This window comes from Acomys minous, assembly GCF_964271855.1.
Source record: "Acomys minous genome assembly, chromosome: 13".
In the NCBI taxonomy this organism is placed as follows: domain Eukaryota; kingdom Metazoa; phylum Chordata; class Mammalia; order Rodentia; family Muridae; genus Acomys; species Acomys minous.
This window is the reverse complement of record NC_140495.1, coordinates 28,840,096-28,912,184: the sequence shown is the minus strand read 5'-3', so window position 1 is coordinate 28,912,184 and position 72,089 is coordinate 28,840,096. Positions and strand designations below refer to the sequence as shown.

At 37.6% G+C, this 72,089-nt stretch overlaps 1 long non-coding RNA gene across 2 annotated transcripts; it reads right to left on the bottom strand.

The window, feature by feature from the left end:
* Nucleotides 1–31,684: 31,684 nt before the first annotated feature.
* LOC311581920 lies at nt 31,685–49,346 on the bottom strand. Of its 2 annotated transcripts, none has more exons than XR_014773931.1 (3): nt 49,292–49,346; nt 48,726–48,898; nt 31,685–32,498 (listed from the first exon to the last, which is right to left on the bottom strand). It is a non-coding gene; the product is annotated as an uncharacterized lncRNA (long non-coding RNA). The 2 variants fall into 2 exon arrangements; XR_014773932.1 differs by lacking the exon at nt 31,685–32,498 and adding an exon at nt 47,929–48,276.
* Nucleotides 49,347–72,089: the final 22,743 nt, after the last annotated feature.

Sequence of the window (72,089 nt, the reverse complement as noted above, 5' to 3'; positions counted from 1 at the left end):
TCACATATAAAATGTGAGTCGAGAACTGAAGATATTCCCCAATGCCGCTGTGGAGTTTTCCCTGGGGCCTTGTCAGTGAAGCTTGACGTGAGCTGCCTCAGTTTCCCCAGCCACTCTGAGGTGGTGTAGTTATCAGCTTTGTTCAGGCCCTTTTCTTTAGATTGACGATAATAGCTCCTCCACAGTGGATTTTGAGTAAGCAAATCAGCAGTTGGAGGCAAAGAAGTCCACTGGAGCTTATACAAATAAGGATAATACACTTCTCCCTGCTGAGTTACATTTTAACAGGTCTGGAAGCAGGAGCTGCTGTATTCTGGTGTGTAGCAACTTTAGGTTGCTGATTCGGTCGTTGCTGTTTTGCTTATTCGTTGCTTCTTTTCCTTTGTACTGTTCTCATTTTCCCAAAACACCCAGGACTTGACAGGATGAGCTGAAAATAAATTCATTTCATTGCCTCTGTTCTGTTGTGTTTAGACTTCACAAGGTAGGGACGATGAGTTCCAAAGCCTCCATGTAGTCACGTCAACCCATATATGGCACTAGATTTATATTTGCTGGTCTGGCTTTCGAGTCCATTAACTGATGAAAGCTGGTGGCCTATTTCTGGACCTCAGTGACCTTGAGTCAACTATAAAGAGTCAAAATTGCTGGTAAGCTACTGGATAGAGGGACAGTAAGAGTGGTTTAGAAATATACCACACAGACTTTCTCAAGCCTAGCTACATAACATAGTCATCTGCAAAATTTAGATTTGTTCCAAACCCATAGCCCATTATGTTCAGTATAAAAGGATCTAACAAGATTACTCAAGTGACATGCAGAAAGGAGGCTATAGAGGTCGTTGCTGGCATTTCTTTTCTTTGTGAATTATATGCTTTTATTATGTGTTTCTTTTCATCTTTAGAAAATATATTCTACATGGAAAACATATTGGCCATTGGGGCTTTACACGAACAAATTTATAGCCTGATAGGAAGAAAGCGAACTTTAAATTCACAGAAGCAGAAGATCCCTACCCAGAGCTCCATTTCCAGCTCAGGATGAAGAGAAAATGGATACATGGTAAGGTCATGAAGAAATGGAGAAGTAAAATCCAACATGTGTGGTTGTTTATTCAGCTGCCAATTGAAATCATGCCAAAATTGCTTCGTACAATCAGTTCCAAGAGTTTCCAATGGAAAATGCATGACAGTTAATCGTGGAGGTCAGTAAGGAAGACATACTTATTTGTTAGTGCTCTTTTAAATCCAGATTTAAACATTGTCTTCCTATGTTATCTGCCTTCCTTCCTTACGTTTTGCCTCTTACAAATGAAACACTTTTTCTTTTGAATGTCTCATAGAGAAAGAAAACCAAAATTAATTTTCAGAGTAATGCTTTTGAGGAACGTAAGAATAGAAAATAGTTTATCAGCCTGTAATTTCATTCACGTTGGGCTATGCACCTCTTCTTCAGTAACAGACTCTGACATGGAAGTGCAGGTTGTATAGACTTCTTCCTCCCCAACATCCTTCTGATTTCTATTCTGATGAAGACAACACCTACATATCACATTGAACCCAGAGAAATTGGGACTCTAGATGAGAGAAGCATGGGAGAATGGAAAAGTAGAAGGATCCAGAGGGTCCTAGAAACCTACAAGTAGAACATTATGATAGGTAGATTTGGGCCCAGGGGTCCCACTCAAACTAAGGCACCAGCCAAGGACAATACAGGCAGTAAACCTTAAACCCCTACCCAGATCTAGCCAATGGGCAGAACATTCTCCACATGTAGAGTGGAGAGTGGGATATGACTTTTTCACAAGCTGATTTCTACTAGAGCCTTTAACCTACTGACTAAATATCTGTGGTACTGGAAGGTACTCTGCACACTACCAGAGAAGAACGCTAAACACCAACCCAGCTACAAAGCCTTCAATCAATGCTGGTAACCTTTCTGTATGATATGCTGGTGGAATAGTGGCACAGATATTGTGAGAGCAATCAGCTGTTATCTGATTGGATTTAATGCCCACTCCTTGAGATAAAACCCATGTCTGACACCACTTGGGTGGCCAAAACACTGAGACTAGTTAGACTATGGACTGAGAAGAAAACTAAACACTAATGTTCTGCTAAGGAAATACAGCAATAAAGTGACTCCTAATGGTATTCTGCTTCACTCGCACACCAGTGTCTCCCTTATCCAGCATCAGAGAAGCTTTCATTAACAGGGGATAGGAACTAGCATAGCGATCCACAACTGGACAATGTGTATAGAGTGAGACACCTTGAAACACTAAGACTTTTTGATATTGTTGTTAAATCCTTTATTTATTTACTCACTTTACATCCTGGTCATAGCCTCTTCCTTCCTCACATCTTCCCAGTTCCACTCTTTGTCCCTTTTCTCTATTACCCCTCCTCTATTCTTCAGAAAAAGGGAACCCCCCCCCTTCCCAACCATCCCAGCTCATCAAGTCATATGAAGAGTGAATGTGTCCTCTTCTTCTGTGGCCTGGCAAGGCAGTCCCACCAGGGGTGGATGGATATGAAAAGTTGGTAAGAGAATCCAAGTCAGACAGCTCCTACTTCCCTGACTGGAGGACCCACATGAAGCCTGAGCCGCTCATCGGCTTCATCTTTGTAGGGAGTCTAGGTCCAGTTCATGCACACACCTCAGTTGATGATTTAGTCTCAGCAAGTCCCTCTGAGCCCTGGTTAGTCAGCTCTGTTGGTCCTCTTGAAACTTCTGTCACCTCCTGGTCCTTTTCTCCTTCCCCCAGTTTTTCTGTAAGACTCCCTATGTGCTACCCAATGTTTGGCTGAAGTCTCAGCATCGGTTTTTAGGCACTGTTGGGTTGACCCTCTCAGAGGACAACTCTGCTAGTCTCTTGTCTGCAAGCATAACACATTATTGTTTATAGTGTCAGGGGTTGGCTCTACCCCATGGGGTGGGTCTTGGTTTGGGCCAGGCATTGTTTGGAGATTCCCTCAATCTCTGATCTGTCTGCTCAAACTTTATCCTTGCACATCTTGTAGGCAGGGTGGTTTTGGGGATGAAGTTTTTGTGGGTGGGTTGGTGTTCCCCTCCCTGTATTAGGAGACTTGTCTAGTTAGAGATTGTCATTTTCAGTCTCTTTGGCCCCGGATAATAGGAGTATCTGCTAGAGTCCCTGTCATATCCTCCTGGGAGCCTACCCTAACTTAGATGCCCCACCCATAGTTTCTCTTTTCTTTACAGAGCTGCTGTCCTCCAACCCCCCACTGTCCCCACCATCATACCTCTGTGCGTCCTCTCCTATCTTGTTCCCTGTCTTCAACCACTACCTCTGTGTATTCTATTTCCCCCTCTAAGTGAGATTTTTACCATCTTCCCTAGGATCTTCCTTATTATTTATCTTCTTTTGGTCTTTGCATTGTAGTATGTTTATCCTGTGCTACATGCCTAAAAGCCACTAAGTGAGTGAAGAGACAGTCTACAGATTGGGAAACATCTTCACCAATCCTACATCCAAAAGACTAATATCCAAAACACATAAAGAACTCAAGAAATTAAACACCTACAAACAAAATAACCCAAGTAAGAAATGGAGCACAGAGCTAAACAGAATTCTCAATGGAGGAACCTCAAATGGCTGAGAAGTACTTAAAGAAATGCTCAGTGTCCTTAGTCATCAGGGAAATGGAAATGATTTCCAAGATTCTATCTTGAACCTGTCAAAATTGCTAAGACCAAAAACCCAAGTAACGATACATGCTGGTGAGGATATGGAGAAAGAGGAACACTCTCCATTGCTGGTGGGAATACAAACTTGTAAAACTATTTTGGAAATCAATCCGGAGCTTTCTCAGAAGATAGGGAATAGCTCTACCTCAAGACCTAGCTATGCGACTCCTGGATATATGCCAAAAAAAAAAATGCTCCACCAACAAGGACATTTGCTCAACTATGTACATAGAAGCTTTATTCATAACTACCAGAATCTGGAAACAACCTAGATGTCCCTCAACCGAAGAATGAATAAAGAAACAGTAGTACATTTACAAATGGAATACTACTCAGATATTAAAAGCAAAGAAATCATGACATTTACAGGAAACACTGTCTTAAATAGAATGTCATTATTAAACTTCTCCCTATAAGGTTCATAAGGAACTCTGTGAAGAGGAAGTGGCAAGATTGTAAGAGCCAGTGGAAGTCAAAACCCCTAAGGAAACAGTACCTTCTAGGAAAAAAAAAGAGTCTGTGGAAGTAGCAGGTGTACAGCCTGCACAGGTCTAATCCAAATGGGACCCCAAAGCCAGAAAGGGAAGCAGACACAGTGCCTATCTCTAACCCAGAAGGAATCGCCAATTGACAACCATTTGCATTTCTCCAAAGGGGTCTTATTGGGTATACAAAATATGCAGGAGAGGTCCCATGCACATCCCAAAACACTTTGTTAAAACCTTTTCTGAAAACATTACTTGTCTTGTACTTATTTATTGTGGGCCCCAATTTTGTGTTTTTATGGGATTCGTGTTTGTATGTCTGTGTATATACCTGCATATGCATGCATTTCTTATGCGTGTTTTCTTTTCTTAGTTTACCTGTTTGTTTTGTTTTATTAGGGTTTCTTGCTTTTATATGGGAGTATTTGTTTTCTAAAGAGAGAAAGAGAGAGAAAGGTCTGGAGTTGAGTGGGTGGAGACACATGGAGGATTTGGGAGGAGATGGAGGAGGAGAACCATGATCAGAATATACTGTATGGAGAAACATTAAAATAAAACTAACCAAGGAACAATTCTTATATTGTAAAGCTGTTCTCAATTGTCATGTTAAAATCCTTCCTCGTGAATCCAACAAAAAAATTGCAAAATTTTAAACATGTACAGAATATAAATATTCCAGTCAGGAAATTGGCCGATGAACTCAACCTAGGCATATATTGAAGGTATACATTAATAGGTTTTATTGTTATTTAAAATCAGCTGACGTTTTCATAGTTTTACAATTAAAGATGTAGTTTCAAATTTTACTTTTATACAATCATATAATCAGATCATAAGTTTATACTTTGAGTTTACAGGAAGAGACTAAGAGAGTTTCCAAAAGTTTAGGTAAATTACACAGAACGTAAATACTGATCTGAGACAGAATTTATCTGGGACTTATTTATATGAGGTTTTTCTTTTAAAAAAAAAATGTGTTCTTTCTACAACAATGCACTGCTTCTCAGATACACATTTTCTGCTAAGGAATCCACTTATTTTGCATCATTTGAGAAATACAGAAATGACCTTAACACTTGACTCATCAGATTTTTTTCACCTTTTTGTGAATTGAATCACTTGAAATGTTTCCTGAGGGACGTAACATCTGAAATTGGCCAGCGCCTATTACCAGCACATTATCCATTCCTGACTGTGAGTTATGGAAATAAAAAGTAGAGCATAAAAATATAAACACGATTTTGATCATTTATCATGAAAATGGCTTTTCGATTGATGAAAAGTTGCTTGGAATATTAAACTGCATACACAAAATAGTTTCATCTTGCACTGCTGATTATGTTAATTCCTTCTGATGGGCTGAGAGGAAATATAAGCAGATAGGCAGCGTGGCGGCACAGAGCACGTCATAAGAGTTTAACTAAATTTTTCACTTGATTTGGGCTGCATAAATTACTGGAAGTGGAGACACTGCCAGTGGGAATTCAAAAACCTCCCTATTAAAGCTAGCAATAGCTGAGGTTCTGTGGGGGCATACTACACTCCTTTGTTATATTAATGATTGAGGTCCAGATAGTACAATACTTATCTTCCACTATTTTCTTAGCAACTGATGTCAGTTTTTGCCCTAGTAAGTGACTTGCATAGCTATATTGCTATATATTGGTATGACTGTAATGCAGTAAATATGGCCTACAAGAAACAAGTAAAAGAAATAGAGAAGATGGGGAGAAGGTTTCTGTGAGCACAACCATAAAGTTTGTGTAGTCGCTCTCTAATCCCCCTCCCTCTCTGAAGCAGACACTGTGATTGGAATCTTATTAGACAGAGATAATCCTAAAGATGCAACTTATGCAAAGAATGTTAAAATGAAATATTGGAAACTCATGTTCTTGATTATTGTAATTATGAAGCAGCAAAAATAACTCTGGATACATTATTCATAGTCTTCCTGAATGGAAGTAAACACCTACCACAGTTCACACGCCATGGCTGTGCTCTTTGGTTTTTTTGTAACCAAATATAATTCCAAGCTGATGCAATTTCCCACTTTTTCAAAGCTTAGTGGAAGATACCATTTAAGAAGTCATTGTCTGAGAGCTGGATCCCCTCATCCCGAACACTCATTTTTGTCTCGGTCCCATTCTACATTACTTGAAGTTTTCATTATTTCCCACACGACAAACTACATTGGTGAGGAAAATTGAATATAGCAGATATAAGCAGTCAGAGGGATATAATGGGAAAACCTTCCATTTAGACGCATTGAGTTTTACCTTTAAATTCAAAGTTGGAAACTCATCATCCGTATGACCCCTAGTCACACAACTTGGTATTCCTACGAGTTGGACTGGAATAAGAAAAGCCACCCAACAGAGTATGCCATAATGTCATGAAGTATAAGGACACTTGATAGTAGTAAATAATATTTTATTATTTAATTACTAAAATAAATGCTCTGCAAATTTTCATAGTTTCATGAAAAATGATTGTTGGAACTTGAATAAATTTTTATAACACTATTATTTTGACTAAATCATTATTATTCTCAATTTTTATGCTTACTGCCATCTGTATTTCTGCACATTTTTTACTTCCTTGGAGATTCTAAATTCTTTTTACTCTGTACTTACAGACAGAACCTCTTCAAAGGAGCACCAAGAAACATTTTTGATGACTTTCATAAATATATCTGTTTTCAAAAAATGGCAGAGAGCATGCAAAGAGATAGAGTGATTGATCTTAGCACCAGAGTTCAGATTTCCATAGCCCATTCAATGGTCAATGGATTGTTTTCTGTAATGTGATTCATTTCAGTAATTAGACATTACAGGTTATGTTTACTTGATCTCCATTGATAAATATGTTCTGGGTTAAGTCTTAGAGCAATTTAGCATATGTACAGTCAACTTATACTCCACTCTGATAAAAATAGTTGTTCAAAGCTTGTTGTAGGCATCATATAAAAAAAATAGAAAGTGCAATCCTCAACTGGCTGCTGCTACCAAAATAAATATAAGTTGACCTTCAATATTAAGTCAAATTAAGAAGGGGAAATTGTAATTCAATCATGTGTGTATATGTGTGTGTGCACATGATTAAGTGAAAGCACACACACACACACACACACACACACACACACAGAGATAAAAACACATGAGAGTGTGTGCAAACTGATCGAAACTGTAGTAACTTCTTTGAGGAGGAAATGTCATATAGAGCATGAAGTGCAGACTCACTCTGTCAGTACTGGACTTCTTTGTACACTATTGACTGTCCAGTTTGATCAACTATTCTTCATTGATAACTTAAGCAAGTGTCCTCCAGATTAGATGAGACGTGCATATTGGCTTTCTCACTATGACCTCTACTCATTCTTCCTTTGCTCATTATGAGCTGAAGAAGGTACTAATTTGAAATCACTGCAAGGAAGAAGGAATCAGAGTTATAGATAAGACATAATATACAATGCTTTAAATTTTTAACAGGTTTGCTATGTCAAATGTATATATAATAAAGCTTCTCTATCATGGAAACATCTAATGAGTTAAAGATGCCAAGGCCATGGGCAACAGCAACAATTACACATAGTTTATTGTTAAAGCTAAAGATGCAGGTGGCTTGTGGGAGGCCTACTATATTTAGAGCACGGTCTCTCTCCAAGGTGAAACAATTACCCACTGACAAACCTTTTAAATTATAAAAACTGATGCTCAAAATCACTATTTTGTTATAAAAATGTGACACTGATATTCTTTGCTATAAACTACATCTTCAATGTTTATTTTTATTCATATTTAAGGGATTTGATGTCTGATATATGACAAACCTAACATTTTAAATGCTATCAAAGGCTCACTTTTCAATTTAAGACTTAGGTACATGGGAATAATTTATAGAAATAGTAAAAAAAAACTTTTTAAAATATAGTTTTGCCTAAGTTAATTATTAATATAAAATTATAAAACAGTTACATCTGTTCTGAAATGTTGAATTCCTGTCATATGATATTTATAACTAACTTTTGAAAGTAATGAAACAATTATACTTAACAGACATGGTGATGCATGCCTTTAATCCCAACACTTGGGAGGCAGGGGCAGGAAGATCTCATTGTGTTTGAGGCTAGTTTGATCTACAGAGTGAGTCTCAGATCATCCAGGGATACACACAGAAACCCTGTCTCAAATAAGTAAATAAATAAATAAATAAAATAGATACCTTTAAATGCTAGAAAAACAGTAAGTGCAATTAAATAATTAATGACAATTTAGAAATCTAAAAAGTTAGGAAAGCTAAAATATAAATAAAACATGAGACTGTATTTGTTTATTTCTGCAAAAATTTTCAATAAGACACTCAAAGATAAAATTCAAGTATACATCCAATGTACCATTTACACTGTCATGTGGACTTCATCCAGAGACACCAAGATGGTTTAACATATGTGGATCACTGAACGTAATTCTTCACATCAGTTATCTTAGAGTCAGAAGTCACAATGTCATCTCAAAAGATGCAGAAAAGACCTTTGAAAAATAATTACAGTAGCTAATCTATAATAATCCTTTGTGTGCTTCATTATACCTCTGTAATTTAGCCTGAAGCCTGCCATACGCAATGGGAGGATAACAAATACTTTTCCCTTAGAAACTTACATAAAGTCCTTTATGTCTCTTAACTACCATAAGATAAAAAACTTTCAGGAAATTTACCTGAGAATATATATGTATCCTGAGTATATATAATTGGTTAAAAAAGAAAAAAAATATTTTAGGAACATCTTTAAGGCTTTTATAATAATTCTCTCCAAATGCCTTTCCTTTCATATTAGATAATAGGTAAAGCAATGCTTAATTTATATAACGTTTTTCTTTTTTTAGTAATTGATTATTTTATTTATTTATATTTGTTTTTTAAATTGTGTTTGCCTTACAATCCCCTTGATAGCCCTTTCTCTCTTCCCCTTCTGGTCCTATGCTCTCTTTCTCTCCCCCCCCATACCCCTCCCCTAACCCTCAGAAAAGGGGAGCCATTTTCCCTTATCAACTGACCCCAGCCTAACCAGTCCCATATGGATTGCCTGCATCCTCTTCCTCTATGGCCCAGTAAGGCACTCTGCCGGGAGGAAGTGATCAAAGAGTCCATGGCAGGGACAGGCCCTGCTTCCCTTACTAGTGGATCCCTGTGGAAACAGAGCTGCTTGTCATCTCAGAGGGCCTAGGCTCTCCCCATGCAATGTCCTTGTTTGGTACAGCAGTCTCTGCTGGCTGCCATGGGCTCAGTTTCAATTCTAGAGTTTGCATATGCAGCAATTTGCAATACAATTATGTCCTCACATTTAAAGGCTAAAATGCTTTGTTCTTTTCAGAAGTGAAACTATTTGCATTGTTTGTTAAAACTTTGTCCTATGAACTGTTACTCCTTAATCATGAAATTATAAAACAGTACGACAGCACCTAAAATTTGACCATGTCCCCAGGAGGGGGAGACCTGGTGGCACTCAGAGGAAGGACAGCAGGCTACCAAGAAGAGACTTGATACCCTATGAGCATATAAAGTGAGAGGAAGTCCCCCTCAGGCACAATCATAGGGGAAGGGAATAAGGGGAAAATGGGAGGGAGGGAGGAATGGGAGGATACAAGGGATGGGATAACCATTGAGATGTAACAAGAATAAATTAATAAAAAAAAAAACTCTAAAAAAAAGGGAAAAAATGCTTTCTGAGAAAAGGAGATGGCTTAGTGATTTCCAGCACTTACTGTTCCTGACGACTCTTGCACTCATGTCATGTGGTTCACAACCAGCTCTAAAAAACAGTTCTCTGGGTTCACCATCCTCTTCTGGCTTCCACAGGCATGTCACTACTAACACTTCCTTCAAACCCGGTGTACCTCTGCCCGCTTGTATGCATTTGTGCATCTGGTCAAATAGTCATGTGCACAAGCATGCCAAGGCCAGAGGTTGATGTTGACTGTCTTCCTCTACCACTCTGCACCTTATTTTTAGAGACAAGGCATATCACTGAATCTGGAGCTCACCATTTCAGCTAGAGTGGCTGGCCAGGCAGTTGGCCCCTGGGATCTTCTCTTTTCCTCCCTACAACTGTACGTGGGAGCTTACAGAGACAAATCTCTCCTCCTAGCTTTTATCTATGTACTGAGGATCTCTGTTCAGGTTCCTGTGGTTGTACAATAAGCAGTTTTTACCCCTAAGCTATTTTCCTAGGCCCAGCCTTCTAAAGGTTTCCTTTAGGTAGGTATTTAGTATTCTGCAAGTTGCCAGACTGTCGTGTGCATATTTGTCTACCCTCTGGTCCAGGCTTTAGAGTCCCTATGGGTAATAAGTCTCACTGCAAGCAGAGAACTGACAAGTCTTTCACATTATTGTGCACTGGGAATTGCATAATTTATCTCATTTACTCATACATGTTGAAGAAATTAAACTTGTCATATTTAATATTGAGATATTAGATAGTTTTCCTTTTTTGAATATTTGGCATGAAGCATTGTTGGTTTATTAATAAAGCCAATTTATATAAATGAATAAACAATTTTAAATGGAAGGTAGATATTTATATAATTATAGGTGTTTATTAAAATATTATGAAACGGGCAGCTGAAGTAATTCATCTAATGACACTGACTTTTCTTCCTGTATGCCTGAGTTCCATCCTTGGGTTCCCTCTGTAGTTAAGAAACTATCTACAAAACTAAGATATCAAGATTTGTTTATATGATACCAACTGTTCACTTTTCTTATTTTGCCAAAAGGTAGCAATTAGACATTTGTTTGTTTTTGTTTTGTTTTGTTTTGTTTTTGTCAAACAAGCTACGTCTAGGGTGCTTCTGTTTGTCCCTATTCATGGCTTTCTTCACTTTCCTAGCATCCTTTTTACTTACGACCTTGTACTGAAATTATTCTTTCTTGTTATTTCTTGTTTATGTTTAATAGAGACCCCATTTGAGTCCAGTGTTTTATAGAAAGGTTGTATTCACTTCTTGCAGCTGCACTGTTAATTCTTCCTGAGGAGAAACAGCCAGGTGTGCCCTTGCATGTCCTGCACCACAGTGGAAGCACATCACCATTACTTCAAGTAGGTGTCATTTTCTCTTGTTCAGATGGAAACTGTAGTTAAAATTGTCTTTGCTCTTCTACCACTACTGTACAGTACTAGAAACTTTTTTTTCAGAATTATGACCACATCTTTGACCAGGTTCTCCTGAAAAAGACTGTTTCTAAATTCCTCTGATCTTTGGATGTCAATAAAGTTCCCTATATTTGGTGGAGATTTCTGTATAGCAGTAGTGAAAAAATTATTTACAATTTTAATTCTCAATCTCAGTTCCTTATTCTACGCCGTAGGTAGATTTTAATTTGAAATCTCTGAGAGTTCTTGGGCATTGCAGTCAGTCTAGGGCACTGTGAGCACAGCAGTCTTTTTATTTTTAAGACTTTTCTTTTTGTTTTCTCCATAGGAGTGCCACACATACACACACACCAGACACAGCACAGAGGTAGAGATCAGAGGACCAGTGAAGGGAGTTGTTTGTTTTCTTCAGTCATATGGGCTTCAGGGATCACACGCATATCATCAGTCTGAATCGCATGAACCTTTAGCTACTAAGCCATGTTGCTGGCTCAGTTTGGCTTGGGTTTTGTTATTGTGGGTGGTGTTTTTTTATTCTTGAATATTTTCGGTAATTGGCTGTGTCTAGTGTACTTGACACTCTTTCTGTTGTCCAATCCAGTATATTGAAGATGCTTTCCTCGACACTTTTAATTTGATTGACTGGATTTTCATTTCCACATATTTTCTCCCCACCCCGCACTCTGTCTTTCCCCACCAAATTCTTATCTTGCTTTTGAAATGTTCATCCTCTGTGCTTCCTTCCTCATCTATGTAGCTGACTTTCTCTTCCAGACCCTTTATTTTATTCACCAGTGCTCCCACTTATAGAAGAACTTTTCAATTATTCATCTAGCACTTTATCCATTTCAGTAGTTTTGGATTCAGTAATTGAGGAGTGATGGCCATTTGGAAGAGGCACTTTCTTGATGCTTCAAGATTCTTCTGTTTCTTCACAGCGAAAAAAGATTTCTGTAGGATTTAATTAAGAAGGGTGTCAGTGATGAAGTTCAGTTCAGAGCATCATTCAGATTAGTGAAAATCAGCCTTCTAAAGGTCAGTCTTGATCATCTAGCACAACTAATGCAGGGTCAGCAAAGTTGGCTAACAACGGCATGGGGTCCATCCTAGTCTGCTAGAAGGTAATGTAACCGGTTGTTTAAGATGATATTACCTAATGACTTAAGGACTTGATGTAGCATCCGTTGTAGGGGAAGCTAAAGAGGTCTTTATAGATAAGATTACTTAGGGTGACTTATATGAGCTGCTTTAAATAAGTAGAAGGATACACTTGGGAAGGTTTCTAGAGTTGGAAACGGTTAGTGGTTAAGGCACCACAGATGTGGTCAGTGATTAGACATGTTATTAGCTTTCTTCCAAAACATTGTATTCACTAATGGGCTTTTTGATTTGGTTTTATTGTTGTTGTTGTTTATTAAGTCTTTGGTTTTTATTTTTTTATTTTTTTGTAAATTCAGTAATGACTGGTAAAGTTAAAGTACTTTGAATATAGGTTAACATTTTATTTCACATTATAATTAATTATTCTACTTTTTGTTGATATTTTCCAACTGAGGATTTCAAGCCACACAGTTGACTAAAATTTTACTTTCCTTTCTTTTTTTTTACTTTTTTATGTTTTTCTGTTTTCTTGGTTGTTGTTATTGTTTTATTTTTTGTTTTTGTTTTCTTAATGAGAGGCACATCTGATACAGTCGCTGGTCTTCCAAAAACCAGACTATGTTGTTCAATCTATCTAATCAGACTATATTGCTGATGTCTGATCTCAGACATCAAGCTTTAGATTCTCCGAGAGAAAGGAGTTTTATCATTATCTTTATCTGAGGCTGAGACCTAGGTTTTTCAATCATTGCACGGCAAACACCTTGGAGAGAAGTGGTTCTTACAGATACCCTTTGAAGTACAAAATCTGAAACCACAGAACTGAACAATATGGAAATAAACAGAAAGTATATGCAACCCAACACTGCTTAAAATTCAAACGGAAAAATGTGGCTAACGTAGAGTTTCCATGACTTCATGGTGCACTAATGAGTCATAAAAACCCTTGGCTCTCTTCAATATAAATTTGGATTTATTGCTTTCTGTTGCTAATAATCCTACATAAACAGTTTAACAAACAGAATCCATAAGTAAGAAGTTCCTGTGCTGGGACATGAAACAGAGGATGTTACATCCTTCTCAGACACTTCCTTTAGTGCATAACATATCCTGAAGGATCATGGGAGTATGAGAGAAATGCTTTTGCAATCTCTAGAGAAGAAAGAGAAGTGTGCAATAAATCCTGAGAATCTTTAAGAGGAAACTGATGATTTAGTGGGCAGGCAGTCTTGGAAACCCAGCCAAGTGTATTAAAGGGCACTGCTCTCACTGTGAATAATACTGTTTCTTGCAAAGGCCCTGTTATGGAGATGCTGTAAAGGAGAGGATGTTTGCAACTGTGTTTGTCACAGGGGTTGGTTTATTGTCTTACTTGGTTCATGACCTTGATGTTGACTTCACGTTCTGGTAGAACTGACCAGCGCCATCATTAGGAAAAGAAAATTATCAACGGTCTCAAAAAATTATTTTGCAAGTATTTTTATCTTCAATTTTTTTTTTGAAATTTTAATATTGTCATTAATTCTTTACACATTCGGATCTTTTCACAGATGAAGACAGCGGGTTTTGAGTTCTTTCCTGAAGGCAGTTTTTGAAAATGTTGACTTGGCTGCTTGACTAACTTCTAATCTGTTTAGAGTTTTCCTTTGTATTTCCCTTTAATCCAGTTCTATGTATATAGGAATATATTTATACTATATTATCCTACTATTATATAATTGTATATATTAGCTTCTGTTTTATTAGTGTTCGTAAGTCAATGTTTATGTATCTGTTATTAATTTATTTATTCACTTTACATGTCAATCACACACCTGTTCCTTCTCTCCATTGTGTAAATGTACCATAATTTCTTTATCCATTCTTTCATTGAGGGACATCTAAGTTGTTTCCAGATTCTGTCTGTCTATAAGAATAAAGCTGCTAAAAAATTTTTTTAAAAAGAATAAAGCTGCTATGAATATAGTTGAGCAAGTGCATTGTTGTATCTTAGAGCATTTTGGGTATACACTCAGGGATGGTATAGCTGGGTCTTGAGGGAGAGCTAGTTCAAATTTTCTGAGAAAGTTCCAGATTGAATTCCAAAGTGGTTGTACAAGTTTGCATGTGGATCAAAGACCTCAACATAAAACCAGATACACTAAACCTATTAGAAGAGAAAGTGGAGGAAAACCTTGAACTCATTGGCACAGGAGGCACCTTCATGAACAGAACACCAACAACTCAGCCTCTTTGATAAACATTAATAAATGAGACCTCATGAAACTGAAAAACTTCAGAAGGCAAAGGACACAGTTAAAAGAGCAAAATGAGAGTATAAAGACTGGAAAAAATCTTTAACAATCCTACAACCATCAAGGGCTAATATCCAAAATATATAAAGAACTCAAAAATTAAACACAAACAAACAAAGTAACCTGAATTTAAAAATGGGGTACAGAGCTAAGCAGAGAATTCTCAACAAATCAATCTCGAATAGCTGAGATGCGCTAAACAAAATGTTCAATATCCTTAGTCATTAGGGAAATGCAAATCAAAGTGACTCTGAAATTCCATCCTACACCAGTCAGAAAGGCTAGGATTAAAAACTTACGTGACGTGTTCTGTTCTTATCACCTGGGTTTATATAGAATCCACTAATATCTGCTGTTTCATTTCTATACTTTGAGTCTTTTTTGTCTAGCTATGAGTTTGACTATTTTTTTCCTTTAAAAATAATCCCTTGAATTTGGTTATCATGTCTATGCTCTTTTGTTTAGTTAGTTGTATGCTTTTTTGTTTTCTAATTAATATTTTATTGATTTCTGGCCTAATGTTTGTTGTTACCTTCCTGTTACTAAATTCAAGCCTATTTTGATACATTTACTCCTAGATATATAAAATCATTTTGAGACATAAAAGTATTTGATTTTCTTTTTCTTCTTTAATACTACTCTTAGAACCTAAACTTTCTCTGGACCAAATAATGTTTGGTGTGTTGCATTTTTGTTTTTGTCTACCTCAACTTATCTTTAGGCTTGGAGAGGTTACTCCACAGTTAAGAGAACTGTCTGCTCTTTCAGAGGCTCCTGATTCAGTTCCTAGCACGTACATTAGGCATCTCACAAATGCTTGTCTCTCCAGCTTCTGGGGGTCCAATACCCTCCTCTGTCCTCTGCAGTCATCTGTAGTCATATGAATACATATTTATAATCTCAGGCACGAATATGTGCGTATAAAATAGTAAAACATATTTTAATGGTAGCTTTATTTTAATGTGTGTTTTCTCAGGAGAGCACAGCTTAATTTCCACATAAGGGTAAATTTTTTTTTTCAGTCTCTTTCCTGAAACCCATGTCTAGGTCCATCCAGTTGTTTGGGAACTGCACTGGAATGGTTTCTATCTACTTGAATTTCTTTTTAGATGTTCTGGTTTCAATCTTCTTAAGTTTGTCAAGACTACTTTTATAACCCAATAAGACATTGTTCCCATAGAATTTCTTTATAAACTTATAAACAATGATGTCTTGTTTACATTGCTACATGCAACGTTTAAGTCATGCCAGCCCAATACCGGATGACCTATCTGTTGTTGATGGTGAGGCATTGAAGTCCTATTGTTATTATTATTATTGTAGTAGTCGTCGTCGTCATCATCATCATCGTCGCCGTTGTATCAACTTGCAAACTAATATGATATTTGTAAAAGAAATGTAACATATAATTCCAAAATAATTATAATGAGACTAATTCCTTCATTCCACTGAGTTTTGGGACCAGGGCACTGTGGACGGAAAAGGATGTTAAAAACCAAATTTAAACAACATGATTTCACTTTTGATTTGAATGTGTGAAAATAACTGGGTTAGGGCAAGATGCTTGAGGATTTCTGGAAAATTCATAGGAGGGTGGGAACAATTTTAGTGAAGCCCAATTATGAATGATATTTGGTTTCAATTCTATTTCAAATCTGATCTTCTATGAGAAAATAGTGGAATTAACAAATTAAAAGCAGCCTTCAAAAATTCTGGAGGATAATGTGGTTTGGGCATGGTAAGTTATTTTGAATACAATATAAACATAGTGAAATGAAAGGCAAAGAACAAATTTGAAATGAAAATATTGGTAATTATTAATCAGGAAAATATAATACATTATTAAACATTAACCCTGAATACAGGATGACAATGGTATATTTTATAAAAATTAAATAATGAGTATTTCTTTTGAATATGTTTAAAATTATTTAAAACAATCTTATGTTTTTAAAGTTTGAGTTACTCTCATTCATAGATAGCACCTTCTGCTGATTTGAGAGCTTGTATGTAGCTAAGTAATAATGTTATGTGATCTGGAAGAGAAATTGTCTAACTACAAAATTTCAGTGATATATTCTGTGGTTAAATTAATGATATGCAAATTATATTTCAGTAGACTTTATTTCAAGAATATTTGCACAATTTATAAAATGAGCCTTACTTAATAAACTGTCTCTGTATTGTCTTTTCATAGAATGTTTATATCTGTGAAGTTAAATGTTTCAGGGTGACTTTTCACACATTTTAAGAAAGAAAGATTATGCATATTTCTATAAAAATATCAAAGATGTTAGTAAAAAAGTATTTTGGATACAAGCAACAGACAGGCATCAATTTTTTTCAAATATTCCATAAAGTAGCCAGAATAGAGGATTGTTCTCTGTAGCAATTTACTTACATTTACTATATAAGGAAAACTATTAATTAAGAAAATAGTAGTTTGGTGAATTAATTTGTGTACTGTTTGTGTGGGAAATGAAGAATTTGTATAGTGTGTGTGTGTTGTGTGGTTGTGAACATGAAGATTCTATGTATTCTGAATCATAACTAGAATATATTAATATCACAAGTTATTTTTATTCCCATTTACCTTCAGTTGTTCTTTTTAGTAAACTACAAAGCGTGTAACCAATTATTGAAAGTAAGCTGAAGCACTCTTCCAGTATCTGTTCCATTTGATGTCAGGATTTAGCTCAGCACTAAGTGCTAACTATAGTTAATCTCAATGTTTATTTTGAAAGTCTATGAAACTTGTCTTTTGCTGTCTTGAGTTAACTGATAGAACAATAAAATGAATACTTGATGAAATCTAAAGCTATGTACAAAACCAAGTGAAGTATCCTGTGAGTAATAAAGAATACACTTATGTTTCTTACGTATATGTATATAATTAAGATACTTGTATATGTCATACAATGCACTCTGGTAAATTTGTAGAACAGTTATTTATATTAAAAATTCAGTAATGGATATGATGCTGAAGCTGACCCCTAGAAGTTAGTAAGGCATTTCTTTAATAACATGAGTATTATGCTTCAATATCCTCTGACACTGTGAAATGTTTTCATATGTAACATATGTTACTTGCAGTCTACCTTTATAGTTTAACACATTACATTTTGAAATATAAGGGAACTTTAAGTTATTTCTGCCTTTTCATTTTTAAGACACAAAATTGAAGCTGGCAATTTAATGCTTACCTTAACCACTGAGTTTAGAAAGATTTTCTTTGGTATGAGTGTAATTAATACTGTGGAATCTCCACAAAAGATCCTACCATTCTTATTAACAGCCTGTCACAACGCATACTAGAGTGTGTGGTGCCCCACCTCTAGGGAAGATTGTAAAATTGAAAAATCAACAAAAATAGCATTAAAATATAAGAGGATATTAACCCTACCTATCAAGGAGCCCCCAACAAAATGATTAGTCTAGTTTTTCTACCTGTTGCTGTGATAAAACACTAACCAAAAGCAAATTAGAGAAGTAAAGGGTTTATTTGGTTTGTACTCTAGGATACAATACACCATTGAAAGAAGTCAAGGTAGGAATATAATCCAAGGACATAGAGAAAGGCACTATGGAAGAAAATTTGTATTCTGGACCCCTCTGTGTCACACAAGGCAATCTCATACCTAACTAACTTTCTTTTACTTCCCATGACCACCTGGCTAGAGTAGGTGCTGCCCATAGTGGGCCAGGTCCTCTTAAATCAGTAAGATAGTGACTACAGTCCAACTCATCTCGAAAATTTCTCAATTGCCATTTCTTTCACCAAAAGACTCTAGGCTGTGTCAAATTAATAAAGCTATGCAGGAAAAGATATTGCTTTTTGTCCTGTGTGAATAAACAGCAAAAATCTAGCATGACCAATCACAAATGTCTCTCCATTCTCTAAAAAGGTGAAGTCTAATAAATTACTGCTTTAGCAGAAGCTATTTTAAAGTCAGTTCTATCTCTGAGACTATACTGGCTCTTAGAGAGGAATTGCTGGTAATATTTATTCAGATTATTGATGATGAAATGTAAAGGCTAATAAAGAGAGTAATTATAGCAACTGTGTAAGTTTTGTGAAAGCGCAAACAAACAAACACTAAATCATAAACATTTAAAAACAAACATTTAATGTGGAATCATTGCCTTGATGGGTAATCTTATGTCAACTTGAGTAGATAAAGAGCACAAAGCATTATTAAAAAACACCCCAGGGTGTAACTCTGAGGGCCAGAGAGAATTAGCTAAGGACAAAAAAGACTCACTCAGAACATGGGCAGCAGCATTACACAGGCTAGGGTTCCAGACAGCATGTATAAGGGTAAAAAAAAGATAGCCTAGAATAAAGGGGTAAAAAGAGATAGCCAGGAATACAAGCATTATCTCTTTCTATGCTTCATGGTTGCTATGTTGTGAACTGCTCTGTTTTCTGTATGTGTCTGTCTTTGTCTGTTTCCATGTCTCTGTCTCTCTGTGTGTGTCTGTCTGTCTCTCTGTCTCTATATGTCTCTGCCTCTGTCTGTCTGTCTTTCTGTCTGTCTGTCTCTGTCTCTGTCTCCCCCTTCTCTCTCTCTCTCTTTCTCTCTCTCTCTCTCTCTCTCTCTCTCTCTCTCTCTCTCTCTCTCTCTCTCTCTCTCTGTGTGTGTGTGTGTGTGTGTGTGTGTGTGTGTGTCTACAACCTGGTAGACAGAAACCTATAAAAGCAAGAACTAAAATATTTGGTCACCATCTTGTCCTTTAAAAGCATCCTTGGCTTTTAAAATCAGAATCATCGCTCCTATAGGGCCAAGTAAGGATGCTCAAATATGCTTTGAACAACTAGATGTCTTTTTAAATTGTAAAGACATCCTAGAGAAATGAGTGTTTGTTTTCATGGCAAGAGAACCACAGAAAGCAAGAATGGTAGGATGAACTCACATATTCAGACTTCTGACATCAGGACACACGTGCACTCATGTGAACTGCTGATGGAATTATAAGACAGATCAGAGAAAGCAAGATTTGTTGTTAAAACAAGCAAAGGAGTTTCTACTATTACATCATTTTACAACATCTTTTAAAAATACTTTGTGAATTCTCTGAGAATTCCATTCACTGATCTTGACCTTATTCACCCCAGTTACTCCTTTAGTCTCCTCTCAGATCCAGCCCCGCCTCTCTACCACCCCCAACTTCATGTCCATCTTGTTGTTGTAGTTGTGACTGTTATTTAAATAATCCATGGACTCAAATTTGCTTTGCCCACATAATTCTGGTGTGGAGTGGTCCACTGGAGCATGATTAACCTCCTTGCAGTGACTCACGTAAAGTAAATTGACTATCCCTCCCTGAGAAGCCTCCAATTGTCCTCAGTTGTTGGTCCCCATTAAGGTCTAAGAACTCATGGACTCCTTCAGACTCCATGTGAGAATTTTGACTGCCTTGTTCTTGTGCTGGGAAACACAGCCACCGGGAGCTCGTGAGTGTAACAACCACACTGTCATTTCCAGAAGGGTCTGCTTTTTGCTTTTTCTCTACTACTGCTGGCTGTTACAGTCTTTCTGCCTTCCTTTCTGGATTGATCACTGGGTCTTGTGGAGGAAGTGAAATATGGATGTCTCCTTTATGGCTCATTCTCCATGGCAACTTATTCTCTGCACTTTGACAAGTTGGAAGTTTCTAGATTAGCAACATTGCACAACACACACTCAACACACACACACACACACACACACACACACACACACACACAGAAAAACAAAACAATGAAACAATAACACTTTTTAAAAATTTTCCTTTGAGAGCTGCATCAGTTGAAGACTACACCCTAGGTCCACTGTAATGTTGGAGCTCCTGTGCTGAGAGATGTGGAAATCCCCTAGTGCCAGCTGGCCTAACCCAGAATTCTCTATCATCCTTAAAAACCTCATTAAATAAGACCTGAAATATAGTATCACAGAATTGTCTTATATGTGGTATTAAATACTATAACCACACTGGCATATTAAAATAATGGATGGATAAAGCACAGAAAATAAAATCCAATAGTTTCAAGGTTAATGGTGACACCTCCCACATCTTAGCTTCTGTCACTACAGTCAGAAAAACAAGCCTGAAGGTATTCCAACTGTTTACCTATAAATTGCAATAAAAAGTCCATTACATAGACCAGAGTACACTCATGAAAATCAATGAAGTCAATACAACTTTAAAAATAATCTTGTTTACAAATCCACTTACATTGCAGTATATGAAACCTATATTCTCACTGGTATATAACTAGATTTTAGCTATTAGGTTACCAGCTGGATAGACTAAATAGTTTGTAGATGAATATATTTGCAAGCGTGAAATCTCTCATTATTTTCTAAGTTGAAAGAATAGCTCTTTCTCGAGGCTCTTCTCCTTTCTATTAATGAATAGAAAAGGTAGAAAAGTGGTTGGAGTAATGGAGGAAGGAAAAGGAGTCATGGATTAAACAGTCGGCATCTTGATTTAGCAAAGCAGACTGAAGAGCCCTTGCTTGCATATATATCAATTTTACCTAAAACATTTCTCCTTTCTTGTATAAAGCCACATTCCAGTCAAGATAAATTTGCTTCCCAAGAGATCATCTCTTTTCAAGGCATGGAAAAATATTTTAAATGTAAGGATGGAACATTTCTAGGAAATGCATCCATATTTTAATTATTTATTTGAATTATTTAAAGATTTAGAAATATTAGCAACATTTGTTACAAATAACAGGCTTTCCCTTATATTCTACTTCTGAAGACTGCTCCAACCATCTCTTCCATATGTCTGTTTTCATCAAGCCATTATTTTTAACCCTTTGAATGTGGTCATTACTTGCTTCAGAAAATGAAAACATATTATTTGTAGGTCTGCATATACAAAAAGAAAGATTGTTTTCATTAGGCATTTTTACAGTATATCTTGGGAGTAAGCTGGCTTCAGTTTCTATCTAGAGACCACGAACCTTTCAATGTTCTTTAAATTTTTAAAGAAATCTCATGTGGTAGCAGTCTGAATCACAGTAAAAATTGAAAGGTCAGTTATTAGCAAGGGCTAAGTACTGTGATGTTATTTTGTCTCTGAAGATAACTAAAATGGGTCATTCGCCACTCTGAAGTGGATGTAGCACATCTTAGTGTGTGAAGAAAGTGAAATTAAAGGTCAGGATGTCTTTGGGGATGGTGAGAAAGCAATTTGGCCTGAGAGGTCATGTTCTGCTTCATGCCCGAGCCTGTCTATAAAGTCAGATTCCCAAAGGCAAAGCCAGTTCTTCATTAGGACAAAAAATAATCTTTTAAAACAGTACACCAAGTTCTGGGTGTTCTAAGATGTGTCTCTGCGATGTAAAACAAAGGAGTTAATCCTACATCTGTTGCAAACTTGTGTGGCTATGAACACTTTTCTGCTATTATGAGTCTCAATTTATAGAAGAGTAGACGTTTGAGACACTAATCATTTCTAAACAGGTAAACAGAGACATTTCTCTTTTTCTTTTTAAGGTCTGGAGTAGAGAATTTAAGGAACAGGTGGACACCTAAAATCATTCCAGTTTTTATCAGTGTTTTCATAAGATGACCATGTGAATAACCACACATAAGATTACTATATGAATGTTATCCCATGTCACAAATTCTACTAGCCTACTTTTTAGTAGTTATACATCAGTTAATCAGAAAATGGTGCAGTAACATTACACACGCATAGCTTACGAGATACAGACTACCACTTTATTTTTTTATTTTTTATTTTTTGTCATTTTATTTTTATTTTTTTCCTCCTTTATTAATTTATTCTTGTTACATCTCAATGGTTATCCCATCCCTTTTATCCTCCCATTCTTCCTTCCCTCCCAATTTCCCCTTATTCCCCTCCCCTATGACTGTTCCTGAGGGGGATTACCTCCCCCTCTATATGCTCATAGGGTATCAAGTCTCTTCTTGGTAACTTGCTGTCCTTCCTCTGATTGCCACCAGGTCTCCCTGTCCAGGGGACATGGTCAAAGGTGAGGCACCAGAGTATGTGAGAACAGACTACCACTTTAGACTGGTAAAGAAACCAGCTGATAAATAACGAACGTCAGGTGCGAAGAGACACCCCTCCGTTTGAATTTAGGAAAAGTGGAGGAAAGTCAGTTTTATCAGAGGCATCATGAGATGCTGGTTGAGAAATGTTCAACTATTTTTAAATGATATTTGTTCTGTGAGGAAACAGCAAAAGAATTGGTTATTTAGGAGAAAGAGGCTCCAACGCTTGCCATGTTATCATTTGGGAGACGTGGATGGGCCCTTTATCCTGAATGCAAGACCATCCTAGGCTCTTCTATACAGAAAAAGACATTATCATTCAAGTGAAGGGGTATCCTACAAAGTGGGAAAAATCTTCACTGTCTATACTTCTAAGATAGGACTGGGATCTAGAATATAAAGAATGCAAAACAAAATTAAAAAAACATAAATGTCAAGGAAGCAAAGCAATTAAAAGCTGGGGCAAAGAACAGAAAGAGGAGTTCTAAACAATGAAGTTGAGATAACTGGAAAGACTTTTTAAATTTTTAACATCTTTATCCATTAGGAAAATGCATATCAAAATTAATTTGAGACTTCACTTTACTCTAGTCATAATGCCTAGTTTGTTATGGAAAATGACAATAAATGTTGGCATGGGTGTGAGCAAAAGGAAATTTTTATTCACTTGCCTGTTTTTGTTGTTGTTGTTGTTGTTGTTGTTCCATTTCCTTGAAATATTTCTTTTTTCTAATTTTACCCTAAGATGGCTTCTATCTTTCATGATGTGGTATGTTTCTTGTAGGCAGCAAAAGGATGGAAAAAGATGGATCCTGTTTTCCAATCTAATCAGATATTTTGGGTCTATAGATGATCCAGATATTAATGTTAAGAGTTATTCCTCTATTCTCCACTTAACTGTGGAGAATGTTCTATCCCTTGGCTAGATCTGGGTAGGGGTTTGATGATGACTGCACGTTTTGTCCTTGGTTGGTACCTTAGATCAAGCAGAACCCCTGGGTTCAGAACTGCCCATCATAATGTTCCTTTTGTAGGTTTCTAGGACCCTCTGGATCCCCATACTTGCCTATCCCCTATATTTTTCTCACCTAGAGTCTCAGTAAGATGTCCTCACCTCTATCCCCGTTTCCTGGTAGGTGCAGACTTTCATGGGACCTGTCCCTTGGGCTAGTGTCCAATTATAAGTGAGTATATACCATGTGAGTCTTTCTGCTTCTGGGTTAGCTCACTCTTTATGATCATTTCTAGCTCAATCCATTTGTCCACAAATTTTGGGAAATCCTTGTTTTTAATAGCTGAGTAGTATTCCATAGTGTATATGTACCACAGTTTCTTTATCCATTCTTCTACTGAGGGACACTTAGGCTGTTTCCATGTTCTGGCTATTATGAATAAGGCTGCTATGAACATGGTTGAGCAAATTTTCTTGCTGTGTGCTGGAGCATCTTCTGGGTATACTCCTAGGAGTGGAATAGCTGGGTCTTGAGGAAGCCCTATTCCCATTTTTCTGAGATAGCACCAGATAGATTTCCAAAGTGGCTGTACTAGTTTGCATTCCCACCAGCAATGAAGGAGTGTTCCTCTCTCTTCTCATCCTCGCCAACATGTGTTGTCACTTGAATGTTTGATTTTAGCCATTCTGATGGGTGTAAGATGGAATCTCCGAGTTGTTTTGATTTTCATTTCTCTGATGACTAGAGATGTTGAGCATTTCTTTAAGTGTGTCTCAGCCATTTGATATTCCTCTGTTGAGAATTCTCTGTTTAATTCTGAGCCCCATTTCTCAATTGGGTTATTTGGTTTGGTGGTGTTTAATTTCTTAAGTTCTTTATAAAGTTTGGATATTAGACCTTTGTCAGATGCAGGGTTGGTGAAGATTATTTCCCAGTTTGTAGGCTGTCGCTTTGTTCTTTTGACAGTGTCTCCTGCCTTACAGAAGCCTCTCAGCCTCATGAGGTCCCATTTATTAATTGTTGACATTAATGCCTGGGCTGTTGGTGTTCTGTTCAGGAAGTTGTCTCCTGTGCCGATGTGTTCCAGGCTCTTCCCCACTTTTTCTTCTAACTGATTAAGTGTCTCTGATTTTATATTGAGGTCTTTAATCCATTTGGACTTGAGTTTTGTGCATGGTGACAAGTATGGGTCCAATTGCATTTTTCTATATGTAGAAATCCAGTGACTTTCACAGGATCTCTGGTGCCCCATATTTGGCCATGTCCCTTTGTTGGGGAGGCCCAATGGCACTCAGAGGAAGGATAGCGGACTACCAAGAAGAGACTTGATACTCTAGCACCATATTCAGGGGGAGGAGGTCCCCCTCAGTCACAGTCATAGGGAAGGGGGATTGGGGTGAAAGTGAGAGGGAGGGAGGAATGGGAGGATGCATGGGATGGGATAGAAAATGAGATGTAATATGAATTGTTTTAATTTTCAATAAAAATGTATTTAAAAAAGAGTTATTCCTCTAGTCCCATAATTCATCTAGCCCCATGCTTTTGAACATTTTAGTCCAGTGTTGATTCTGTCTTTACAGAGTAAGGCTTACATCCAATTTTAAAATGGGAAAAGCATGTTTCTGTGTCAATGAGTATAACAGCACACACTAAAGAAGACCGGACCATGCCCAGAAATAGCTGATCAACCCAAAATAAACTCTATTTTGCTTTGTGGAATTTTTGTTATAGCATATTTTTTTGTCTCATTGGGGTTTTGTTTCTTTTTCTTAACTTTTATTTTGCAGGGATTATTTTGTGCATTTTTTATGAGAGAGAGAAAACATAATGTGTGAAGAATTACATAAGAAATTTTAAAGAACTATGAAAATGACAGTGAATTGTCATCAAACAATGTGAATTATTTCCTGTCTTTTGTTGTTGCTGTTTCTGTGTGCCTTCATATTTTTTCTGTTTTGTTTTTAATAATATAAAATTTTAATATATTTTATTAATTTATTCATATTACATCTCAGTTGTTATCCCATCCCTTGTATCCTCCCATTCCTCCCTCTCTTCCATTTTCCCCTTACTCTCCTCCCCTATGACTGTGACTGAGGGGGACCTCCTCCCCCTATATATGCTCATAGGGTATCAAGTCTCTTTTTGGTAGCCTGTTATCTTTCCTCTGAGTGCCACCAGGCCTCCTCATCCAGGGGGCATTGTCCTTATCCAGAGGGCATGGTCAAATAGGGGGCACCAGAGTTTGTGTGAAAGTCATACCCCACTCTCTACTCAACTGTGGAGAATTTCTTATCCATTGGCTAGATGTGGGTAGGGGTTTGAAATTTACTGTACGTATTGTGCCATAGTTTTAGCAGGACCCCTGGGCCCAGATCTGCCTTATTTTATTTTTTGCCTAACTGTTTAAGTTGTTTATATTTTTCGTATGATCTCTTATATGTGTGTATTCATTCTGGTCTTCAAACTTAAGTACTCCTTTGAGTATCCTCAGCAGAGCTGTGTAATGTTCATGAATTCCATTAATTTGCTTTTTTTATAGAAAGTTTTTATTTCTCCTTTAATTATAATTGATAGTTTTTTATTATTTTAATTTAGTATAGTTTATTCAGATTACATCCTGAACGTTATCCCTCCCCCTTTTTTTTTTTTTTTTTTTTTTTTTTTTTTGGTTTTTCCAGACAGGGTTTCTCTATGTAGCCTTGGCTGTCCTGGACTCGCTTTGTAGACCAGGCTGGCCTCGAACTAACAGCTATCTGCCTGCCTCTGCCTCCCGAGTGCTGGGATTAAAGGCATGCGCCACCACGCCCGGCTTATCCCCTTTCTTGTAACTCCCTATTCCCACCATGCCTCCCTCTTCTGTCCTATTCCCCTCCCCTAGACCTCCTCCGACAGAAGGGGACCTCCTCCTCCACCATATGACCAAAGCCTATCAGGTCTCATCCAGATAGCCTGCTTCCCTTTCCCCTGTGTGTCACCAGGCCTCTCCATCCAGAGGAAGTGATCAAATCAGGGGCACCAGAGTTCATGTCAGATGCAGTCCCTGCCCTCCCTACAATCATAGAGAGTGAACTGTCCATTGGTTTTTGCCATTCATAGTACTCCAGGTTTACAGTGTTTTTCAGAACTTATGTCTTCTCGGGCCTTTCTCAATTTAAATAATAAAGTATTATTCTTATAAGCTTGTGTTTATAAATAATTTGATAATTCTCCCCTTCAGCTTCTTTTATTCTCTATTTTTACTACTTAAATTACATATTTCATTGGGGAATCTTCCTTTTTTATTCTATTTGGATTTCTGTTGTCCTATTGTTCCTGGATAGGTATCCTTTTAGTTTTATAATTCTATTGATAATATTCTCTACACTTTTGCTGTAGTTTTTCTCTCTCCCTTATTCCGAAAATCTGAAATTTAGGCATTTTAACAAAGTGCCATATCTCTACTAATCTGTGTTTATGTTTCTTCTTTAAAATCCATCATCGGTCTTGGCTGAGCAAAATTCCTTTACCTTATCCACCATTTCTGTTCTCGGTTTTCTGCACACTCCATTCCATTGATGCAGTGTTTTATTTGGCTTTAGCTTTTGTTTCCAACATCTTTTCAGTTTGAGTTTTCTTTAGTGCTTCTATCTCTCTTTCCCTATGTTTTATACATTCTTCATTTCACTGTCTCTCAGATTTTGTTCCCTTGAAGTATATACATGTCTACTTTGGGTTTTCTGAAGATACTTATAATTATTCTAGCTGGGTGGAGGCTTTTTCACCCCTAGGTGGGGCGAATAATTAGGCTGGAGGTTCTATTTTCGGTGTTCTTCAGAAGGTCAGGTTGTGTTCTGTTTCAAGTTGAATTTCCTATCTGGGTCTGCAGCTTTCCCTGTGAGTTACCGAATGTTCTACATGCTTAAGAGTCTGACCCAGAGACAGATCTCATACCTGCCCTGGTTCCTGTGCTATGGCTGAAGCCACTGGAAAATGTGGAGCATCCCTGGCATTTGTGAGCCTACCCAGCAGTTTAATCTAGTTCCCACCCTGAATCTTCAGTTTCCTCTGATGCCACAGAAAGATGTAGAACTCCAAAGTACCAACAGTCCTGCCTTTGGGACTGGTCCATCTCCAGAGTAGGCAGCAACAGCTGTGCTGTTAGGAGATGTCACCCCTCACACTATTGTTTAAAATATAATAAGGTGAGAAGAAGAATGACAGCCAAAACCCAAGCCAAGAAAAAAAAACAGGCAAAGTTATAGAGCAACTCATTTTAGGGTTCTTAAAATTTGGATACATATATGTACATTGGCTGGCTAATCTTGGGATATGTCTCTCAAGTATGCGAGAAATGGAGAAGCTTACCACAGTGTATAAACAGAGAGAATCTATCTTTAGATTATCTAAACTCTCTAAGGGAGGCTGGAAAGATGGTTTGGTTGTATATGATTTCCACACAAGCCTGAGCAACTGAGTCTTGATATACTTGTAAACTTATTGTTGAGTGGGCAGATAGGTGTTGCCTTGGAACTTGTTGAACAACCAGTGTTGCCAGATACATGAACTCCAGGCTCAGTGAAAGAAAAGTCTGTCTCAAAGCAAGCAAGCAAACAAACAAATTAATACGTAAATTAGGGGAAAGTATTTGAGAGAGATATGGAGCAAGGACCTCTGGCCTCCACACTGAACATATAGACACATACACTCAAAACGTGCATACGCATTCAAGTACACCCACATGTATGCTCACTCACATTTGAACATATGCACACATATACACCATACTCATACAAAGAGTGGGCAATTTTTTTCTCAGAAATGTAAATTTATCACTTCTGAAGTCAATAAAAATAAAGCAATCAGGAATAAAACAAAGAAAAAATAAAACCAACAAAATATAGGAATCATTAGAGAGATGCAACTGTGAAACCAAGTAGCCCATTAAAGACTCAGAATTTTCCTATTGTACAGCAGAGAATGGCTTGAGACGAGACATTGGTCCACATGCTGACCTCAGGCTCAAGGCTTCAGTCATTCTTAGTTGGGAGCTCTGTCCTAGTACACTACAGAGTGCGACAGTTTCAGTCACTGTGCTTCTGATCTGACACCATGACCACCTACAGATTTTGACTTGACAGCCTCAGGCCTCTCTAAGCTTTCTCTTGAGCTGCTTCAATCCGCACACCAAAAGATGCCAAGGAGGACCCAAGGGAGCATGCGTGCATCTTACTCAGAAGAGGAAGTAACAGACATCTGTAGTAGATGGAGGGAGGAAACTGGGTGGGAGAGGGTGTGGGAAGGGTAATTGGGGTGGGGAACAGGGTTGGGGAGGACTAGAAGAAAGAACAGAAATTGGTAGGGGAATCTCTGGGACAGGGGAGCCTCCAGGAAGTTTGGCGGTGACCCCAGCTGAGACTCTGAAAGCAAGGCTAAGGAGCCTGATGTCACCACCTCCTACAGTCAAGTGTGATTTCCAGTGGAGAGAGAGGGAGAGCAACCCATCCATAAAACCTTCAACTCAAAACTTGCTTGCCTACGTAGGGATAAAGATGGAACAGAGATTGAAAGAGTGGCAAACCAATGACTGGCCCAACTTGAAACACACCACATGGGAGAGAGAGAACCCTTGTTACTATTAATGATACTCTGCTGTGCTTGCAGGCAGGAGCATAACATAGCTGTCTTCTGAAAGGCTTCATCCAGAAGCTGATGAAAACAGATACAGAGACCCACAGTCAAACCATAGGCTGAACCTGAGGAGTTTTGTGGAAGAGTAGGAGAAAGAACAAAAAGAATTGGAGTGGTCAAGGACACCACAAGAAGACCTACAGAGTCAACTAATCTGGGCCTGTGGTGTCTCACAGAGACTGAAACACCAGCCACAGAGCATGCATGTCCTGGACCTTAGTCCCCTATACATATGTAGCTAATGTGCATCTTGGTCAACATGTAGACCTAATAACTGGTGCATGGGCTGTCTCTGACTGTTGCCGGCCTTTGGATCCCCTTACCCTAACTAGGCTGCCTTGTCAGGCTCCAGTTGGAAAGGATGTGCCTAGTCCTGCTGAGACTTGAGATACCAGGGTGGGTTGGTACCCCTTGGGGGCTTCCCTTTCTCTGAGGAGAGGTGGGAATGGGGGCATGAGGGAATGAGGGTAGGACTGGGAGGAGAGGAAGGAAGGAGCTGGGAACAGGCTGTAAAGTGACTAAACAAATAAATATTGTAAGACTAAACTATCTGGTCTTCAACTCCATCCGAGACTTGAGAAGGAATAAAAATTAAATACCTGTGTGAACCAGAAGTGCAGGTTTACCAGCTTCCAAAATGAAAAAATGACTGAGACAGTTTATTGCCTGAAGAGTCACCCAACACTCTCTATTACGTTGGAGTGTCATCTTCATCCTTCTAGCCCAATATTTCTGACAGACATATTTTCAAGGCAGGAACTATTGAGGACTTGCTTACCCTGTCTTGGCAGAGTTAGGTCGTCAACTCTGCCTGCAACTAAGCTTGCCCATTTTTAGGCAGAATTCTGTCTGTAAAAGAAAGGAGGACATTTTGCCCAGTGGCTCATTTGCCACATTTGAAGCCAACTCCATAAGGAGGTGCTTTGATGTTATCATCTTCTTTGAGGTAGGCTGGCTGTTGCAAGGAGTTAACTTGTCTTGTCAAAGAATCTTTAGAATAATAAAAATATATTTAAATGCCATATTCTGTTGGTCTCTGAGGCTTTTGAAGACATTATTTAATTATTTTACCTTATATATCTATAGAATCGTATCTATCTGTTAGACCTAGGATATATATTCTTGTGATAAACTTAGACTAGTTTTTGACATGACCATGATTCACATCAATATAAAAAATTCTATACCAATGAATTAAAAATAACCTTATTTTTGAGTAACAATTAAGCTCTTGGGTTGAGGAGTAGATTCAATAATATATCTTTTGTTCTATCCTCCCTCTATATTTCTATATCCCTCTTTCTTTCTTTTCAGCTCCTATCTCCTTACCTTCTAAAGAAAGATAAAGGGAGCTGGGCCTGGTGGCTCACACCTTTAATCGCAGCACTGGGGAGGCAGAGGAAGGTGGATCCTTATGAGTTTGAGACCAGCCTGGCTTACAAAGTGAGTTCAGGACAGCCAAGGCTACGCAGGGAAACTCTGTCTCAAAAAACAGAAACAGAAACAAAAACAAAGGACGATAAAGGAAAAGAGAGACATCCTTGCATCCAACCTAGTTTTCTCTCTGTATAAGACCAATAACTTATAACCACCTCCCATAGAAAATAAGCGTCTGTAGATGAAGAACGAAAACAGAAACCTACCCAATGCCCCCCAATAGAGGAAAGGGAACATTGTTCTCTTAAGGTTGCTTCAGGTTGATTTAGGAAAAATAATGTCTTTGAAGGAGCCAAAAAAAAAACAAAAAAACAAAAAAAAACTGGGGAAATGGTTAAACAAGCCAGGGATAGCATTTGTGGTCCAGTTTTTAAATAGTTTAGTCTTAGAATTAAGCTTACTTGGTTAGGGGTTAAGATGTTTCTGGATCAAGATTTTTACGTTAATAGAGATGAGATATGATAGATATTGATTTTCATTCAAAAATTTAGATGCAACAAGATAGGAAGGATGCTTCCTTCAAGTTTGACAAATACAAATAGCTAAATTACTATGCATGTAATATTTATAACTCCTGCTTGTCTCATGGATCCTCCTGCTGTATGTAGTTTATGTTATTCATGCAGAATAATATAAATGCATATGTTTTAAAAAGAAACATGATAATAAAAAACCAAATACATAAAGGAAAAACATAAAGAAAACACTGCTTCCTTACTTTCACTGTTTCCTTTCCACAGGCACCTACTGTAGCTGAGTTTAAACAATGAGTTTCCTTTCATGAGCCACCAGGAAGCCCATGGAGTGACAAGAGAAGATTCTTCTACCTGGGGAATCATTGTTGTATCAGAGGCTTTGGGGGGCTTTGGCTTTATCCTGCGAGTGAAGAGATGCCTAGTCTACCTTTCGAACGTGAGCTCTGTTCCCCTTCCACTGGCCAGGAGCGGCCCAGATGGAGCTGTATACGGTCGGCTTGGCTGGGTACTAGAACTTCACAACTTCACTGCTGCTGTTCCCAGACTTTCAAGTGCCCTATTTTAGTGAATCTCCCAAGCTCTTATTTTTCCTCTGGAACAGAAGTTGCTGATAAGCATCCTGACACTCCTCCTTCACCAAGCCACAGATAGACCGCACCTTGTCAACCATTTGCGTTGACAGAAATCCTCAAAATTCTTCCTTATCTCATAAATAATGTACAGGATCCATGTGGACTGTTTGGTTTGTGGTTTTCATCATTCTGTGTCCATTTGGCTATAGTTAGTGTATCCCTCGTTTCAGGTCTAAGAATTCCATTTTCTTCTTTTTCTCATATTCTCTGTTGAAATTACTTGTCTACTCTGTCATTGTGAATTTTAATCTTAGATTTTTCAAAACCTACTTTATTTAGGGTTCTTAAACACTTCAACTTCACTTCTAACCCACTGACCTGAGGATGGGGAGAAAGAATGTTAATAGGAAAAGGGGATTGTGGACCTGTTAAGACAAAATCATTTGGGCCAATTCTACTTTGTGTTGTCAGGATACCAGCAGAGCAGAGCAGTCCAATAGTAAACACCAAATACCACTCTGTAGCAGTGGCATAATCCAGCAGACACAGCAAGGCTCCATCCAATCAGCATAAGTCAGCAGAAGTGGCCAGAACCTGCCTGAGTACCATGAGACGTTCTCTAGAATATTTCTGTCTGCAAAGCAAAGACCAAGAAAGACCAGTGAAGTGCTGCACAGCATAGCAAATGAGAAAGCGTCATTGAACTATCTGTGGGGTTCTACTTATCATCTTTCTAAACATCACAGGCCTTCTCATGTGTCGGTTTGCAACAAAACATCACACGCCTTCTCACAAAACAGTTTCCAGAAAACCAGCACGTGCTTCTCACAAAACAGCTTTCCGCAAAAACACCACATGCATGACACAACTCAGGTTTTTAAAGAAACCAGAAACTTCCACTTCAGTGAACTGCCATGCGTATATTTCCTCTAAACAGAACATTCTCTGCTTATTAAATAAAGTATTATTCATTTACTTTAATGCAATTATATGGTGAGGATTAAGACTTCTTATTATTAGATTTGAGTTGCCGCATTTCTCTCTTCTTTTATATTATTTTGGAGTAGGAAAGGTCTTTTTATTTTTTTATTTATTTATTCATATATGTCTGAGTGTTTTGCCTGCATGCAGCCTTTGTGGTGCCTGGTGCCCACAGAGCCCAGAGAAAGGCAGCAGATTGCCATGAAATGGGAGTTACAGAACTTTGTGAGGCCCACGTGAATGCTGAGAATTGAACTCTGAAAGAGCAGCCAGTGCTTTAAACCATGGGTACATCTGTTGCAGTTATTTTACAAGTATGTCCTAATAATGTTTATTATTAGGACTATAATCATTATTATGGTAGTATTTTCTAACCTGCTAGCAATCAATCAAGACACAGACACTTGTTAACATTTTAAAATGGCTTTAGTTAACCTGGGGCAGGGCAGATATTAATGCCCTAAACTACTTCCAATACCTGCCCCAATCCCATTCCATCTGCTTTTAATAATTTCTAATCAAACTACTGCCCAGCCATAATCCCAAATACTTTGTAATGTTCTTTGTCTGAACCAAATCCTCCATCCACATCAACCATGTGCTTTTCCTCCACCTAACCCATGATGTCTCAACCTTCTTTTTCTCTCCTTTCCTCCCATCTCCCTTCTTCCTAAGATTCTCTCTCTCTCCCCCCAAGTCCTGGAACCTTAGCCACACCCATCTCACTTGCCCTGGCCAGGAGTGATGGCCTTTTATTGGTCAAATAAGTTAGGTTCTTAGGCAAGTTATAGGTAGGGCACAGTGACAGCAAGCCTCAAAATACATCAGACCAACCTCCAACGGACATCTCTTTAGCCCTTGGCTAATGGAGATTTGTACGTACTTAAGGAAATTTCTCTTCTGAATTTTTGGACACAGACTCTGACTTAATTTTTCAAAAAATTTCTGTAAGGTAGCATTCTTCCCATAGCCAATTGTACCTGTTAAGGCTGGCTAATTCTAGTTTCATGGTAATCTTGTCCTATGGACTTTAGTATTTTGAGCAATAGCCAAGATTTTTACTCCTTATATGCCAGGAGCTTTTTTCTGTCTGTGTAACCACAAAAACTCTTTCAGGTCTTCCCAAATGTCCATTGTTGTGAAACAGTCACAACTGATGTTTAGAATTAGTGCTCCAAGGATACTATGTAATGGCAAGAAAAAAGTTATTATTGAATTAAGGAGAATATAATACTACTTCATGTAATAATATATGAGAGTCATACACCAGTAAAATTATGTACTCTATATTAGATGTTATTGTAGCATTTGCTTTATATGCAAACCATGAAGAGTATAAAACCATATAAAATACTGTTAATTTTGCTCTAAATATAAATGTTTTCTTGAAACTTGGGTGACAGATTATCTCCCGTGTTTGTCCACATATTTAGCACGTCTATGGCTTGCCTTGTTTTCTCAAAAACACCAGCTTCAATCTGGCATCTTATTTCTAAATAATTTTATGTAAGGTTTTTTTTTTTATGCTACCAACACACTGCTAACAATTTCTGTACATTTGCTACAATATGTCTCTTACGCATCCCATGTGCCTACTTAAGATTTGGGTTTCACAGACACTTCATTACCTTCCAATGTTCGTAATGAACAATACAAAGCCAGCAGTCATCAGTATTCATCAAATATGTAATGGCCATACATTTCTTACTGTTTTCAACACTTACCTTATTTTTTTTTTTACATTTAGCAATTGACTCTGTCAAGACTTATCAGTTGTAATCCTACTAAAGATTTTTAAGGGGATATATTTCTTACCATTACAAAAACATTTTTATATATTAACTTTCAATTTTTTTCTCCTTATTCTCTCTAGGCTTTTTCCCCTGGATCCCTATTCCACCCTTGTCTGACTGCTTGCAGTAGTCTAATAGGTCTTTTCTTTTTCCTTTCAATACATTTATTTCTCACTGATACTTAAGTGTGAAGAATTCTGCTTATTTGCTTCATATTTGTGAGTTTTCTCTGCAGTCCCATTACTGATAAAGGTAATTAGTGAAGTTCTTTGGTCTAGCAATCATACTTTCATTATTTTTTTTCACTGTCACCGTTTTTATGTTGAGAGCATCTGTCTCTCCCTGTGAGTCTGTAAGTCACATCTTTGAACATGTGCTGCAGTATTTTCAAAAATATTTGTTTGCAAACCAGTTCCTTATTGTCTTGATAATGAGTGCTTCTTCTTTTTTTTCTTTGTCTATAGGTCATAAAGCAAATAAGATTATATATTGAATTGTCTTAAAATAATTATGAGGATACTGGATGTTGACACTTTATGTTAAAGAATATTCATTTTATCCTATAATGTTCTCTTAAAACTCTCCTAGACAATTTGTTGTTAACATGTTTCGCTCTATTCTTAGTTGTACCATAGTTACTTTGGTAGGGAAGTTAGTCCTAGGACATAGGAAGTGAAGTAGGGTACATTGCTCTTCCTTAAACATAATTGTTCTGAGAACTCTTCTGAACGCACAGTGGCTAATTTTCACTGTGGTTGTAGTGGAATGTGAACGCACTTCAATACCACCTGACCTCAGAACCATATACCATCTTTCAAACCATTACCATGTGAACTCTACTATACCTTTACTGACAGGATTGGAGATATTGTAAAAGATACTTGTGCCCCTCCCTTTGATGGTTGACTATTGAATAGACTGTTTATAGACTGTTGAAACAAAAAAATTTAATTTCCTCCACTATTTCTACGCTGGGAGAAAGAACCACATGAGGGTGTTCTAATGCGAAGTTTTATCTCCCTGAAAGAGATTTCATGCTATTTTGAGAATTTGTGAGATTATCTCATAGAAGAGACTGGATTCCAATGATGGGTACTTTCAACATACTTGACCAGAACAGCTTAATTATACATGCCTCTAATCCTCTATTTAGACCTAAGTCTAATATCAGGAATCTACAGACAGATTTGGTAATCAATGCACTCTTTGTTCCTCTTCCTATATGTGGTCAGACTCAGTAAATCTCCTTTTTTTTTTCATGTTTGTCTATATAATTATATAATTGGTCCTTGAGCATGTGTGACAAAATCTAGCCAGCAAGGCCCACTTCCGAGTCTAATAATCCTGGTAACATTATTAGATCTCTTGTGTGGGCTGGAGAGGAGGCTCAGCAGATTGCACATAGGCCTGATAATCTGAGTTCTGTGTCCTGATCCCACAGTGAGGGCAGAGGAAAATCTACTCCCAACAGTTTTCTCACCTCCAAAACATGTGAGCCAGCACACGAACATGCACACATACACACACATACACACACACACACACACACACACACACACACACACACACACATACACACACACACACACACACACACACAGAGAGAGAGAGAGAGAGAGAGAGAGAGAGAGAGAGAGAGAGAGAGAGAGAGAGAGAGAGAGAGAATACAATTAAAAACTAAGATTTTTCAAAGATCTCTTATGCGATATACAGAAAGCTTAGCTTTTATTTTAAAGCTCATAGTGGATAGTCTTGTTGCAAAGTTTGGGGAAGCTCTTTTCCCCATGTTTTATGACTATGCCTTTGAAAGCTCAAATCCTTCAGCTATTATGGCCCAGAATATTTCCTGATCTATGAGATATTTAGGCTCTCTGTGTCATAACCAAATGCTATCATTGTGCAGAGAATTGGGTGATGGACAGATTCTTCCTGTGAGGATTCTTCCTGAACTTACAATTTTCTATTACTGAAGAAATTTTGCCTCATATCTTAATCTGTCTTAAAGTGGTTCGCAGCATCCCAGCATGTTTGCTATGGGCAGGCAAGTCAAACATTCTCTGTCAATATTCAGCAAGATTTCATATGGATTTTTTTCTTAATGTTTTGGAATCTATTGAGCCTAGAAGTAAACATAAACAATAGAAAGGTCACATTCAGTAAAAGATAAAATTGTTTTCTTTATACTTTTTTGAAATCTTATTTTATTTTTGTTATGCATATGGATGTTTTTGCCTACATGTATGTATGTGCACAACAAAACTGAGTATCAAATACCCTGAGACTGGAGTTGAGGGTGATTGTTAACCTCTGCGTAGATGCAGGGAATTAAAGAACAGCCCATTGGCTTTTAACTACAGAGCTATGTGGAGCCATCTCTCCAGGCCTTTTCTTTAATTAAAAAAATGTTTTCCATTACATTGATTTATTTATTTCTGAGTCTGTCTGTACATGTAAGTGGGCATGTACATACCATAGAGCATTTGGAAAGTAGAGGACAACCTATGATGTTAGTACACTCCTTTCAAGGTTCAAGTCCAAGGGATCCAACTCAGGTGTTCAGTATTTTTGGCGTTCACTACTACCAGGTGGGATATCTTTCCAGTAAACTGCCTATTTATCAATCCTAATACTGATAAGTCATACTGGATCCAGTAATTTGCTTTGTTTATATTAAAAACCATTGACCATAATAAATGAGAACAGAAAGCTGGTACAGACATGTTCAATAGGTTTCACACATTTGTTGATGGAGCACAAGAACTTAGGGAAGAGAGATGCATGGTAAAGTAATTGTGATGGCACACACCCTTTCATACTAATATACAAATTAAATAATCTAACTAACATATAAATAATATTAATCACAATGATGATTGTGAAGCAAGCATGACTAGTATGTAAAGTAGTAAAATCTGAGTGGGTGAATTCACTTCCAACATTGTATAGCAGACTAGGGTTACTATGGGTAATAATGCTTAAATGTGTACTTCAAAATACCAAGTTAGAAAAGCTTAAACATTCCCAGTAATTATACATACACAGAAACTATGTATATATATAAAATGTTTGAAGTGACTGAAAAGCCAGGTATTCTGATCTTATCATTGACATTGAAAGCATTGCACACTTTTGCCCATAAATATATACAAAGTGTCACGCCAATGAAAACATATCTGTATCAACTAGACTGAATTCTATGATGAGTCCTTGAGATAAAGATGATGATTATTTCTATACATGTGAAGAGTAAAGCAAGAACCCCAGAAGTTCACAAACTATCTCATAGTCACAAAGCTGGAATCATTGTTGTACTTAGAAGATTCTTATTAAAATAAACTTTGGCCAGCTTCTTTTGTCTACTTATTTTTTAAGTTTGAACTAAGAATTGGTGAACTCATTCCCTGGCTGTTCTTTTTTATTGTTTTTACAATTAACACCTTGTTAACTGTAGACAGGTGTTTCCCAACAGGGGACTAGGCTCCAACCAGGTGTTAATGAAAAGAAACAAGAAAGTCAGGTTAATAAGACACAGGAAAATTGTCATGTATCTGAAACAGGGCTGTAAATTGGTTTGCTCTGTCAAGGGAGGAACATATCTTTGTTAAAAAAAATTATTCCAAGTTTCTTGACAATTTCCTTTTGCAATTCTTTAGCTTTGGTTTTAGTCTAAATTAACATACAATTATAAAGCTTTCATCATATATTTGATATAAATATAGCTTTAATCGTTGATTTTCTATGAAAATGAGTGCCGTCTAAACTCTCTTGTGAATGTTCACTGCTAAATAATTTAATTTGGAATCAAATATTACAATGGGAATAGAGGGTAAAATAGCATACATCTCAACAATATTGTTTGAAAACAACTCTTTCACAGACTAAACATGTTTCCTCAATTCTTTATCCTTTTATTTTTTTGCTTTCAGGTTATTTTATGTGTTTCACTGTTCTGAATGCATGGATGTCCACAGCACATGTTTAAGGTGCCCTCTAAGGTGCACAAATGAGTGCATTGGATCCCCTGAGTTACAGATGGTTGTGAGCCACCCTGTGGATGCTGGGGATGGAACCAGGGTCCTCTGAGAAAACAGCAAGTGCTCTTAACTGCTCTTAACCACTTCACCAGCCCTTCAATCTTTTACTTTGTAGTAACAGTGCTGCCTGCAATGAAATAAATGAAAATATGATGTTCAAGATACCTTGAATGAAGCCTTATACTCCATTTCTCCTATATGTTTGAATACAGTTGTGCATATTGGAAAAAAACTGGAATATGCTTTTTCACAATGATAGATGCAGCAAGAATGTATACTACCTCTTCTAAGCCAACTTGACCTGAGTTTAAATATAACAACTATAGCATCTTGTATGAGTTTTAAATAATAAAGTATCATTTTAGGCTTGTAAGATTAATAAAGTAAAATATTTTTGACATTTTACATGTCAAAGATATGGCATAATTTTCCATTTAATATATTTCTCCCTGCATTCTACAATTTATCCGCTTTTATTCACAGTTTATGGCTTATTGTTGGTTTTTAAACATTTTGTTTGTTTTCTTTTCATCCTAATACCCCAGACTCATCCTGGGATTCTAAGTGTGGATTGTCAATCAAATGTGGTTTGCTAAGATGTTTCAATGATGCCATGCATGAGCACCTGTGTGTGCTTCATAGTGATGATGTCGCCGTCAGAAGATTTACTGTTTATACAGTACCGGTGCTAGCCCAGACATTTTCAGTAAACATCTTATTAGTGGTCATGACTTATCCAATAACTTTCTTTAATTGTCTGGAATGTCATTATTACCACTACTAATCAATAAAAACACTCTTTTTCTACTTGTAGAATAATTTTGGATTAACCAAAAACCTCAACAGTTATCTTGAAATGATGCCATGTAAAGTTATTTTAAATTTTTGTTTCACTTATTTTTATCTTGTCAGGTAAGGTTTCACTAGGAGGTCAGGCTCCAGCCAAACCTGCTAAAGAGCCCAGGCTACCCAGTAACTCTTAATCCAGCTGACTCCGGTTTCTGAATGCCGAGTTTACAGACACAGGCCACCATGTTTAGTGTCTGTTCTTATATGTTAATAGTAATATTTATGGTTGATAATATGTTGACTGCTATAAATTTATAGTGAAAACCTATTACCAGTTAAAGCAAATTCCATTCATTCATACCCTACTAAGATAGTATACAAAAATTTAATTAGGAATATATCATTTATTTTTGCTAAAACATCAGGTTTTGAACTAAATTTATCAATACTGTAAAATATATTAAAAGCATTTTAGATGTATAATCTTTTCCAGTTGGTTTAATTGCCCATTACTCAATGTTGTATAAATTGGTAATATTTTCACAAAAAATTTGGTTAATATTAATAATATTTACCCTCTCTTTTATCTTAATATTAGAATACCATCAATCTTTTTAAGTGAATATGGTGGCTTTTTAGAATTTAAGTAACCTGCCAAAATATATAATATGCTAAACATCTATATCTTAACAGTCAATACATTTGTGAGTGAATTACCATACCTGATATTGATAACAGATATAGTTATATTCAAATGTATGGTTATTTGTATTTGGAAGATTTTTTAATAGTAATTTAAATTTATTTTGTCATACCTGTTTTCTATTTTAAGAGGTATTGTTTTAAACAACACTGGAAAGATTAGAGGCAGGTAAGACACATGATAACATTATATCATGGTAACATATAACACATACACATGCTTAGAAATAAGTGGATACATTGTTCTATAACTCTATTACGTATTTTTATCTGACTGTAACCTATTATATGTTTTATGAACTCCTAGAAGAGAGAAACTCCAAGCCTCAGGAAGAGAAATTATAAATATTACTTACCCTAATTTGTTCAATATCCATTGCCTATATATGTTAAAATACTGAGTGCTGCCTATGTTTATATATACCTCTTATATATTAATCAAAATATATTTTATAAATGCCTAAGAATTTTGAAATGCTAATGGTCTTGATATGATCCTTAAACACTATTAGCCCTTATTAAACTCTATATAATAGATATATACAATTAATATAATATTTTAAAAGTATATGTATTTTCACTAATCTTAATTTCATAGTCTTGCCTAATGAAACTAATGCTTAATATTTATGTATTTCTCAACTGAACAGGTTCCCCTTTACTATTTGTATTGTTAAGCTTTTTAAAACCATATGCAATTTTATAACATGTTAATCTTTAAATGAACCCTTTTAGTATATCAACAATTACTTTGTTCATTTTAAAGAATGGGCATGCATAATTAATTCCCCTTCTTCTCATTAGCTGAGAACTTAGAGTTATGAAATAAAATCTAGACATACTGATGGTCCCAGTAGTCTATAAGGTAAGAAAAAAAAAAGTCAATCTGAATGTTGTCAAGAGAGCTGGGGATCCCAACACCTTCTGATCCTGGAGCAGAAATAAATTGATTAATGAGATCCAGGAAATCAGTATTGACCTTTAATTCAGAAGCTAGCATTGCCTCTGAACCAAGGTGCTCACTTGTCCACTCTCTACCATTGTGGCTGCCATGTGTCCTTCAAGAATGATCAAATGTGAAGGATCAGATAACCAATTTTATTATTGCTTCTGCTCTCAAGACTGAAGGCTGCAGTATATTAAGATAATATAATAAGTATAGAAATTATATTCTTAAATTTTCAGAATGCATTTAAACTTGAGTATATATATATATGTGTGTGTGTGTGTGTGTGTGTGTGTGTATTGCAATATGCAATTTCTCTGAACAGACATATTAGAAGGCCTTTAATGTTCTGCAGAAAAATAAACTACTTGACTTCAATTACCATATTGAAAATGTTCTTGCAAAATTTTAATTCCCTGTCATTTCTCTTGCATTTGTCTGAAGTTGTTATTCAGAATTTTAAATAATTCATTTACATAAGAATCATTTTCTTAGCTCCAGACAGTGTGAATATCTTCATGCAGATTAAAGTGTACTCAGAGAAAATACACAGGAAAGAAATACCCCCAGAAGCCAGAATCAAATTACAGATCTAAAAATCTGCAGTGAATTCATATATGCGGTGATGTAGGGATATGGAGATGGTATGGCGGGGAATGTAATTTGGTAAAAGGTTTAACTCTGTGTGTTCATTATTTTCCTTTCTGTAGACTACAAAAATGTGTCATATATTTTTCTAATTTAATACACACTGTGAAAATCTTCTAAGTTGAGGCTGTGCAAAGATCATTGCATAAAAATATCCACTCTCTCTGAGCACTTTGCATTTTCTAATGAAGGGAATAGCTCTTGCCGAGCTTCTCACAAAACCCAATAAAGCTTTTTATTAAAATGAACAGAACCAGAAAAGCCAAGTTTAAAGTAAATATTCTTTATAGTTTAATAAGGCCTCTTTCTTCATAAAAAAAAAAAAAGTAGTGAAGTATTTCATTAAAAAAAAATCAATAAGACACTCAGAAATGGAGCTTTGCAAAACATCTATTAATTAAGCTTTGAAGGATACTACGTAGCTGGCAGAATTCATTAATGGAAAGAGATGTTATTTAAGAATAGCCTTTAAAGGAGTAATGGTTTACCGTGTAACTATAGAAAATAAGATTTGAAACTGAATATGTGAAGCCAACAGTCATGAGCAGCCTAGCCTTCGCTAGAGATTCTGTAGAATGATATTTCATCAAAGAGCTAAGGGAGTGTTTTCCAGTTTGACCAACACAGAATCATCGCGGTCTTTACCTGAGCAAGACATAAATCCTAAGTATTAAATCTTCCTGACCTTCTCTATTAGGATGAACTATTCTAAAAGGCCCATATGACACTACCCAATGGGCAAGATCAACTTCTAACATGGCTCAGTGGGTAAGAGCATCTGCTGCTCTTGCAGAGGATCCAAGATCAGTTTTAAGTATACCTAATGCAGACTCACAACCAACTCACAACCACAACCAGGTCCTGGGGAATCTAATGTGTCTTCTGATTTCTGTGGGCTCCTGCATTCATGTGGTGTGCATGCATACACTCAGGCACAGATGCAAAAAAAGAAGTAAATATTTAAGAGCTAAAAATTTAGCCAATACTTTGATATCCAGTGGGAGAGAAAAATAATGAAAAAAATGTACTCTCTAGTCATGCCTGCACAAAGCCATTAGCAACAGCTGTGATTTCTGACTAAGTAGATGCTCAGTGGACAGTCTAGCTGGCAAGTGTGTGTAGATTACAGCTTTCTTTCCCATTTAGAGTGTTTTTCAAGAGTCCATCTGTGTTTTTATATGTTTGTTGCATGATTATTAATATTATACAATTATTATTTTAGTGAAATCATTAGTTACTCCTTAACCAGCTTTATACTCAAATAACCACACAGAGAGAGACCAGGATCTATTTAATTAGCCTATAGCACAATGCAGTGCAATAATTACTCCATCCCAAATCTCCATGCTAATATAGTTTCCTCCTATTTTGATTTCCCACTTTATACTTGCTTCTACATAATCTTCTAGGCCTAGTTCATTTCTCTTGATGTGTCTAGGTCTTCTCCTCCTGGCTCTATTCTCTCCTTCCTCCTCTTTCTCCTCCATTCGTCCTATTCTCTGTTATTGCTCAGCATTGGCTAGTTTGTTTTTGTTGACAACACATAGAACAAATGGTGACGTTTACATAAACTTGAAACTGGAGATACTTAGAATAAGTATAATAATGCAACATCCAGATTGATGCAGAGAGTGGGGTGGAGAAATCAGCATTTGAATGAACAAGGGTAAGCTGTACACAGTCCACAAGGACATAAGGCCAACAGATGTTACAATCTTAAGCATGAATATGCATTTCTATGAAGTATATGTAGGTGAGCACCTTAAAAGTACACAAGCCTGAAACATCTGTGACTTTGTTAGGATATAATTTTCTATTGAATTGGACTGTCAGTTTTAAAAACTATTATTATCACAGGTGGATTTTATTCCTGAGTCATCCGAAGTGGACACTGTCCCACACTTTCCTGTTCCTGGATGTTTCACAGAATGTTGTGACATGAAACTTGCTGAGCCTATTGCTCATGCCTTCAGCTGATAAAATGTGAGGCCCTCTTTAGCCAGGGCTTCCCATAATAACCTTCTTTGCAATGTAGAGGAGATGCACGGATAACCCTCCACATGCAGCCAAGGTCATCAAAAGACACCAGGTGAGAAGCAATGGCTGCTTCCTTTTTCTCAGGCTTTTATCAGTTCTTACTATTTGGGGGTTTAAGCTAGTGAATCCAAGAGATGCGTATGGCATTCCATTGACTTAAACACGTGCTTGCCCCACCCTGTGTCAGATATTCTGGTAGATTACTCATCTGTAGACAAGGAACCCCAAATCCTATTCCCCCCCCTCTTCTTCAATGAGCCTTCTACTAAAGCTTCTCAAATATTTTACTTCATAAGGACACATGGCTCTCTTAGGACTCTCTTCACTCTTCTCTCTCTCTCTCTCTCTCTCTCTCTCTCTCTCTCTCTTTCTCTCTCTCTCTCTAAGACTGTGAATTTCTTGCAATCACTAGATAGGACCAAATGGCAAACTATTTATAAAATAATGGGTACCTTATTGCAGGGGAAAAAAACCAAAACATTAGGCATTATCAACCCTGACATGGTTATGAGTGAGAGTAAGTCTGAAGCAGAATGGCTCTCACCTTCTGAGACCAAAATCACTTGGAATTCAGCTGAGCCCAAACTATTATTTTTATGCTGTATGATTTTATGAAGAGAAAAATCAATGGAAACTTACTTAATACAATGTTGTATTTTTATAGCAATGAAAGCTCATGTTTTGTTTGTTATTACATTTACTGACAGAGAGAAATCACCTTTTGAGAATTTGATGACTTGCTGGCTACACTACAATTGTTTTCCCCATACCATTTTGGAATCTTGATGCTTTTCCCACTTAAGAGCAAGGATCCAGGCTGTCAGTGGACTTGAAGCAGATGGCAAAAATAGCACAGGCTAGAAAAACCACTAAATCTGTGTCTTCAATACCATGGCTGACAACTCCCAACAGCTAAATTTAAAAAGAACAGAATCGCCTTCAGAAGTAGAAAACAACTGCTATTCACAAATTGGCAGCTTTGATAAGTTTTACAGAGTTTGCAATAGAAACTTATAACATGTACTCATTTCCTAGGAGGATACAAGCTGAAACTTCTAATAGCAGAAGTCATGGAGATTGACCTAGTGGAGGTGGGGAACACCAACGCACTCACAAAAACTTTGACCCCCCGCCCCCCAATTTTACCCAGCCTACAACATACAGGAACAAAACTAAAGCAGAGATTGAGGAAATGTCCAACCAATGCCTAGCCCAACCTGAGACCTACCCCATGGGACACAGCTAACCCATGACGCTATTAACAATACTCTGCTATGTTTGCAAATGGGAGCCTTGCATAGCTTTCCTCTGAGTAGCTCCACCCAGCAGCTGATGGGAAGGGATGCAGAGATCCACAGGAAAACATTGAGTGGAGCACAGAGAGTCTTGTGGAAGGAGCAGGGCAAGGATAGAAAGACTGAGAGGAGACAGGAGCTCCATGAGAAGACCAATAGAGCCAACTAGCCAGTGCCCAGGGGAGACAACGGATACTGGAGCTCCAATCAAGGACCATGCATAGGCTGAACCTAGGCCCCCTACACAGAAATAACAGATGTGCAGCTTGGTCCTCATATGGGTCCCCTACTAAACAGATTAGGGGCTTATGCTGACATTGACTTTGTTGCCTGCTTTTCACACTTTTTCCCCTAAATGGGTTACTTCACCAGGGCACAGGGGAAGAGAATTCGCTCAGTCCTGAAATGACTTGATATGCTGGGATGGGATGTTGTAGATGGGGCTCCCCTTCTCTGAGAAGTAGGCTAGGGGTAAGGGAAACAGGGAGGGAAGGACAGGGAGGAGAGGAGGGATGGGGCTATGACCAGGATATAAAGTGAATTATTAGTAAAAAAAAAAAAAAAAGATCAAGATGTAACTGCATTCACACTGATATGAAAATGCACATATTTTATGAGTGCCTTAGCAATACTATTAGCGTATATAAAGCCAATAAGGGAACAACAAGAAAAAGATTATATGTTATGGAAGGAATGGCTGTCTTCCCTTCCAACACAAATTCACCCCTGAGGCTATCTCATCCAATGTCTTTGGAAACAAGATGGTTTGGGGTAACTAGGAGTAAAGTCATGAGACAGGGGCATGCACAGTGATTTTTTTTTTTGCCACTGTAAGAAGCATTACCTCCTACACACACAGAGATAACTACTGACCTTCACCACCCATGGGCATTACAGCTGCCCACATGTCAAGAAGAGGCTTTTTATGAGAAAGACATCATGTTAGCACTTTGTTCAAGGATTTCCCAGCATGCAGAATTGTGACAAACAGCCTTCTGTGGTTTAAGCCTCCTAGTTTTAGCACTGTGATATATTAGTAGAGAAAGTCAAGAGGACACAACAGTCCATGATGTCTTCTTTGTGGCGTTTCTACTCTTTAGAATGAGTCAGTTCCTTGGACCTCATTGTCTCCTTCTATCAAGGGTCACAAAACTGCTGTCAGGATGTGATGTGATAATCCATTTAAAATATCTTCAACATCCCCAGCATTTGGTATCTACATGGCAAAAATGTACACATTATAACATTCTTCATGCATCAGCTGGACTAAGATATGAGACACTTAGATGGTAAAATATTCCTACGTTCTATGCTGGGACATGAGGCAAAGACTCTCATGTCCTTGGGAAGACTGAATGGAGAATATCCCTGTCACTAGATCTGTAACTCTCTGATTAGTGATGTCCTCAAGGTGGCACAAAAGCAGAGCAATCGTGCGTTCTCTCTGTTCATTGTAGCACAGCATCATGTTGTGTACAGCCCTTGAACTCAGCATATTCTTGCCTCAGCCTCCCAAATGCTTCTCTATTTCCATGAGCTTACATAGTAATCTTCTCTGACCTATACATGTGGGCCTTTTGGACAGTTCACATCAGCACCTTTCTTCACCACTCCGCAGAACTTTGGACTAAAAAATGAATTGCCCAACTGGCTTCTCTGAACCCATAGCTTACAGGTAAGCAGAACCTTGGACTTCTAGTCCTTGTCAATGTTTCAGCCACTTCCCCTTGCAATTCTCTTATAGGTCTCTATATGTCCTGTTAATTCTGTCTCTAGGGCAATTCTGACTAATCAAACCTTTAATTATTTTTGTATAGGAACAAGTATGTTTTTACTTATAATTGCTCACTTATTTTTTTTAATTTATTGTCTGGGGATCAAACCCAGGTCATCTTCCATGCTAGGCATGCACTCTGCTATGAAGCCACATCCCAAGCCCAAGAGTCAAATTTCTAAATTGTTAAAATAGCATATCAGTAAAGTTACTATGTACATGGTATTGATTGGTGTACACTTTTTAAAACAGAACTAATAATATGTTAGTATCGGTTTATGTGTTTTCTTCCACTGACTTTAACAGTTATGTTAGTCAACGACACCAAGCTAAATAAAGTCCATCTATGAGAATGAGTAACCAACTACTAGATAGCATGAGGGTGATCTAATAAGAGAAAAATGGCATAATTAGTAAAATACTTTAGATATTTTTTTCTGAAAATAAGAAAATTCTAGAAGATGCTTCTCAAAACAAATCGAGGTTTCTTCTGTACTTCCTGGTTACTATATATGGGTATCATATGTCATTGTTAAATAAATATCACATAGAAATACAGTGTGTGCTCTGGTCTTGCTTTGAGACAAGCAAGAGATAAAGAGGAGAGAAAAAGAAGCAATGAATGTCAGTGCACCAAAAAAAAAAAAAAAAAGGAGAACATGAAAAATAAAAAATGCTACTGGGAAATGTGATATATGAAAATTGGTTTGTGTAAGCCTGCTTCCTGACAGAGAGTGACGGCTCCTCTCAGATTGTCCATTTGATATCATAAACTGTTTATCTCAGCTGCAGGTCTGGAACTGCTTTCTGTAAAACAGATGGTGAATCACAGCTGAATCAAAGCCATAGTCATTTTAAGTGTAAAGCCGTGCAGTGTGTCTATTTACCAATGAGGATAACCCCCAAAACATGCATGCTTCTGAGTAAAGCTGTTTTTAAATGTGTGTAGTTTTGACTTTACTCAAAAAGAAAACTGTACCTTAGAATGTAAAGAGCTGTCCAGTTATACCTTTGATTTATTAAGAATGATCATTTTATTGATAGATCTTCAAGAAAATGCACCGGGCTTTTCATTGTTCTGTATCACTGAAATAACTTTTCCCAAAAAAGGATAATTTCATGGCGTTAAGGGTCAGACAGGAGAGAGGACTGTAACAAAACAGTGTCTGGACCTGACGGGACCACTGCAGTCATAAATCCACAATAGTTGTGGTTACCCGTATAGGACATGCACAAGATAAAGCCAGTCAGCATCCTAGCATGGAGCAGAGGGGGTTCCTGAGCTCCTACGCCTAGCTGAGGAGTTGTTGGCAGTTGATGGTTTTGAGGGAGGGAGCAAAAGTCAGCTTTCTTTAATGGTGGAGCCTCTCATACGTTGACCATGATCCAACAGAAGATCCCACATCCTGACATCTGGACAAAACACATTAGACTCAGTGGGTTATCTAAAACACAAAGGACCAAAAATAATGCAATAAAAAAAGACATCATGAAACTGGGAGAGGCTACAAAGGTAAGTGATGAATCTGGGAGAAGTTAGGAGGAAAAATGGAAGTGAATATAATAAAAATACATTGTACAACTTTCTCCGATATTAATACAAGGAATTTATTATTATTATTATTATTATTATTATTATTATTATTATTATTATTGAAAAATCTGTAGCGTTTAAGAGTGAGTCCTCTTGTGAATGTACATGAACAATGTTCAAGAATATTACTCTCTTCTTCTAACTAGCCCACTCTAGGGCTAACAACATTAGGCTATAGGGATGCCACAGCAGAGTTCTACAGTATTGATGGTTTGAACAACAGAGATACACTGTTTCATAGATCTTAGAGTAAGAGCTCCCAGCTTACCTTAGAGTAAATTCTTGCATTTGAGGACTCAGTGGGAATAACTTTCTGCCTTAGTCTTCAGCTCAATGCTGATGGTCCTTGGCATCCCTGATTTACCCATGTATCATTGCAATCTTGCTCTGTATGTGTCTAAGTCAGAATCCAATCAGTCCCCCACTTTCAATTAGATGCTCCTAGGGAGGTGGGCATGGGACATCATTTTAAATTATAATTTTAACATTTAAAACCCATAGAAATCCTATCTTCAAATCAGGTCAATCTCGAGTACCAAGAGTTAGGACTCAAACATTGATTTTTGGAGGATGTGTCATTTAACCCACACTATCTTTTATACTGCAAAAAAAAAAAACTTTATTTGGGGAAAGAAAAGAATTACAAGCCTTGGATTCACTGCACTGCAGACAGGAAGCAGTGGGGGGGGGGGGAAGGAGGTATTATAACTCCTGATTAAGAGGCAGCATTAATGTGCTGAACTCACAAAGCCAATGGAGAGAGGAAAAAAAAAACCTGAAAAGATGACATCCCTAAGACAAAATATCCAGCATATTACCTAACACACTACTTACCATGAGCCATAAGGCTGCAAACCATAAGAACTACAGAACATTCCTGAAAGAATGCCCATATCAGAGCAAAACCATATGCAGACACTTTGTGAGGTACAATACAAGCAGAAGTTCTAGATCTCAAAAACCAAAGCAGCATTTCTCTGATAGATGAGAGCTCACCCAGAGCATCAGGCAATAGAGCAGATTTGAAATCTGATTTGCACTGAAGGTAGTCATAGCAACAACAGCTGTATCAAACTGAGCCTAAATCTTAAATATATTAAATAAAAGACCACTCGAAAAGTCTAGCAGAAGAAAGAGCAAATACCAGACATGAAAACTTTTCACTCTTTGATGTCCTGTATACAATATCTGCCTTTCATCAAATAGTTGTGGGCACTAAAATGCAAAAAGATACAGAAACAAAAGAGATAAAATTATCATAAGAATAAGACACAGATATGACACAGATTTCAGAGGAACCTGACAAGAAATATCAAATAACCATGGTTAATAATGAGTGCATAAGACTCTAGTAAAAATTGTAAGCAATGTGCAATATTATTTGATACACAAAGAGTTAAAACACATCTGAGCTATTTTTATGTTATCTTTGAAACACTGGGACCAAAAAATTGTTTTGAAAAGCAACAGTGTTTACAATAACACCAAAGGAAGAAGAATGAAGAAGGGAAGGAGGGGATAGAAGGATGGAGAGAGGGAAGAAGTAAATAAGGAAGGGATGGAAGGCTACATCACATCCTCTTCAAATTTACATATTGAAGACCTAACTCCTACTATTGTAGAATCTGACTCCATCAGGATACGGTGTCTTTGCAGAGGTTGTGAAGTTAAAAGAAAGCCAATAATGGGTTCCTGTGCTGTGGGAGAATTGTTAAGAATGAGCATCTGCAGGCACAGAGGGCTCTCTCAAGAAAACAAAACAAAACTAACCCTTTGGCCTTGAATTTCTGTGTCTCGGCACTGTAGAAAGTTGCTTTCTTTCATCACATTGTGATTCTGTGAGCCAGTTTACGTAAAGAAAGGAGAGAAGAATTACTCAAATATGAATCCAAGTTACCTACAGAAGCTGGGTGTTCGTGGTTACAAACACATGTTAAAAATTTCAAATAACGGTCAAGTTGATGAACATATAATTTTCACTGGCTGAGCATCCTTAGCAAGAAGGTGACTGATATGCAGTTTGAGCCATATTTCATTTCTCTGACCAAGTCACACATATCTCAGAGCCAGTAGGCTGTTGGCCACGACTCACTAGATTACCATAATCATGACGATATGGGATGTTGGAGCTCAAATGTCTTCTGGGTTTTAATCTTGAGCTTCCTTTAACAATTTTTTTATCGCAGTTTATAAAAATAAGTTTCTGCATCTGACATGACATACTACTAGCCTTGTGAACACTTAGAACTCTTAGAATGTGCTTAATAGACCTCTGTTGGCTCTGTTTCTTAACAACTAAACTTTATTATACAACCCAACTATCTTACACAAGAGGGAAAAAAGGTTAAAGGGAAACAAGAGTGAACCTTCCGGTGTCCATTCCATGGGACCGGCCCCTAGGTGTCTCTGGCCTGCACGTTGGTCCGGCCTGTTCGCTGATCCTTTTCCCGATCCACGTGCGCTCAAGCCCTGTCCAAACCTGCTGCCTCCTCTTAGTCTCACTGCCTGTCTGTCTCTCATGTACAAGGGCCAGTCTTCTCCTCCCATCGAGGGTCGATTAGAAACACAATAATTATACCCCACTCTCCACTCAACTGTGGAGAATGTCCTGTCCATTTGCTGGATCTGGGTAGGGGTTTGAAGTTTACAGCCTGTATTGTCCTTGGCTGGTGCCATAGTTTGAGCAGGACCCCTGGGCCCAAATCTGCCTATCATAATGTTCTTCTAGTAGGTTTCTAGGACCCTCTGGATCTCCATATTTGACCATGTCCCCTGGATGGGGAGAACTGATCGCACTCAGAGGAAGGATAGCAGGCTACCAAAAAGAGACTTGATACCCTATGAGCATATACAGGGGGAGGTAATCCCCCTTAGGCACAGTCATAGGGGAGGGGAGTAAGGGGAAAATGGAGGAGGGAAGAATGGGAGGATACAAGGGATAGGATAACCATTGAGATGTAACAAGAATAAATTAATAATAAAAAATTAAAACAAAAAAAGAAACACAATAATCCAGGTAGAGTCCCCCTGGTCCGCTTCCCGAATTCCAGGCCCAGAATGGTTCCACCCAGTCTATCTCAAGGTTAATCTCAGGGAATATCCATGGTGTGTCAAAGGGAAAAGCCCTCCAAGAGTGATTTCACCTGTGACAAAGTTTACAATCCTTCCCACAGACCTCTATTGTTCACCACCCAAAAGCTAAGAATGCTATGTGATCACTTATGAAAGCTACATAGGAGGCTTTTTACTCCTGTTGGCAAAGGTATGACATATGACTCTCTTTTGTTCTACAACCATAAAAGTTCATGTGCTTTCTTCCAAATTGGAAAATGTCATTCAAGGTAACATTCCATATTCCTAAAGCACAGTCACCCATACTTGGCTCAGAATAAATTATACTCATCTTTATTTTAATGTAATGTTTTTTCACACACACACACACACACACACACACACACACACTTGTTGTAGAGGTTTTAGTTTATGATATGTAAACATGTGCCAAGTGTGGAATATGGGGGCTGTTCCAACTTGTCCATGACTGATAACTGCCTCATGAGAAGGCCCTTGATCATTGTCAGCTAGGAATTGCCTTGTGCAATGGTGTGGTCTTTGCCAGTGGGAAAAATGTCAGACCCAGAAAGAGACTAGGGGCTTTGAGAAAGAAGGCTGCTGATTGCTGCCCCCACCCCTTGCCTCTACTCCTGGTTGCTGTTAATGCAGTTTGAGGAGAAGTAGGAGATATCCTGAAACAAGAATTAGACTTGGCCCAAAGAACCCATTGATCATAAACAGCAGAAAGTATCTAAGGAATACTATGCCCCTTCTCCCCAGTAACCTTCTTTCTCGTCTACTGGTGCTGTGGTGTTGGAAGGAATTAGGATGGGGAAGGGAGAAGGCGACATAAGAAATCAAAATAAAAATAGATTTAAAAAGTATGTGTGCACACATCGAAGCATGGTGGCCTGTAATTCCTAGGACTGGAAAACAGAAAATTATTTAGTTCAAGGCAAACTGAGACTACATAGCTCACAACCAAGGTTTATCTATAGTGAGATCATCTCCAAACCAAAGGTTGGAACTTAGCTAGGTGAGAGAATGATTTTCTAGTACATGGTACTCAAGGCCCTGAGTTCAATACACAGCACTAGAAAAAAAAAAAAAGAGTAAAGTGAGTTGAATGATTTTGACTGGAGTTGAAGAATTAGTAGAGTCCTATGAGTACAGAAGTACTGAGGTCAATGTATATCCATGTAAGTTTTTTGTTTTATCTGTTTCTACAGGAAAACATTGCTAGACAAAGGGACATCTCATGTGCACTGAATAATCACTTCATATGATATAGATTTCTAAATACTAGGACCACAAGAGGCCATTGTTCTGAAGAGAAGTCACCTATCCCCAAAGCTGGGGTCATAATAATATTAAATAATAACCTAGAGGATCTTCTAATGCCAGAAATTGAGAAAGTGATGATATTGATGCTTTAGCCCTGTTTTTGTATGTGGGTATATGTGAGGATGAATGCTTGATGCCCTGGGTTTAATCCCTTGCACACAGAGAGAAAATGTGCAGGCTTACAATGTAAAATCCTGAATATCATGATAAATAACTCTGTTGTTGGGCTATAAGACAGAACAGAAAGTAGGTGTGAGCCTTGATGACATAACAAAATGATTAACTAGTGGTCTACAAATAATAGCAAAATCTATATGATGTAGAGCAAATAAGAGTTTCAGATTGTAGAAAGCTAAGGAACCAGGAAATATCAATGCAGTGTGTCATCTTCACTTATATGTTGGAAAAATAAAGGACGTCAGTGGAAAAAAAACTGGAGAAATCCAAATAAGTTCCATGCTGCAGTTGAAAACATGATTAATTTCATTGCTAGATAAACACTTTATAGATACCGGGGATACTGACAAAAGAGTTGACAACAGGTATACAGAGCTCCATGTAATAATTTTGAAACTCTCATTTTTTTCTTTGCCTTTTCTTGGGGAGATGTTAAAAAGTTCTTTTTTCACCCAAGGTTAGGCAGGAATTCCACAACAAAGAAATGATTCAGTCGAAGTCTAACAGGGTAAGCCAATAAATCCATTGAAGATGCTCAGAAAGATAAAGGTGAATAAAAAAGCGGCATAACCAAAAACCATCCTGGTATGGGTGATGACAAATGAAAGTTTTATCCCTGGAGCTCCCTGGAGAACCCCCTCCCCACAGTTCTATAGTCACCTCAGTGTTCACTGCCTGGAAAGTGCTTCTGCTTAGGTAACTTTGGGAGGGCCTTGTGAATCTTATAATTTCACTGGCATTCCTTAGCCTCATTATCTTCTCTAGCTTTGTAAGACCCTTTCCTCCCTTCCAGAAGGAATGCTTCAATTCAGATGAAATATTTTGAAGACTATTAAAATAATAATAATAATAATAATAATAATAATAATAATAATAATAATATAACAACAACAACATTAGGCTGGCAAAAATGGCTTAGCAGGTAAAAACAGTCAAAAGTATTACTTGAGATCAATACCTGAAGTATATGAGAGGGGACAACTCCTCAAAGTTGTCTTTTGATGTTCACATGTGTGATGTGTTGTAACTGTGTACACACACACACACACACACACACACATACACACACACACTATAAAATAAAGTTTAATTTAAAAAAAACTATACATAGACTTACTCTTATTCATTTCTGTTTCCCTGTTTTCTCTTCTTTTGGAATAGTTACAAGGCAAGAAGCCAGGAATCAATTGAGCCCAAGAGCTGGTAAGACCTGGAGATGACTCCTTTGGAAAGCTGAAAGGAGTGGTGAAGCCAGAGGCAAGCAGTTTCTCTAGGCTAACGATGTGAGGAGTGTGGCAATATTCTTTATGCCTAAAGAACTTTTTTCATTCTCTGATTTGAGTTTTGAGAACCTGCTAAAAAAAAGCCATCTACTGCTGAAAGTCTCCAAACAGAAGCTTTAATGTCAGATTCATAGACTATAGTGATGTTCTGATCTTTTCTGTCTATTGGTCCATGAGATGGCTCAGAAGATATATGAACCTTTTATGATTCATTTCTGTGCCCTAGACTTTTCCATTTATATCCTGGGTTTGGTCTTCTAGACTGGAGATATGCCCTTGAGTCGGAGAGCCAGCACGTTAATAGCTAATAAGCAAAACATGGTAGAAAATGAAAATGTTAAGATTTTCCAAGAGTTGTCAGCTATGCAAATGAACTATGACACTTCCCTACAGAGCAAGCAAGAAATGGATGCAGTAGAGCTAGTGGCACAACTCTAAAGATTATTCATGCCACATGAATGAACATTCCACCATAACACACAGCCATATGTCTGTGGATCTATGTTCTGTAAATAGTAAGTTGGATGTATCATTCTAATCTATGCACTCATGATCATGGCGAGCAAAGAATATAGAGAGCTTTCGAAGAAGTGGACCATGTGAAGCAGGCATCATCAGTGCATGCTTGTTAGAAAGCTCTCAGAAAGGCATTTTCTACAGTGCCTAGGAAGTTGATGGGTACCTGCTGCCAAAGATATCAGGATTTTTTTCCCATGCAGACCAGATGTGGGCCAATTGTAAGTTTTGCTACAGAGTCTTAGAAAACTTAATGACATAGAGATGTTGAAGATACTTCTAGGTTATGAAGACAGCAGAATGTGAAGCCAGAAACCAGGAAAGCAAAATGAAACAGAGAAAGAGAGAGAGGAGAGAGAGAGAGAGAGAGAGAGAGAGAGAGAGAGAGAGAGAGAGAGAGAGAGACAGAGACAGAGACAGAGACACAGAGAGAGACAGAGAGAGAGAGACAGAGACAGAGATAGCGACACAGAGACAGAGACACAGAGAGAGACAGAGACAGACAGAGACAGAGACAGAGAGAGAGACAGAGACAGACAGAGACAGACAGAGACAGAGACAGAGAGACAGAGAGACAGAGAGACAGAGACAGACAGAGACAGAGACAGAGACAAAGACAAAGACAGAGGCAGACAGAGACAGAGACAGAGAGACAGAGAGACAGAGAGACAGAGACAGAGACAGAGACAGAGAAAGACAGACTTTTGTCTGAGGCAGAGAAGAGGTTTCCCAGGGAAAGGACACTACCAAAGAACACCCATATAGGAGGCAGTTTTTGCAATAAGCCAGACCCTGTGGGTTTTATCCAAGCTCTAGAAAATTTAGCTAGAACAATTTCCCAGATTTACTTCTTTCCTCAACTGAGTGATCTCAAACCACAGTTAACAACCTGAGGAAAAGAGGCAAAGACCACAATCTTTCAAACAAATGAAAGAAAGAAAGCGATATGTGACAACACAAACCTATATTGCCAGCATGCAGAGGCAGAGAGTAGGCAGTTTGGTGCTAATCTGTGCCACATAGCATTAATGTCTCAAAAAAAAAATACAAGAGGAGAAAGAAACCAAATATTTTTCTCTTCTACTTCCAACTCCATGTCAGCAATAGACCCAGAAAGATGGAGAACATAAGGCAATTCGAAACCTTGTCTCAACTGAAAATGACCAGAAAATATATGAGGCTTGACATGATTTTTATTTAAGGAACCAAAAAAAAATCTTGTTCACATAATGAGTTCAATAATGCAATTGAGATGGAAAAAAAGAGCAATAATCATTTTTCCTCTAACACTGCCTCATATATTTAACTATTTGCTCATTTTTATTATCTTTGTCATGCTGGGCTCAAACGCAAGTCCTTTCCATTCTACAAGGCCCTGTAGTGCTGAGCTACACCCTGCCTGAGGTGAGCAATGAAGAAGTTGCTGTCCTTCCAAGAGCAATCAGACAAAAAGGAAAAGTGAGGGCAGTGGGACTGAAACCGTGGCAATGAGTTTAGAAGGCCACCAAGCACAAAGGCATGCTGGATTCTATTGACAGCAGAGGCAGGATGCCGCACAAGACCCTGTAGCTGTCACAGATTTCAAGGTGATAAAATCATGAAGAAAAATAAACTCATTGAAAATAAACAGTAAAAAGACAGAATTTTGGTTAGAAAAGCATGTCTCCATAATAACCAAAGCAATAAAAATAACTGGCATTAGTCAGAAATTGTTTTAGCTCCTAAGAGAAAAAAAATAAAAAAAAGAAAAGAAAAAGTCCAATTTGAGCAATAAGACGCAAGCAAGAACGGGAAGCATAGAAAAGATCGAACATGGAAATTCAGACAAAATAGTTGAGTGTAAAACTCAACATAAGACTGTCAGGAAGTCAGATAGACAAAAACCAGGCAGGAAAATCCCAATGGGCTCTTCCACTTGGCACTCCAAAAATGCCATGGAAATTTAAAGAGAACTTGGAAGGTCTTAGTGTAAATCAATGAAAAGCTGTTGATTAGTTCAATTTTAATGTTATTTCTAGCATTAACAATTCTACTTTCTTGGATCTGAGTATCAAATCTGATTTGAAATAAGAATATCTTATCATTTTTCACTCAAATGCAAAAGTAATTTATTTGAACATTCATTCATTACAACTAGAGAAATTGAATATATGTAAATGCTTGATGTATGAATTCTCCAAACGTTACCTTGTATAAAATTATTTGGAGAAACACATTTAATGGATAGAAATAAAATTGCATAACTTTTTTAAAAAAGAGGTTTCTGCTAGTGATGGGGAGATGGATGAAATTGTAACGTGCTTGTTATGTAAGCACATGGGCTCAAGTTCAGAGTCCCACTGTCCAAGGGAAGTCCAGTATCTATAATCTCAGTGCTTGGGAGGCAGTCAGATTCATGGAGTTCACTGACAAGCAGCTAAGACAATTAGTGAATTCTAGGTTCAATGAAATACCCTGTCTCAATAGGTAATTTGGAGACACGCAGGCACTCTTGGTGGGAGTGAAAATTAGGGCATCCACTGTGGAAAACAGTGTCGTGGTTCCACATAAATGTAGAAATCGGTCTACAATATGACCTAATTCTACGGTTCCAATCATATGCCCAAAGGACTCTGTCTCCTAACACAGGGACACACATTTGTTCATCTTCATAGTCGCTCCACTAACAATAGCTAGGGCACTGAAACAGCCTAGATATTCACCAACCAATGAATGGATAAGGAAAATATGGTACCTACACATGGTGAAATTTCACTCAAAAATAACATGACATGAAATCTGCATGTTAAAGAATAGATTGAGGATACGCTATACTGAATGATGTACACAGACCCAGAAAGACAAATGGGGCATGTTCTCACTTCTGTGTGGATCTTAACATTGAATCCCATTTATTGGGAGGAGGAAAAAAGACATTGAAGGAAGGAAAATAGTAGAACATAGGTGATATAAAAGGGGAAACTAGGAGTTATGGGGGAGATAGAGGTAGGTGATGAACAGCATGGAAGGGTATTGCAGAGGAAGGGTTTGGAAGATGGATAGCTAACACTAAAGATTTATGAAACATTCATATGGAAACCTGTGATTTTATAAGTTTCATAGATATCTGTATGTGTGCATTCATGTGACAGAAAAAAATATGGATCCTACACAGGAAAGTATGATCATTCTAGGAGCAGGAAGTTGTCGAATAAATAGCTCAGAGTCAGGTACCAGATACCTGCTGTCCAGTTATTGGTTAGAAGTGCCCTAGAAATGTCTCAAACTTTATAAACTATTACCATTGCACTTCGTTACACCAGAACTTGATCATAAGACTGTATTGTTGAAGACACTATACAAATTAGTCACAGTACATAGAAAATTCAGATTGGCACTGACCAGGAAGCTTTGCCACTGCTGATAAGTTCTTAAATTATTTGGAGGTGGTACAAAGGCTGCAGGAGAGAAAAGTCACCAACAGCCTTACACACCTGTGAATCCTATGAACTTCGATGAGCACTAAATGTGGAAAGGTATTCCTGTCAGTACAATCATGGCACAACAGTTATAAGGATGACTAACCATTTTTTTATTTGATGTAAGGCTGCCTCCATGGGAAAAACACATACCTGGGATTGAAATTATGAGGAGCTCACAGATCTAAGGAGAGAGTGAACTACTAGTCTTTTGCCAAATGGACATAGTACCAAACAGTCCTCTGTCTCTCTCTCTCTACCCTGGATTGGTGCAGCTTTCAGATCTCATCAGAGAAGTTTCTTTCTGCAGTGAATGGTGGTCAGAACTGAAACTCACAATTGGTCCAAGTGAATACATGCTTGTTGAGTGGTCAGCCAGAAAAACAAACAAACAAACAAACAACAACAAAACATCTGTATCAAACAAACCTCTGCCCAAGGATCTGTGTTCGAAAAGATTGTAAGAATGATAGATTCGGAAAGAATAAATAGGAAAGTGTGTTCCGGACAAGAGAGGGCCATTGCACTCATGGACTTATAATGTGGCAGCCTGCATAAACGTGTACAAGACCAAACCACTGAACATTCTAGCATGAAGTTGGAAGGGGATCATGAGCTTCTACCTGAGAAACCACAGGCAGTTTATGGCTTCTGGGAGAGAGGAGTCTGTCCTCCTTGTGGGTATGGTCCCTGGAGGGTGACACGCTCCAGTGCGTTGTCCCATGCCCAAGAGTAGATGGGCAGCACATATTGGAAGTGAAGAGTAATATTTAAAAAATGCAAATGAATTTGAGAGGTATGAAGGTAAGGATAAATCTGTGAGGAGTTAAGAGAAATTGGGTGAATATGATCAAAAACATTAGCAATACATCTCTAAGAATTAATAAAATATTTGAAAAATAAAAAAAAACAGAGAACCACTAAGGAAGATACTGAACCTTTGAACTCTTTCTGCATACACACACACACACACACACACACACACACACACACACACACACACACAAACATGTGTATATATAAGCTCCTGCATTGCATGTGCTCAAACTCACAAGAACACAATGCATGCATAAAACACACACACACACACACACACACACACACACACGCACACACACACACATGCACGCACACACACATACACACACGCACATACACACACACACATACACACACACACAGATCTCCTCTAACAATAAAGTTGGAACAGAAATCATCTTTGCTTATAAAACAGAGGAGAAAAAAATAAACTTGACAGGGAATAATTTTTATTCAATCAACATACATTTGATTTTCTAAGCTATGTTTATGTGTTTATTGTGATTTTGAACTGAAACAATACATTATTTGGAAGTAATTTATACTAATGAGACTGGAATAGTTAACACCATTCTGTATTAAGGATTTGATGCATCTTACTCAATTCATTTCAATAATAAATACTCATTTTCCACTATGAACAGCTAACAATAATTACCTATTAGCTCTCTTTGTTCCTCTCATTGACACAATAGTTGTGATATTTAGCATATCAAATGCAAAGTGAATTGTAAAAATGTCAGAGTAAGAAAACTAGGAGTTTGGGACTCTCTTTAAACCTGGAATAGTTTATTACAGTTTGTTTGGGTGCAATTAGTTTGCCATTTTCTGGTACATTACTTTTTCACATTAGATATTTTTAGTGAAATTTCATTGAGAATTTTATATATGAGAACTGTATTTAATTGATGTCTGTTCTCGTCAACCCTCTGCATGCTTCTTCCCCCCGATCCTCTCAAATTTGTGAGCTTTTCTTCAATTATTGCTTTATATGCATAAGTACATATAAATACATGCTGGTGGGTCCACTTGAGGTTGTTCCTGGATATATAGGTTTAGGGCTGACCACTTGGGATTCAGTGAACTCTTAGTGTCTTGTCCATGGAGAAGACCGATTCTCCCTCTCAGCATGAATTATTGCCTGTGGCTCTTCATTTAGGAATGGGGACTTGGGAGATTTCCCCAATTCGTGCTGACATGTCAACTACTGTTCTCATAATGCAGGTCTTATTTAGGTGACCAGACTGTTGAGAGTTCATGGAAGTGGTTTCCCTGTTATATACAGAAGACAATTTCCAAGCAGATGACCAGGTTCTCTGGCTCTTACAGTCTGTCTCTCCTCTATTACACAGTGTTCCCTGAACCCTAGGGCTGGCACCACACACACAATTGTTCTCTGTAACCATTTGTATATTTAGATAATTATATATATATATATATGTGTGTGTGTGTGTGTGTGTGTGTCATTGTTCTATGAAATATTTTAGAATATTTATGTAAATTAAATATATACTTATATCTATAGATATAAATATATAAACTCATATCTCTATGGGAGAGGGGGACTATTTAAACATGAGTGTAGGAGACTGTGGTATCCAGGAGAGGGAGTCAGATACTCTGGAAATGGAATGACAGGCAGTTGTGAGACACCAACATGGGTACATGGGAACTTGGGTCCTCTGCAATAGTAGCAAGTGCTCTGAATCACTGAGCCATCTCTCGAGCCCCTAAAACTGTTTACAAACTATAAAACCAGTGGCTGTATAAGAAGTATAGTGCTATCCCTTGCTGTCATCACAGATAAGGAGGCTAATGGAGTTTTTTAAAACCTACTTTATAGTATAACAGAGGGTAAGAGTTATAGCTGGCTAAGATTTTTAATATAAAGTAAGAGTGCTTTGAACATTTCAAGTTCTTGGAAAGGAAGATTGAAGCATAAGTTTAGTTTGCTCAATGTGATATGGCAATTTCTCTGAAGTATACCTTTATCTTGCAGGGAAACCTCTTAAACTTAGGAAGGAAACAACCCAACGGTTTCAGACAGTCTCAAATCTGCCAAGCCAGCCTAACTGCGAGAAGACACTCAGCATCCTAGAAGTTAGTGGGGAGCAACTGAACTTCCTGGAAGAGACACAGAAACTTGAGATGCTCAAGGAGATGCTCCCCAACTGTCTGCAAGTTGTTCAATGAGTTCTTGCTTCCCAGTTTGTATGATCTGTCACCAATGTTGAGGTGGAGTTTTAGGGTGCAATACCTCTGAGTCACTTCTGCTCCTATAACTGACCTCTCGTTCATATTCCTGTAAACAACCTCAGCAAAACACACCAGTTCACACAGATGATTTAACATAGTCTTAATCTGCTACATCATCTGTTCCCTATCTGGGGTGTTCATGTCTACTCAGGAATAGTGTCACCAAACACTGAAGATTGGAACAGTTGGGCAACATTGCTTCAAACACTAGTATAAAGGAAAGGATTAAACAGCATGCACTGAAGTCCATCTAAACTGATAAGTATCCTATGATATTTCTAGTCCTCAATGAAAAATTGTATTCCAAAATCTGAGTCTACATACCCCCTTTGCTTTATCTATAAATAACTGTTAAAATTATTAACATAAACCCCCAAAATGAGAACTATTACTTAAATATGATCATTTTTATTATAACAAAATTTCAGAAATTTGGCTTATCTTAAACAGTTCAATATAAAACTCCTTACAACGTGGCTATGCTTCAACATGAACAAAGAGATTGGCAGGCAATGGCTAAGGCACTCCCTCCTTCTGGAGAGAAGTCACGTGGATATGAACAAGTTCTGTTTGCACAGCTGAATGATAGCATAGACACTAGGGATATTCCCAATATTATTTAATAAAATGAAATAATAATAACTTGTTTTATATGCCATATAAGTCTGACAAGCACCAAAATAAATTAATATTTGAATACAATTTTCAAAGTGTAAGTTTTAATAAGTTTTATTATCCTAGGTTTTGTTCCAAATCCAGCACATGGTTTCTCAGAATAAAATAAATCTATCTGATATTTCATAATTTCTAGGAAGATATAAGTATAAATAAGAAGAAACCTGTTTGAGTTAGACCTCAAATAAATAAAACAAGGAAGAAAAAAATCTCAGAAATAATTGCATTTAATTATTAATATTTAATTTTACATGATATGATACAGTTGTCATTGTGCTTTATAAAAATTGATGAGAAATAAATATTAAAAGAAGCAACCCATCATCTTCATTCTGCTCTCAGATTAAAATACCACAGGGAAAAAGAAAAAGAAAAAAATACCACAGGAAATGCATGCCACAGAACAGTCCTGGCTCTTAGCCTTGCTTTTCAAAATACTAGGCCTCTCCTTGAGTTTGCACAGAAGGTAGACCTTGATTCTGTTTTGATACATGGATCAAGATATCGTGACATTTTACTGACCTTAGAAGTATTAAAAGTAGCATATAGTCCTTTAGTAAATTGATTCAATATATACAACTTTAAGAGTTTGTGATTTATCCTGAAAAGTCAGACAGTCTAGAATAGTCATATTAATGGAAATAAAAAGAGAAGTCTGGGACCTTTACACTAGCTTCTCTCTCTCTCTCTCTCTCTCTCTCTCTCTCTCTCTCTCTCTCTCTCTCTCTCTCACACACACACACACACACACACACACACACACACACACACACGGCTGCTTTTCTCTTTGATTTATCTGTCTAGGTTAGTCATTACCAGTGGATGACATCTGATTAAACGTGTTTGCATTTATCTTCATTCCATCTTTATCCTTTTAAGTTAACTACTACTTCAATATGATTAAGAAAAAGGTAGAGATAAGACCTGGAGAGAGCAAGGGCGGGAAGATGTTGGACCTGCAGAGAGAAAAGGAATCATGGGCAGAGGCATCTCTGTGACAAGCTGGAGCCCTAGGACAGGGTCGACTTCTGGGATGATATGGAGGTAATTCTAGCTGAGACCCTAGCAGCAGGGGTCATGGATACTGAAGAGGCCACCTTCTAAATAGTCAGGACTCCTAGTGAAGGGAGGGGAACACCAACCCACCCACAAAAATTCTGATCCAAAATACAGCCTGCCTACAAGAGGTGCAGGGATAAAGATAGAGCAGAGATTGAAAGAATGTCCAACCAATGCCTGGCCCAACCTGAGACCCACCCCATGGGAGAGAGCCAATCCCTGACACTATTAATGATCTTCTGCTATGCATGCAGACAGGAGCCTAGCAAAGCTGTCCTCTGAGAGCTTCCACCCAGCAATGGATTGAAACAGATGCTGAGACTCACAGCCAAACATTGGGCAAAGCATAGAAAGTCTTGTGGGAAAGTTTGAGAATGGATAGGACCTAAAGGTGATAGGAGCTCCACAACAAATCAGCAGAGTCAACTAAGCAGGGCCCAGAGGGGCCTTGCTGAGACTGAAGCACCAACCGAGGACCATGCATGGACTGGACCAAGGCCCCCTACACAGATGTAGCAGATGGGCAGCTCAGGCTTCACGTGAATCCTCTAGTAAGGACAACAGAGATGTCTCCGACATGGACTCCTTTGTCTGCTATTTGATCACTTCCCCCTGGCAGAGCTGCCTTGCTAGGCCACAGGGGAAGATGATAAGCTGGAAGGGGAAAAGGAGAAGAGAGATGAGGGAAGAGGGAGGGAGGAAGGGCAAGACTGGGAGGGGAGGAGGGAGGGGGCTATAAATGAAAAATAAATAAATGAATGAATTTTTAAAATTTTACAAAAAGATATTATTTTAAAAGTCTTTGATTCCTCTGTAGCTTACTTTTTTTGTAGAATGTTGGTAGAATTCCAAAGTAATACCATGACTATGAAAATCTTTATGGAGGACTTAAGTAAACTAAAAATAAATCTATGACCCAGCTGTACCACTCCTTGGGATATGCCCAAAAGACTCACATCATACTTCACAGACACTTGCTCAGCATATTCATTGCCATCTTGTTCATAATAAACAGGAAATAGAAACAACCTAAGTGTCTTTCAACAGATGAATGGATAATAAAAATTGGGAATGTAGTACGCACAATGAAATACTATTTGGTTTAAAGAAAATGGATGAAACTAGAAAATATTATATTTCTGTGGCTTAACTCCAATCCAGAAAGATGAATACAATATGTTCTTTTGTGGTTCCTAGCTCAAAAATTTCAGGTGAAAGTATATATCCCAGATTAACTACAGAAAACCGGGACATAAAGGGGCATTTTTATCTCTCACATGGGGGAATATGGAGAACAAAGCTATAGAGAGAGTGTAGTAGGACACAGGAGCTCTGAAGGAGGAAATTGAAAAATTGAGAGGGGACTTAGCAAGGGAGTCATGGGGTTGATGAGAGGGGTAGAGGGAGCGTAGAGAGAAAAATAGCATTAGGAATGTCTGAAAAAGCCATAGAGAATCATATTTTTAAATTTACATAAAATTTTAGAGCACTTATAAGTCAGGTGTTGGGTGGGCGTGCATGAATGTGAGTCATTTAAATGAAGTCACACCACTTGCAGTAATGATGTTGCTATGAGACCCATAAACTATCTAACAAGAGCCCGAGTGCCAAGCATAGAAAACATGACTTGAGGTTGTTGGTAAGGGAAGTCCAAGGGACCCCAAAAGAAATATAGTCTATTGCTGTTGGCATCGATTGTCCCCTAGAAATTGAAGCTAAGATTTTGTGTGTGTGTGTGTGTGTGTGTGTGTGTGTGTGTGTGTGTGTGTGTGTGTGTGTGTGTTTCTGAGAATCCCATACACTTTGTACTTAGACTAATCAGGTTGGAACTGAACTGGAAGCTTCACCCTTGGGTCTTTGCTCTCTAGTAACAGAGAAGTACCAGAAGGATCTATGCAAGCTCCCAAAAGAGAAAAGTAATCAAAAGTTCTACCCATCTGTGATGTCTATGAACAACAATGTCCTCAATGGCAAGATATCCAAAAAGATACAGTAGCAGCACTTATATTCTGGAGGTGCCCAATAGCAATCTAATTGGACTTAGGGCCCACTAAGTAGGAGGAAACTCATGCAATTTCAACAATATAGCTGCCTAAACAAGACCTAAAAATGATGACCTAGCAATTGATAAATTGATCTGCCAACATGAATGGGGAAATTCTCAGAAGACCCTACTACCAAAAGAGCTATATACAGTCTACGCCTACTGAGAAAGGAAGAACCAGTTTTATTTATATAAAATATGGTTATATTTGTGTGTATACCAATTATATGTATTGGCAATGATTTGAGAAGGAGTTGGAGCAAGATGGGAGGAATTGGAGTGTGAATGAGGTGGAGAATGCCTCAAATACAGCACTCATATATAAAATTCTTAGGTATTAAAGGTCATTAAGTCAGTGTGCCTTCATTGAGCCATTTTGGAAGTGTGTGGGTATTTGGTTGGTGAAGTGATACAGAGACTTCTTCATGGTATAGGTGTTGTCATTCTGAAAGAAAGAACTGCCACACTCAACAGCCCAAAGGCCAGTCTACAGAAAAACTCTACACTGCAACTGTGATGTCAGCTTCCATGCAACAGGCTTGCAACTGCCCAGATGCTCAGTCTTGGCACCGTCAGCTTTCCTGAGGTTGAGCTACGGAACCACATCTGTACCTTCCTCCTGCTTTGTAGAATTGTAATTTTTTTATCTAGAAAACATTAAACTCCTCTTTTTTCTACAGTCTAAAGGGTAACACCAACTTGAGTTGTTACTCTATCTTATCCTGTGCATTGGTCATGCGTTCTTTTACATAAATTATATGTCCTAAATTTCATTTTCAAGTTTTGACACTAAAGCCTTACATATACAAAGCAAGTTGTAATGGGAAACTAATCAATTTGTCACAATGCTGGAACGTCATTTTTAAATACGAGTAAGAAAGGACAATTTAAAAAAATCTATAGGCATTATTCACTGGGTTAATATTTTTAAGCACTATTCCCTGCTTGATATGTATGAATACAGAAACCATGTAGTCATACTTAGAGCCTAATTTTATCACTCCTATGATTCTCATTTTGAAATATATGATTATGATATCCTAACCAATAGGAAGGGTTGCTGTAAGATATACTTTTTAGACTTCTGCCACATAATTAAGTTTTCTCTTGGAAAACTGTATTAACTTTAGATATTTGTGAGGCAGTCTATCAACACAACTTAGGTGGGCTAATGCTTTTTAAGGATACATTTTGAGTCTTATTTATTTCCTCTGTCATTACTTTTACTCTACTCTCATTAGGACCTTCTATTCCAGAAGATTAATCGCAGTCTCAACCTGCTCTAGATGGCTCCTAATGAACCTATTAAAAAAACCCTTCATGCAAGAAGTGTCAAATAATTAGTAGTCATTATGCTTTTGACTTGTTTTATCATAAAAGTGATAAAGCTCTTAAAATGTTTACCATTTAGCCTTTTGACAAATTTGAGCGCAAAAGTGTATACACCAAAGCATGTAGTAAGCTGACTGGCCAGAAACCAATGCATGCTTTCTACTAATGGCTATTCCAACTCATTCTTTAATTGCTGTCTCGACTCTCCAAGACAGCACATCCCGTAGAATTATTATTGCTTTTTTTTTTCTCTCAAAATATGTCTTACGTTGTGAGGGACCTCCCTGTGGAAATACGAAATTCAAGTTGAAGGGACACAATGGCAAAACCTGGGCAGCTGACCAGCTGGACTCAGCACAACAGCACTAAGAACAGTCCATGTGTGGCGTTTAGTTGTTCCCTTCAGGGATAAATGTGCTCACAAGCATACAGTCCTAGAGGCTTCACTTTTAACTAGCTAGAATATAAAATATTCACTCCAAAGCTGGGGAAATGGCGCAGTGGTTAAGGAAGCATGCTGTACAACTTGAGTTCAGACCCTCAGCACCCACACAACAGGCTGGAACCGGCATTGAGAACACTCCTAGCCTCAGTATTATGAGGGAGGATGTGTTGAGCATCAGAGTCAGGAGGATCACTGGATCTTGCTGGCTACCAATTAATCCCTGCTCTCGAAATAGATTCATTCTGCATAAGCTACTGGGAAGAAACTGCAGTTAATTTTTATACCATTACTCAGTAAGTAATAAAAAAGAACTCCATTAATGTGCATGGCTTTGAGGGACACTGAAGCATAAAGACCCGGGTTGAAAACACAGCTGAGACTAAGGGTTTTTCTAGTGATAAATCTAGTAGACATTTCTCTAACATTATTGTGGTACACAATAATAATTTGTTTATGTTGGGAGAGTCCATTTGTGCAGCCAACTAAACCTTAAAGTCTATATTAGACTATCGTGATCACATACGAGGGCTTGGCTGATGAGAAAAGACAGTGCATTTTTAGATAAGAAAAGGCTCCCCAACCTACTAAAAGTCATCATATTTGACCCCAATCTAGAGAAAGATCAAGCCTCTGTTCTGTAGTTGAAAAGTAACAAGATCCACACGGCACTCGATATTTATCAAGTAAATCAAGTATTTACTTGTTGAAGATTTAACCGCATATCCTTTGTGAAGACTGAGGCAGCTGCCTCAGTAAGCGAGGAGACAGACATGACTGTCTTTGCAGATGGATGTTGATAGAGCTTCTCATTTAAGCTCTCAGTACAGGTTATACTTGGTACCATATACGACATATTAGGTCGTTACATAACTCTAACCACTCAAACAAACTTTTCACTTTGCATCAAATTATTCAGTACACCATGACAGCTAATCACGAAGAAGTGTGGGACGCCTGTGTCCGAAAACAGAGAAATATAACTTAGATTTAAGGTTTAAAGCCCAACCATGTTGGCAGTTTAGTATTGACAGTATATCTATTCTACAACCATCTTACAAGTTTAAATGATACTAGAATAACATTGGGATAAAACTGGGATAATTTCTTTTTGCTCAGACATGCCTTATTAATTAACTAATGATAGATTTGTACAGTCTGTTGAGAACTGCATTGCTAGATTTACTTCATAGTGTCCACTCTGGATTGCTAACTTAACAATTCTAAATCTGTCTGAACATAACTAGATTATTCAAAGATTCAGATGCAAAAGGAGGGCATTGGAGAATCTGTAGCAAAAATTAAAGCTTCAACTGGAACATGTTGAAAAGATGTCAAATTAAATAGGCTGAAAATATTGCAGCCACGTACAACCAGTTAGCTTGATGCTCTGGCTTGTGAACATTTCTCTCTGGGGAAACATTTTAAGCATCTACGCTTTAAATGCAAGAAGAAATAAACAAGAATTAAACCATTATCATTAAACTCAACGATAAAGTAAAGCCCTAATGTTTTATTTATGTCCACTTCCCTCTCCTTCTCTGTCCTCCATAAAAGAAAAAAAGCAACGAACTACTTAATAGCAATCATGAAGAGGAGCATTTACTTCTTTGATATTTTAAGGGCAACATTGCTTTCTCTTTCTTTGTCCAAGTGTAAAGAATTCCAAACTGTCACCAGCTTGTGACAATATTTAAGTTTGCTTTTGACAGACCATTTCTTAGAATAAGACATCCTGTCACAGAGTTAGAATGGAACATCAGTAAAATTGCGAAAGGAAGGTGGCTATCCTTTATTGGATGGTAACCACTACCAGACACCAGAAAGGCACAAATTAGCCATTCACTATTGCGGCAGCAAATATCCTTTGGAGAAAGGAAAGTCTCCCTTTTCAGAATCCATCTACTACTAGTAACTGCTCACATAGTGGGAGATCCCCCTCCCCCTTCCATGCTGGAATCTTTAACCTATTTGTCATGTGCTTGTAAGCACAGCTGCTGTGCGGTAATGTGTGCAATGTCTATGTCATGACCAGAGGACAGCATCTCACAGAACTCCAACCCATCCTCCAGCTCTCACATTCTTTATACCTTCTCTGAGTTGTTTTTCAAGGGATGACCATGCACATGTCCCATATATGGCTAAGTACTCAGGCACTTATTCTCAGCACTTTGACTCTGGTACATTGCTTTGCTGCAGTGGATGACTCTAATACCCATGTGTATATGGGTAAAGGAGACTCATGAGGAGAGCTGAAGGGGACAGAGGAGGGAAATGGTCAAGATACATTGATGAATAGGTATATGAAAATTTTGAAGAATGGATTTCTTTTAATAAAAGTATCTTTTCATATCTCTGAAAGTCTTCAGCAAAGCTGGTGAAAGCTGCACTGGAGTAGAGTTATACACACACACGTCACGTGGCAGCAGAAGACAGTGGATGTAATTGTAAGATAAGGGGAGTCAGGAAAGACTTCATAGATAGTCAAAAGAATGCTTTGATTTTCACCATAAATTAAAAAAAAATGTCCAGAGAAACAATAGTGATCTCTGGTGATGTGAGAATGCTGTATACATCTGGACAACAATGAAATCTCTACTAGCAAAGCAACACTCAATACGACCTGTGAGGAGACTGGCTTTCAAATGTTCTTTTCTCTGTTTTTACATACTGTTACATGTACCTTGAGTAAGAGTGTCTTTCCTAGTCCACCTCACATGCCACATTCTGCATCTCAAGAGTTGCTTCACCCTGTTTCTGTGGCATCAAGGCTTGGTAATTTATATATGTATGGAAGACCACTTGCTCCTCATCTTTCAAGGGTCATCTTAAGAGAACAATTCAGACACATCTCTTTTGAAAATTTAGCAGTCAAACATAATTTGGTGTTGGTTTGACTTATCCTAACAACCAGTATTCATGCATGCAATTTTGGAGCATTTTTTAAATTTAAATAATTTTTACATATACATTTATATTATTACACATATATATAATAGATCACCTATGGCAAGAAGAACTGTGACACAATCAAGAATTATATAAATGTTACATTCTTAGTGTTTTGGCTGTTTGTATTTGACAGCCTTGAAAAAGACATCTTTCCTATCTTGATGTATCTAAATTTCTGAATGTAAATCAATCACCATCACATATTGTCATTATCAACTTAGAACACCTATCTAGACCTAAAAACATCTTAACCCCTAAACAATTAAGCTTCATTGTAGAACTAAGCTACCTGGTCTTCAACTCCCTCAGAGACTTGAAAAGGAGTAAACTTGATTATCTGAGTATGCCAGGAGTGCAGCTTAGTAGCTTTCCACCTCAATTATAATACAAGGTTTACTTCCAATGCTTTGAAAGTGCTATAACAAGCTGATTAAGAGAAATAAATTATCCAAATTAAATGTTAGTAGATTAAATCATGGTCATGTCAATTGCTAGCCTACTTTTATCACAAGAATATACATCTTAGGTACAGCAGATAGATGTGACTCTGTAGAAAGACAAAGTCTTCAAAAACCCCAAAGACATGCAGAATATGGCATTTAAAAGAGTTTTTATTACTTTAAACATTCATTGACAATGAGACAGGTTAACTCCTGGCAACATCCAGACTACCTCAAAGAAGATGATGAGCATCAAAGAACTTCCTTGTAGAGATGGCTTCAAACGTGGCAAACTAGCCACTGGGCAAAATGTCCTCATTTTGTCTACAGACAGAATTCTGCCTAAAAACAGGACAAGCATGCAATTTTTATCTGGAATTCATCCTTAGGTGAATGATGACATATATACCAAAGCAGGGCCACCGTTATGTGTATGATGCTTAATATTAATGACTTCAGTTATAATCAATGGAAGCAAGAAAGAGTTTAGACAATGGGTTCAATGACATAATAATGGTAGGTCCCCATTAACACTGCTGTTCTGCTCTCTTGCCCTCCCCCCCTCTCTCCTTCTCCCTCTCCCTCTCCCTCTCTCTCTCTCTCTCTCTCTCTCTCTCTCTCTGTCTCTCTCTCTGGGTATCCCTCCCCACTTTCCTTCTATCCCATGCTCATTTAATATATCTTATGTAATTAAAAAGACTGCTATTGTATCTGAAAGATACTTGAAATTATACATTGGTCAAAAACAGGAGGATTTTTTAAAATAAAATGCTGAAGGTTATGATTTTTAAAAATGCAAACCATCTTCCATATAGAAATATGAATAAAAGCAGTTATATGTGCCAAGAAGTAAACTCAGAAGTAATAAGATAAAGAGAAGCTTTGTGGAGAGAGGTCAGAAAAGCAGCACAATTTTCTGGGACATATCTTCTGAAGTGGGAACTGAGCTAGAATCTTAAGGATGTAAACAAACAAAACAAAGCAATACAAGTTCTAAACTTGAAATTTCATGGCCAGCATGGGGACAGAATATCAGCTTCTGGCCCAGGGAAGTTTTTCTGCCTAGCAACATACTCTTAGTTACTATAAAAAGGGTCTGACACACAGGGAGCACTCAGTGAACAGTTGTAGGTTAAATAACTGTTGAGGAATTATATAAAGGATATTGGAACTTAGGGTACAAAAAAGAAGGGAATATGAAATAGAACATCAGTGGTTTACATTCTGAGAACTGATGTAGATTATGTTTTTATTAGGGTTTCTATAACAATTTCACTGGTAGACTGTGAAAAGTCAAGTATGTACAAGATTGACTGAATGCGTGATGCAAGAGGGAAGGCCAAAATTAAACTAGAAAGTACAATTTAATGATGTTTACCAAGCAGATGATATTCTGCACTGATACTTAGGAAGGCTAAATAAGAAAGCAATGCACTTATTTATAAAGTTCATGTGTGCTAAAAATTCTATTGCATCAAGTGGACATAAATATCAAGAATAGGAAAAAAGCATAAGAAGACAAAAATGGCAAATGGCAAATGGCAAATGGCCAATGGCTAACAGGGAATTGGTATGTTTATTTGTTTTCTGTAGTCACATGATCTTTAAAATTATTATATGATTTATTGATTTATATGTTGAGCTATTTTTGTATCTCTGGTAAACAGCCTACTTGGTTGTAGTGGGTCCTATCTTTAATATATCCCTGTATTTATTTTTCTTGTATTTTTATTGAAAATTTTGTACCTATGTTCATCAGGGGTATTGCTCTATAGGTTTTG